General features: G+C 47.0%; 1 protein-coding gene across 3 annotated transcripts; it reads right to left on the bottom strand.

Annotated features, from left to right (window-relative positions):
- Positions 1-36,517: 36,517 nt before the first annotated feature.
- On the bottom strand, positions 36,518-71,532 carry Tent4a (terminal nucleotidyltransferase 4A). 3 transcript variants are annotated; one of them, XM_021640248.2, is made up of 13 exons: positions 70,758-71,530; positions 53,405-53,528; positions 52,473-52,519; positions 51,322-51,442; positions 49,395-49,502; positions 48,422-48,550; positions 45,964-46,177; positions 44,238-44,364; positions 43,254-43,354; positions 42,518-42,690; positions 41,849-42,007; positions 39,884-40,048; positions 36,518-38,747 (listed from the first exon to the last, which is right to left on the bottom strand). In XM_021640248.2, exons 1-13 carry the CDS (start codon positions 71,453-71,455, stop codon positions 38,556-38,558), a joined length of 2,358 nt encoding a protein of 785 aa, XP_021495923.2. In that variant the 5' UTR covers positions 71,456-71,530; the 3' UTR covers positions 36,518-38,555. The 3 variants fall into 3 exon arrangements, with proteins under 3 accessions (XP_021495923.2, XP_021495922.1, XP_060236348.1); XM_021640247.2 differs by having other exon boundaries at positions 36,518-38,750; positions 70,758-71,529; XM_060380365.1 differs by lacking the exon at positions 39,884-40,048 and having other exon boundaries at positions 36,518-38,750; positions 70,758-71,532.
- Between the last annotated feature and the right edge of the window lie 358 nt (positions 71,533-71,890).

Raw genomic sequence — 71,890 nt, 5'->3', positions numbered from 1 at the left:
ACTCTTACCTTTTGACATAGGAATCATTGATTGCCGAAGACTGTCATGACTGTAGCTATTCCCAAGGAGCACTTCCTCCACAAATAGCTGTAGCAACAAATATGTGCCTGTTTGTCAGATCACAGGCTGCTGCAGTGGGGATGACGAACTGGGGATAGCCCTATGCTTCCATCCTGCTACCTCCAAACTCCATCCATAATGTCCCAAACCATGACATAATCACCCCAAGCAACAGCCCCATGCGCTGCCCCCATCGCCAGCCTCAGCCTCCACAGTACTCAAGCCTGGGCATGCACCTGACTGAGCCATCGGGCAAATTTGACATGTTGGGGCAGAAGTGCCATCCCCAACGCCACAGCGTCACAATCAGCTAGGCTGTCTTCCTCATCCATTCAAAGGCATCGTGAACCTCCACCTCAATCCACAATGGCGCTAAGTCACTCAGCAGCAGCAAAGCTGCTCTGTGCTCACTGAGCAGCCTCCATCCTCTGGAGACTCATAACTAGCTCAGGCTGCCTTTGTGACCAGCCTAAGCCCACCTGTGGTCAGGTGAATGAGAACACCCTCCATAGGCTCATATGTTTGAATGCTCGGTCCCCAGTTAGTGGAAGGATTAAGGTGTGTGGCCTTGAAAGAGGTGTGTCACCAGTGGGTGGGTTTTGAGGTTTCAAAAGCTCCGTGTCAGGCCTAGTGTCTCCTTCCACCCCTCCTCCACTCCCCACATGAGCTTGCCTCTCTGCCACCATGCTCCCCATTGTGAAGAGAATGGACCCTAACCCTTGGAAACTGTAAGTAGGCCCCCGATTAAATGATTTATTTTATAAGTTGCCTTTGTCATGGTGTCTCCTCGCAGCAATAGAACAGCAACCACTAATGGTCTCCACCTAATGGAGACCAGCCACCACTGGGCCCAGGAGCATGTCCTGCACACTGGGCTTCCTGTGGTCACAAGTTTCACTAGTCACTGACTCACTAGTGGTTGCTGCCATGCGTGAGACATCCACGATGCTCTCCATTCCCACACCTCCATGCTCAGTGCCACGGCAGCCACATAGAAGCTCCGCCCATGCTGCTTCCCTCTGCAGCTCCTGGGGGAAAAAGGGCTTCATCAACCCACCACCACACACACACTGAGCCCAAACGCATGGGCTACGGCTGGGGACTCCATAGTGAGTCAATACCACATCGCCCAGTTGGAGCTGGACCAATAGAGCATACAAAATGTCACCTAAAACTTTGTCCTTTTAAAAAGTCACTTACAAAAAAGGTCACCTTACAAGAGTGGCAGAAATAACTGATCCAGGAGACATCCAGATCTCAAGGTAGAGTATAAAGTGGCAGGAAGAGGCAAAGGAGTGGAAGGTCCCATATACAGTGACAGCAGAGTTAAAAGGACATGGCTGAGGTGAATACTAAATCATTGAGGGATGATTAGAAAGAAATAGAACTAAAAAAAGACAACACGAGGCTGGAAAGATGGCTAAGTGGTTAAGAGCGCTGACTGTTCTTCCAGAGGAACCGAGTTCAAGTCCCAGGACATACATGTCTAGTTCACAACTGTCTGTAACTCCAGGATATCTAAGACCCTCACAGAGACACACATGCAGACAAAACACCAAGGCACATAAAGATAAATAAATATTTTTTAAAAGAAAAATCAAAAAATAAATAAATAAATGAAAACTTAGGGCTGGAGAGCTGGTTCCATCATTAAGAACACTGGCTGCTCTTCCAGAGAACCTGGGTTCAATTCCCAGCACCCACATGGCAATTCACAACTGTCTATAACTCCAGTTCTGGGGGATCCAACACATAAATTAAAAAATGCAGGCAGATATCTGAGTTCAAGGCAGCCTGGTCTACAAAGTAAGTTCCAGGACAGCCAAGGCTATACAGAGAAATGGTGTTTCAAAAACAACAACACAGACCTGACTTCATGATTCCATAGAATTAGCAAAACAACTCGAGATGTAAATGAGAAATTCAGTAAAGGCACCAGGATCTAGAAAAAGAATTCAACAATTTTTTTTTAAAATAAGAACTCAGTAAGCCAAAGCAATAGTATTAAAAGCCTCAAAAACAGCTCAAGTCAAGCCAAAGAAAGAGCCCCTGAACTAAAAATTTTACAAAATAAGCAGACAAATGAAAGGTGGGAATAAGGGAGGCAGAGGCAGCAGGAGGAAATGAAAAGAAATATATGAATGCACAGAGAGCCTTGGAGAATTTTTGACATATTAAACAAACATTCTGGTTTTCATGGAACTGAAAGAGAGAAGGGAATTTTAAAGTATACTAAATAAAATAGTAGACAGAAATGTCTTAAGGAAATCATGTTATCATAATTAACTCATAAACACAAACATCACACAGCTAATTTAGTGAAGCCACTCAAACGCTGTCCAAACCCCAGACTATAAATCTCAGTGGACTTCCATACCGTCAGGACAGCCATTCAAAAGCAATGGAGCTTTGCTTAGGTGTTTATTCACTCATTGTCAGTTACATTTTTCTTCACTTCTCCAAGAAATGTTCTTAATCTTGGTAAACATATAGACAACCAGGAACCTACAACATCCCAAATAGACATGGCCACAAGAGTTCTTTACCATGACATATAGCCAAATAGTCAGAAAAACAAAAAAAGATAAAGACTTCTAAAATCTCCAAGAGAACAGCCCCAAGTCACATTGAAGGCTAACCCCTAGCCTGATGATGTCCACCAGAAGTCATCTAGAAATGACAGTACTGCACTCAGTGCTCCTGTGTGAAATACAGCTGAACAGCTGCTCATGCCACGCCAGCCATCTTCCCGACACCATCTGAAGCAGATGTAAGGCGCCTTGCACCTCAGCCCCGGCCACTCCCATCTGATGCAGATGTTGGCTCCTATTCACACAAGCCTGAGCTCTACCCAGTTACACATGCACCCGTACTGAGTTCTTCGTCTGCTCACCCCGGGTAGACAGAGCTCTGAACAGCCCAGCACTGACTCACTTCCCAGGTTCCCACAATTCCCGGGTTCCATCTTGCTCCTAGAGAGAGACGTTGGAGTCTGCGGCGCTGTTTACAAATTAGGTAGACTCGCCTGGCTGCTGATGAGCTGCCATTTTCCAAGTGTTTGCTTCTAGATTCCCAGGAGAGACCTTGTCTCACCTCCTTGAGCCCATGGGCTTCTCGCTGCCTTTGTGATTTCGGATGTTCTTTCAACCTTTCCTGTGGGACCATAAACCAAAATAAGCTCTTTCTTCTACAAGTCACTTTTGGTCACAGTGTTTTATCACTGCAGCAGAAGAGTAACACCCATGGGAAGGACAGATGTCTGGGGCCTTCCACCATCATGCAGTGCTAAGGCTTTCACCAAACTTCACAGCCCTTATTAATCGGTATGCAATTTGCTGTGTGTCTATCTCTAAATGCATAAATGCAGAAAGATACATAACTGAAATGGGTGGAACTAGTAAATGCTGGGGAATTTTGAGTGTAAAGGGGCAGGGGCAGGAGGAGAAATAAAGGGCAGAGAAGGGGTGACTATGGCCAAAGCATACTACATGCATGTATAGAAATATCACAATAAGACTTGTTAATTTGTATAATTAGTACAAGCTAATAAACATGAAAGAAACGCTTCCCAACATGAGGCGAAAGGGCACCGAGACTAGCATTTGTAAATAAGATGCCCCAACAGTCTTGTGTGCTTTTAAAAATTATAAAATGTTTTAAAAAAATCTTCGATAATCATTTAAAATGCTAGGAGGTTAGGGAGCCTGCTCAGTGATTAACAGTACTTGCTGCTCTTGCAGAGACCCGGGCTTTTCTCCCAGCACCCACATCAGGCAGATTACAACCATCCGTACGTAACTCTGGCTCCAAGGAATCAACGTCCTCTTTTGGACTTTGTGGGTACCTGCATACCAGTGGTGCACAAACAGACAAGAAAGTACACACACATGTACATAAGTAAAAACAGATTTGAAAACAAGTCATTTTAATATTCTGTGAAGTCACCTGTTATTCATATTTTATGATTTTGAGTTAACTTTCTCTGGGCATAAGTTAGAACATAATAGGGCCCTGCTTCTTGCCCTTAAAAGCTCAAGGCTTTTTGGGCAGGGTCTGGTTTACTCAAGGCTAAAATGAAGGTCTCATTGACAATAACCAGGAGTTAACACCATACCAAACTGTCTAAATCTCATAATTGCTTCTAAACTCACTGCCAGGGTCTTTGCAAAAGCGAGTAGCCTATCTACTGTACCTGAAGAGAAGACATATCTCACACTGCTGCATCCAAGTCACTGTGAGATTTCCCACAGCCGACATACTACTTCATTATTTTAAATAATGTTGAAATATGATCCACTAGTGGATCAAAGTTAGTTCATTAGGGGTGTATCCTTTAACAGGATTCCAGAACACCAATATCTTCCTCTGTTTCTGCTTTTGCTTTCCAGATGTTCTGGGATGCGTAGCTTTACCAGATGATCATGGACTAAGTCTTCTGAGGGTCTGAATCAAAGCAAACCTTTCCTCCTCATAGGCTGTTCATCTTGGGTCTTTTGTCACGGTGATGGAGAGCTGATCATCACTGAAGGTAACAGTGGCTGTTTCCTGTTGTTGAGTCTCTTATACAAAGCCTTCTCACCTCACTCCCTGAGATCACTGAGGCTTCATTAATTGTCTATGTTCATGGCTGACGGCCAAACAAACATTTAAAACTATATCCTGACACACACAAAGTCCTGGGTTCAATTCTCAGTACAAAAAAAATTTTAAAGAATAAGGTAAATATTAGAAGAAAAATACAGATGTAACAAACAAAACAGAAAAGAGGAAGAGTATTGTGTTGGAGGAATACAAAGTCCAAAAGAAGAAATAAACGACAAAGATGAGTAAATATGAAAGAAAATTAATAGGAAGAAAAGAAATGCCTGAACTAAAATCCCAGGAAAGAGAGTTCAGAGGGAAGGCAGGAAAAATTAAAATGGAACTCATAATGTTTGAAGAAATAAAATATAAACTCCTAAAAATTTTATTTTAAAATGAAATAGTTTCTACTGGAAAAGCCTGTAGAGTGACAAAGAGGAGCATAAGTTAGACAATTTTTAATGAAATTTCAAAACAGCAAAGGTAAAATCTGTTAAGTCTACAAATGAAGTCTATTTCGCATACAATGAAGCAAGGATGGGGGGTGGGATTTATTTATTCATTCATTCATTCATTCATTCATTCATTTCACTTTACATCCTTGTAGTCTCTTCTTTCCTCCCTTCCCAGTTCCACCCTCTTCCTCCCCCTCCTCTTTTCCTCAGAAAAGGGGCGCTTCCTTTCCCACCCACCCCACCTCATCAAGTTGCATCAGAACTGAGCATGTCCTCTTCTCCTGTGGCCTGGCAAGGCCCACCAGAGGAAAGTGATCTTAAAAACTAGCAAGTGAGTGCATATCTGATGCATTCCCCACTTCCCTTATTAGCGTACCTACTTGAAGCCTATGCTGCCCATCTTCCACATCTTTGGGGGGACCTAAGTCCAGTGCATGCATGGTCCTTGGTTGATGCTTCAGTCTCAGCAAGCCCCTCTGGGACCTGGTTAGGTCACTCTGTTGTTTTTCTTGTGGAGGTCCTGTTACTTCTGGGTCCTTTTCCTCGTTCTCCCACTATTCCTTAAGACTCCCTACATATCAACCAATATTTGGCTATGACTCAGCATCCATTTTGAGCCACTGCTGGGTAGAGCCTCTCAGAGGACAACTCTGACAGGCTCCTGCCTACAAGCTTAGCATAGTATCATTCATAGTGTTGGTGTTCTCCTGCAGGGCAGGTCTTTGGTTCGGCTAGGTATCGGTTGGGCATTCCCTCCTCAATCTCTGCCCTATCTGCTCTATCTTTATCCCTGCACATCTAGTAGGCAGGGTAAATTTTGGATTGAAGTTTTTGTGGCTGGGCGGTGTTCTCTACCCTTAGAGGATGTAATAGGATGTCCTCTTCAGTCTCTGGTCTCTTCTACTAGGAGTCTCTGCTTGAATCCCCTTCATATCCTCCCAGGAACCTACCCTGACTTAAGTCTCCAGCTTGTCACAGAAATGTCCCCATCCTCAGTTTCTCTTTTCTCTACAGGCCTTCTGTCCTCTTGTCCTTGCTCTCCTTAGGTCTGATCTCCACCATCTTAACTCTCTGTGCCCCCTCTCCTACCTTGTTACCTCTCTTCAGCCATTACCTCTGTCTACTCTATCTCCCCTTCTGAGGGAGATTTATGCATATTCACTTGGGTCATCCTTATTAATTATCTCCTTTGGGTCTGTGACTCATAGTATGCTTATCTTGTACTATGTGGCCAAAATCCATTTATAAGTGAGTATGTACCATGTGACACTAGAGTTTTTAGCAACAGCGAATAGAAGGGAAAAAAAGTAATTGGAGTTTTTAAATTTGTCAACATCCTTAGAATGTTAAATCTAGCCAAATCATCATTAAAATAAACCATCATATAGTTTATAAGACCCTACAGAATCTGCCACTAAAAGGCCCATATTGACAAGAGAGATTAGATGAATCACTTAAAGAAAGAACCAAATCCAAAAGTTGCTGCAAGTGACCTAGAATGCTGCATGAGATAAATGTAATGCAATATTCTGGTAATGTTTGCTGTTATCTTTATTAAAAATCAACAGGAACAAAGAAAAAGATAAAATATGACCAAATCTTCACTATCCAACATGGTAGCCATAAGCTTCATGAATCTACTAAAGTTACATTTGAATATATTCAAGCTAAATAAAACTCTAGATCTTGTTCCCCCAATCACACTAGCCATACATCATAGTCCTATGTGTCCACTGGCAACTACATTAGACACTATCACATTTCCATCATCAGAGAAGGTGCTATAAGACAACTATAGAAACCATCAGTATTATGGAAGGTTGCTAAAGTGAGACCAATGACCATCAAGGTATGAGTATGTTCCAGTGTGTGTCATTAAAAAAATACTGAAATGAGACAAGCAAAAATAATAAATCCAATGGTAGAAGTGATTTACTATACCACCAACTACAGTAAACATAAATGGGTTAAACTTGTACTTAAGAGGCAAAGATTAGACAATTAGAAGAAGAATTTCAAGGGCACACCCTAAACAAAAAAAAATGTGCAAAAATGCTTTACTGCATTGGTTCCACCATATGAAATTCCCATAGGTCAAAAAAGGATTGATATTATCAGTTTTCTAAAGACAAATTACACATTTTTCTCAGGTGCATATTTATAACAACCAATCATGAGTGAGAGCTTGTTTACTGCTACAGTCAACTCAGTAAACCTGGGAGAGAGACACCTGAAAACGAGGCTGACTGAAGTCTTACGCAATAGACAACTTCATTCAGAGCATCAGGCAATTTATACTCTGAGGGTTAAGAAGAATCACATGAGTAATGTGTTCAATCACAAGGACAAGCCACATGTGGCAAAAACATGTTTTTCCACAGAGGCACGTGCATAAAAGAAGCCGAATTAAACTCACTCCTATTTGCTACACCTGGGATAAGAAAAAAAAAAAAAAAAAAAACACATTCCAAGAACAATTCTGTGTTTTAGAAAGAACTGGGGACTTAAGTTTGGTTTCTTTGCATTTTCTCACAGGCACTCAGAATGACTACATTCTTGGACTGAGAAGAGTACATCCAAGAGCATGACTTAGACAGATGGTCCTTCCTTACTAATTCAAGCCCTAGAAGCTCAAGCAAGAAGCTCTTGGGATCATCATACCCAACCTCCATGCAAGAGGGGATACCCACGGCAACTTTCTAAGTTCCTAACTAAACATCACTCCAAGGCATCTCCATTAGGGTTCATGCCAAAGGCTTGGCCACATCCTACCCAACTCCCTGCCCCTCATTTCCATGGATTGACACAAACAGTTCAAAATAGCAAGTCATAGTCTGGTGTGGCTGTGCAAACTCTTCTAAACTTGTAAGAATTTTAGCTAAAGCCAAAAGGTAATGAGTATACCTTCATTCTAAAAACTAGCATTGAACATATCTTGGCCGAACTTGATATAAAAAAAAAAAAATCCAGGTAGTTTCAGGGCCCATCACTCATCATCAAAGATAACCCAGAAACATACAGAGGAGAACTCAGAATACAGTGTGTGTTCAGTGGAGAGGGATGTGGCTTCTCCTCCATCAAAAGACCCATCAAGAGGCCCAAGGAATCTCTTTAGGAGGCTAGGGTACCTGCAGGAGGTCTTGGGAGGCCTCTCTCGGCTGCAGTTCCACCAATTGGGCCACAAAAATAACTAAGTTCACATCTGTATGGCTCTGTCTTTCAGCAAAAATGCATGTCATTCAAAAGGTGGCTATTAAGTCCTGGAAAATGGAAGGAGACTGTGGGTCTCTGGTATTTCTCAGGTTATGAGACTTCTATGATAAATGATCGTGTTTCACACACCCCATGGTACAATGTTCAAACACCCTTTGGGACACAGCTCTGCATGATTTCACACCCCTGGCCAAGACAACCTTCTGGAAAGAGCAAGTGGGAGGAGGAAGACGCTAAGACCCTCAGACATTGGAGGACTAGCCTGTGATTCCCACATAGTACCCTGTTCTTTATGCAAGAAACATTGTTTCCTTAGGAGTTCCTTCTGTATCATGACTCATAACATCTCCCCCCACGCCCTACCTGGATATTCCACTCTAGCTCACAGGGTCTGGCAAAGTCCCTCTTCAAGAGAATTGTACCCAAAAATGCCATATTTTCACCCTAAAGGGAGCTAAAGTAGAAAAATCAAGTCATGGTACCATGCATCTGTAATCCCAGCACTCACTCGGACAGGAAAATAATGGGTTAGAGGCTAAGCTTTGCTACATAAGACACTGAAGAAAACCCTAGCAATAAAAAACAATAATAATGAAGATAATGAGAGAAAATTGGTAAATTTTTGGTAAATGTTCTATAGGCCAGCATCTTCTCTCATCCAGTCACAGCAGTAAGTCAGGATTACTGACTCTCACATCATGAAAGGAATACAAGCAAAGCAACATCAGCCAGGCCAGGTCTCTTCCCCAATATGCTCACTATTTGTCATTATTCCAAAAGTGCAGTGAGTTATTAATATGGGGAAAATACAAAAGATTTAAAGTTCAAAGATCTATGTATAATTTTCCAAAAACTGCAATTAAATCACAATAATTAAGTTCTTGCCTTTCTGGGATTTTTTTTTCACTAATTTAAGTTCTTTTTTTTCCAGAACAACTTAATTGGCTCCAAAAATAGTCTATTACAGAAAAACAACAAAGAAAAGCTTAATATATTTTGCATATAAAAAGGCCCTGAATCTTATAAACACATTATAAATATTTCTCAATTACATGTTTATCTAAAGGACTTTTTAAATTACTTCTTTGCTTAAAAGGCTCTGGACTATTGCTGTATTGTGAGCTGTGACTACAAGATAAAGAACACAACTCCCTCACTAACTAAGTTTTCTTCACAACTTCATTCGCTGTTCAACTTTAACTCCTTGGGTCCCAGCAGGAGGAAAGCTATTCTGTGCCAATTCAGCACTGGACAGAGCTATGCTGCTCAAGTGACAGCCAGACTTGACCCTCCAGCCCTTGGAATCCCTGCCCAGGACAATATCTAGGGAAGGACCAGACTCTCCTCTTTACTGCTTCTGTAGGACACCTCAACCAAATGTATCCTTAGAGGGTTCACGGGACTCATTGACTCCACAAAGGCAGGAGAGTAGTGCCCTAGACCACATATGCAAAGCAGAAGGCCAGTGCCTCCACATACTGCCCATCACAGGGTCTGGAATGGTTAGTTTTAATTGTTAACCTGACAAAACCCAGAGTTACCAGGGGAAAGCATCTCAGTGCGGGACTGTCTAGGTCAGGTTGGTCAGTGAGCATGCCTATGAGGGATTCTTTTCTTAATTGGGTAAACTAATGAAGGAAGTCCACTGTGGGCAACACTATTCCCTAGGTTTGGGTCTTGAACTGTATGAGACAAAAGAAGTCAACTGAGCACAGGTGTGAATGTATTCGTTCCTCTCTGTTCTTGACTGTGTTTGTGACATGACCAGCTTGCTTCAGGTTTCTGCCATATTGACTTCTCCAGAAAGACAGAGTGTAACCAGAAGTTGTAAGGTGAATAAATTCTCTATCCTCTAAGTTGCCTTTTTCAGGGTCTTTAATTACAGCAACAGAAATGAAAACTAGAAATGTCACATTAGGTGCTTTGGTAGAACTCCCATCCCAAGACCATATAGTGACTTCCAGCTTCTAGCCCCTCCTTTTCTTCCTGATGGGCCCTCCATAGAGCATAGTTCTTCCAGTTGGCTCAGGAAACAGGCATCCAGTCTTTACAGAGGCATGTGCCCTGCAAGACCCTCAGACTGGAGCTGCCAGTCTATGGATGAATTCCACGTGACTCTCAACACAAGCCACCACTTCCAAGTCCTCTACTCTGTTCCTTTCCATGAACAGGGTGGTAGTGGCTCACACCTTTAATGCCAGCACTCCAGAGGTATAGGCAGGTGGCTCACTATGAGTTCAAGGCCATCTTGAACAGCTAGGGCTACACAAAGAAACCTTGTCTTTAAGGAAGGAAGGAAGGGAGGAGAAAGAAAAGAAGGGAGGGAGACAGGGAAGAAAGAAAGAGAGAGCAGGGAGGGAGGGAGGAAGGAAAAAAACACAAAAAAAATGCTCAGAAAATCTAAAGTATAGAACAGTCTACAGGGTAGCTATTTAAAAAGTGAGGTGTATTTGTTACTTTTCTATGATTATGATAAGATACAATAACCAAAAGCAAATGAAGATACTTTATTTTGGCTCACATCCACAAGGAGACTCTGCAATGGTGGGGAATGTGCGCACATTTCTGTCATTCTCCATCCCACAGGAGTTCGGCAGAAGCTGGGGTAGTCATTCTTTGTTCAATGGGGGGGGGCCTGCAGGGGGAAGGGTGGCAGGCTGGGTGGTTCCCAGGATGCCGCTGTTGCATGATATTCCCCTGCGCCACAGCTATGGCGCATGGCACAGGGACAGCAGGGTTCCGCCAGGCTGAAAGCCCCTCTGGAAGGCCAGTCTTCTGTACAGGAATGAGCTCAAAGGTTCTGGGTCTCTCTGGAATAACTAGAGTGCTTTAGCGTGAGGCTTGGGCCCTAGGCAATGAGTTTTCCACCAGGTGTTACAGTTAGCTATTTTAAGTGAGATTGTTGATACCCAAGAAGATACAGCCCTTTGGCTAAGCTACTGTATTAACAGCAAAAGGGTGTGGTCAGTTTGCAGTCTAAACTCAGGCCTGGCAAGGCTCAGGCCCAGCAAGCTGGAAGGTGCAAAGCTACTGGCACTTGGGCAGGCTCCAGCCAGCCTGGCTGGCAGTCAAATCCCAGCAGCCAATCTCCAGGGAGGATTGGCCTTCCTTCCCCAGGATAAATGATGGATCTCGGGTGGTCATAGTGGAGATGTAGAGTGAGTGAGAATCAGGACTTATGAACCTTGAGCAGCAAGGTGGTTTCAAGGGTGAAAGTGTTTGATTTGCTGGGGTTAGAGGTGCTAGAGATTCTTGATTTACAGGTCTTGGCACAGTACCTAATTTGCATGCAGTAGCAGGGCCCTATCACAAGAATACAGTACTTAATTATCCTATGGGTGGGAAAGCTCTCCAGGCACAGTTAAAGGCTTTGGTGGAAAGCCAGAACACCAAGACATCTTATTAGCATAGGGTGGGTATCTCCAGGAATCTCTCTAGGTGCTTGGTGAACAGGTTTCTTATCAGGAAAGGGTCGGCTGTAATCATCCCTGAGGGCTGTGTGATACTCCTCACAGGATCTGGGATTCCCAAATCAGGTGAAGAGAGAATCCCACTGAGAAAGGGAGTCCATCACCTAGACTGAGCTCATAGGCTTCCAGATGCACCAGACTTCAACCTTATCAGAAGAGTCCCACACAGTCCCACTCACATGTAGAAAGCAGGAAAAGGCAGGACATGACACAGGCTCTAAATCCCTCCCCCAGTGACTACTTCCTCCATCGAGGCTCCACCTTCTAAAAGTTTCATAACCCCTCCTCAAACAGAACCACCAACTGGGCACCAAATGTTCAAATACATGAGCCTACAATGGACATTTCTTACTCAAACCACCAGATAAGGCAGGTGTTCTGCATTAACTGAGGCTAAAAACATTACACAACAAATGAAGTTAATTGGGTCCTGGTTCTACATAACATACTCTTAAAGAAAGATTTGTGACAGGGAAAGCAGAGCATGGCCTAGATGCCATATGAGATTTCCATACCCTCTGCTCTGGATATATGGCCAAGCTTAGGCTATAGGACCAAGGCCTCTCCGTCTTCTCAGTGTAGCCATAGACCCAGAGAAACGTAGAGAACACAATAATTACTGTAGCTGTATGGTTTTTAGAAACCATTACATATTTTTTTTCAAGAAATAAATTAGGTATGAGCAGGTAGCCCAGCTGATTGCATGCAGAGCTGGCCTTGTTATTGTGAGCCTGCATCATTAGTCCACTTGATTTCCAGCAGAGGAATCGGCTTCTGCCTGCAGCTCATTAGCTCCTTCACTGTGTCCTCACCCCCACCTCCCAGGACATGAGGACCAGAATGGAACTCAACAATCCCCACAGTCCTTGCCCAGTACTAATTCCATGGGTCCATTTATTCAGCAAATTCCATGGTGGTTATGTCTGATTTTTAAAACCAAGCAGTTCAGTTGAAAGCAAGGGAAATGACCCTCTTCATTCTACAAGTTGCATCAAAGCCAAATGGACGTCCAGTGGGTCCATTCCCTGTGCAGTATTTTCAAATATGACGACCTGACCTGCTCTGCAGTTCAGAGGACTGGAGGATATGAGTTAACAGCATTTGCTATACACTGGAGACAGATAAAAGAATGCCCTTGGTGACTTTAAAGCAATTCCAGAATGGAAACAACCACAACCACATCAGTGAAAGGAGACACATCATCCGGCCTACTCCTACATTGGTAAGAATTGAGATAATGAATAAATTGGAATAAATAATAATTAAAAAGTTTTTTAAAAAGATCCACACATAATGTAATTTTTATTTTGATTATTAATAAAAAAACAACTAATTATTGATTTAAAAAAGAAAAGAATGAGATAGAAACCTGGCAGTGTAGGGCAGGGACCCAAAGGCAGCACTTTCACTCTTGTCCTTGGCCAGAGGCTGGAACTGTCCTTGGTTCTGCCTTGGCCAGAGGGCAGGAAAAACAGAAGGGAGCTCTTGTTATTCCCTCTTGGCTTCCAAAGGAGAACCTCTACCTGGAAGCTACATGTGAGGGTGTGAATGAAATGCCACTCCCTTTTGGTGAACAGCTTTGGAACCAGATCTTTAGGTTTTCATGGAGAAGACGGATTATATCTACTCCCTAATTTCAGCCCACATCCTAAATAATTTTAGGATCTGAATTCTTGAGGCAGGTAATACAGGTAGGTAGACAGGATTTAGTACCCTAGAAGGACACTGAGGATAGGCCCCAAATCCTGTTTCCATAGTAACAACATTAGAAAGGCAAATGTCCTAGTTTTCTTTCTAGTGCTGTAATAAACCATGACCAAAAGCAACTAGGGAAGGAAAGAGTTTATTACAGCCTACAGGTTCCATCCATCACTGAGGAAGACCAAGGCAGGAACCTTAGGTAGGAACTGAAGAAGAGACCAGGGGGATACTGTTCACTGGCTTGCTCCCTTTGGCTTGTTCAGCTACCTGTCTTAGACATCACAGGCTCAGCAGCCTAGGGATGAGACTACCCACACTGGACTGGGCCTTCCTACTGTGAAGACTAAAGTTATGCTTTAAGTTTTAATTACTGTCTTAAGAGATGGATAAAACAAAAATGCCTCAAACCTGGAAGCCCCACTTGCCCAAGGACAGATAACTTTCTGGAATGCTGGGGCAGGGCGGGCTGTTGTTCATGAAAGATAATGAGCCACGTGTTTTCACTTCTGAAAACATGGTTGGTTGCCCCGACTGCACTGGATGTGCCTGGTCAGACGTAGGCAGGAGCTATATAGGCAAGAAGCACATCAGTATGTATGCTTACCCCTAGTTGAACAAAAGGGGACAGTGCATAGCCTTGCGGGGCTAGCCTTTATAAACACTGGACTAGTATAATTTGTGGCCATTCTCCAGGAATCCTGGGTATGGACTGGCCAATAATAAAGCTTGCTTCAAATTTGACTCAAAAACTGTGAAAGTGGCCTTATTCTCACCCAGTGGGATTAACATTTTTCTGGGGGCCCAGAGAGCTCAGACCACTCATCCAGACTCTAAAGCCTTTGGGACTCTGGGGCTAAAGGAGGTGCATACCTTGAGACATTCCAAGGCTCTAGGCATGCCTTTGGTTTCACAGACTACCAAAGTGAACTACCATGCTGAGAAAAGTAGCAAGCATCTATAGAGGCCTCCCCTGGTAACGCATAGTCTGATTCTTGTTGTGTGGGATTTCAATCTGAAAAATGGATAGGTTCAAGGGGACCCAAATACTCCACCATCTAGGGAAAGAAACCGCTCACCTGGTTCTGGTTGTTTGGAAAGTTTTGTCTGTCTGTTTTGTGTGTGTGGATGGGTCTATGTTTTCAGGTGTCTATAAGTTGTATTGCAAACATGGGGACTGAGATGGATATAGATCAGGCTCAGTCGAATGTATGAATGATGGGGGCTACTGCACGTTTTGTTTCTGACAAGAATCCTTCGAGAGTGTGAGTTTTCTGTGTTCTGTGTTTATCAGTTTCATTTTTGCTAGCTCTGCCGCTGACAGCTGACAGTCACCAATGCTAATGCCACTTGCTATGGCTGCTTTGATGACCAAGGCTCAGAACTTACCTCTGAGTTTTCTGGCCACTGGCTCCAGTTTAGCAGGGATCCAGATGTCTTTTGAGTGTGGATAATGTTGAGGCTGTTTTACTTTAGGGAAAATTTGGCTCTAAAGTTGGGTTGTGGTTTCCCCTTCTATAGACCCAAGCATGATGTCTTGTAAGTGAGCCACCTGGCCTTATGACACAGAAAAGAGAACAAAGCAAAATAGCCCCTCAAAAAAGACTATCTGTTTCATTTAACTGCCTAAAACTTTTGTTACGATATAATTAAACCTTATCTCAAATTTTTTAAGACTATTATATGAACTTTCTGTATCTCAAGATCTGTAAGTTTATTGGGTATGTCTAACAATCTGTGAAATCTGTAATAAAAAATAACTTAAAACTTGTAACCCAGAAGGCTGATAGTTAAAAATCTATACATAGGTTATGTTGGGGTTTAGGTGGCAGAACTCTACAGTGGAACCCATAAAGTCACACCATGAGAAAGGCCTTCGAGGGAGGTTTATTAAGGGAGGGACACAGAGGCTGCCTCTGAATGAGGGGTGGCAGGAAAGGGGGAGAGAAGGGAACAAGTTCTTCCTATAAGGTGATGCAGCACATGTGCAGGGAGAGGACATGCAGTTCCTGGTGACAGTAGAAGTGTGTCCCAGCTCGGCAGCTAGTGATGATGTGTCCTGTTATTGCCAAGTCCCTAGAGCTGGCCATGGAGGTGCCTGATCACTAACAGGTAATCTTAAAGGAACCATGTGACATGACAACGGTCTTGAGATGTAATCAACCTGAGGCTCGCTGCCATCTTAGTTCCTGTCCCCCATAGGGGCGAAGGCAGCCACATGGCTGGCAGTCATCTTTACTAGGGCTGGAGAGGGTCATGTGACTTCACCACTATCTTGATTAAAGGTAACCACATGGTGTGAATCAACTAAGAAGGGAACAACCGGTCTCCAAGATATTTTGGATTAGGGTGGATTTTTGTATGATAATTACTCCCCTGAAAACAAATTCATAAAAACAAGGTTTATGAAACATAGGATTCAAAAACAGTGCTTGTTTATAAGGTATTAAAGCTGCACCTACATGTGTAGGCGTACTGTGCGAGCCACCAGAGGGTATTGGTGTTAAAATCATGAAGGTCTGAAGGGGTCGTGGAGAGCAGCTGAGACTTGGCACTGCGTCGTGGCAGGACTAGAGCTCCTAAAGAGAGCCCAGTTGCTGGGTGGGACCCTAGCAGTCTTGAAGATGCTAAGTGCTAAGTGACAGCCACCAGAAATGCCAGCCACAACAAAATGGAGCTAGCTGGGGCCTAGAAGACAAGCTCTGCCAAGAGTGGGACCAGAGAGGTGGCCTGAGCCACTCAGGAAAGCCCAGACAATTGTGAATGAATCCAGCATTGAGTTTGGGGTTTCCCAGACTAGATTGTGGTTGGGCCCTGTTTCTTCCCTCTCAAAGTGAAAAAAAGGTACTTCATTTTATATTAAAGGAGCCCAAAGTTGAGAGCTTTTAATTTTTTTTAAAGGAAATTTCGAAGTTTTGCAGAAAATTTAAATTAAAAAAAAAAAACTGGGTGGTTTTAAGGAACAGTTTTAAAATATTTAAATTCATAAGACTATGGGACATTTTAAGTTTATAAAATGTTTTATATTATGATGTGTTTGTGAATATGCAATCTTTAAAAAAAATCTGAAGAGTTAGGTACATAGCTATGAGCACTAAACTCTAAATACCAGAAACTGGGTTATTCCTATCTTATGATGCAGCAAGACAATGACCTAACCAGTCTGGAAAAGATCCCATGGCCCTGCTAGGCCACAGAGGAGGACTTTGCAGCCAGTCCTGAAGATACCTGATAAACCAGGGTCAGATAAAAGGGGAGGAGGTCCTCCCCTATCAGTGGACTTGGAAAGGGGCAGGGAGGAGATGAGGGTGGAAGGGTGGGATTGGGAGGGAATGAGGGAGCGGGATACAGCTGGGATACAAAGTTAATAAGCTGTAACTAATATTTAAAAAAATAAAAAATTTTTAAAAAGTAATGTTTTTATTTAAGGTATCGTATGGGTATGTATTTACCTACCTTTACCACCAAATATATGTGTGAAGGTCAAAGGAAAAAAAAGATCCCACAGATTGTCTCTTAGACACAGAATAGACAGACTTCTTCCTAACATCTATTCAGGCTATCAAATAAACTAAACAAGAAGGAGGACCCTGGTTAAGATGAGCAGTCCTCACTCAGAAAGGCAGACAGGATGGACATTGAAAAGGGAGAAAACAGGGAACAGGACAGGAGCCTGCCACAGAGGGCCTCTGAAAGACTCTACCCAGCAGGGTATCGAAGCAGATGCTTTGGACAGAGTGCAGGAAATCTTATGAAATAAGGAGAAGATGAAAGACCTGGATGGGGCAGGATCTCCACAAAGAGAGCAACAGAACCAAAAACTCCAGGCACAGAAGTCTTTTCTAAGACTGATACTCCAACCAAGGACCATGCATGGAGATAACCTGGACAGATGCAGCCCATGGCAGCTCAGTGTCCAAGTGGGTTCCCTAGTAATGGGAACAAGGGCTCTCTCTGACATGAACTCAGTGGCTAGCTCTTTGATCACCTCCCCCTGAGAGGGGAGCAGCCTTACCAGGCCACAGAGGTAGACAACAAAGTCCTGATGAGATCTGATAGGCTAGGGTCAGATGGAAGGGGAGGAAGACTGCCCCTATCAGTGGATGGGGGGGGAGGACACTGGAGGAGAAGAGGGAAGAAGGGTAGGATTGGGAGGGGATGAGAGAGGGAGCTACAGCTGGGATACAAAATGAACACATTGTAATTAATAAAAAAATAAATTAATTTTAAAAATTAACAGAAAAAATAGTTTGTCTAACCTCTTTGTCGCTGATAACTCTGTCAAGTTTTAGTTAGTTTGACAAACTGAGTCATACAAGAACCTGTGAGAGTCTGTAATGGTGTAAAGAAAAGTAAAGTTGCTAATCTCCCCATGGGCTGTATTTATGACCTAAAGTTTTATTTTGATACTAAAAAAGTTTCAGTTAACTGTTATTTTTTTTAAGTCTCAAACTTAACAAAGATAAAGCTGCAAACCTTAATCTTATAAAAGCTACTAACTTATTGTAAACTGTTATAGATAATTAAGACATGCAAGTTATTCTCAGAACTATGCTTGTAGCTATGCTAAATTCAAATGTAATGCATTTACAGTGACAAGCTTTATTTAACCTCCTGTGTGTGTGTGTTTTCAAGGTTAAGCCTACAGCAGTTAAGTAAATCAGATGTACTTGATCGATTATTGTCCTCAAATTCTTCAGACATCTGCTGAATATGGCATTTAAAATGTTCAATGGGAAAGCGTTCTGTAACAGAGAGGAACGTCAGCTCCTGGAGGGAACCCTAAGGCTTCCAAATGGGGCAGCAACTACTCCCCCTAACCACAGGGAAAAACTGCCCCTTGCCTTGCCTACCTCCAGGGCTCCACCCAAGCTAAGGATACTGTTGAATTGTTCTTTTTTTTTTTTTTTCTTATTAGTTACATTTTGTTAACTCTGTATCCCAGCTGTATCCCATTCCCTCATTCCCTCCCTTACCTCCTCCCTGCCCCTTTCCAAGTCCACTGATAGGGGGGACCTCCTCCCCTTTCATCTGACCCTGGTTTATCAGGTATCTTCAGGACTGGCTGCAAAGTCCTCCTCTGTGGCCTAACAGGACTGCTCCTCCCTTGGGGGAGTAGGGAGGTCAAAGAGCCAGCTATTGAGTTCCTGTTAGAAATAGTCCTTGTTCCCCTTACTATGGGAAACCAATTGGTTACCGAGCTACCACAGGCTACATCTGAGCAGAGGTTCTAGGTTATGGGCACAGGGTCTTTTCTGAGACTGACACTCAACCAAGGACCATGTATGGATATAACCTAGAACCTCTGCTCGGATGTTGAATTGTTCTAGTGCACCTGATCAGAGTAAAGCCAGTCTCTTCCTCCTCCACAGGAAAGTCTCTCAGACTCGGGTCTGGCACTGAAAGCCAGTGCTGCTCTGTGTGGCAGCTGAAGAGTAATTGCTATCCTGTATGACATTCACAGACTGAATACTGCCCCCCCCAAAAGCTGTCAAGACCATGGGAGCCTAGGTCAACCAGCTAAATAATAGATAATTCTCTGTCATTTTAATTAATATGTAGGCCATTTGGATTATACTTCCTGATATAATTTACCTTTCTCAGATCTCTGATGGCATTGATGGCTAACTGTAGATTTGTCAGTATAACAGCAACAGGCTATCAGCTCCTTTCCCAAGGATGCAGCCACCTTCCTAGTTCATTTCATGTGTAAAAAACCAGACCTTGCTTTTTCTAGAGCTGCTGGGTCTCCTGCGGAGAAAGGCAGACAGGTTTGCTTTGCTAATAAGCTTCATATTAAAGGATAAACAGGTTTCAGATGTAACCTTATACTGTTCACTTATTTAAAAGAACTTCAAAGTAAATAAAGTGTAATTAATAAAGAATTAAAAAATAAATTTAAAAAACATAAAAAATAACTTGCTTTGCAATGACTGTTCTCAGTAATAACTACTTGTGTCTCTGGCAAATGATTAGACGAGGAAAAAAAGGTTTTAAATTTATGTAAGTTCTGAGGACCTAAGAAAGTGAATTAAGTATGTAAATGTAAGTTGTAAAAGTATACAAAAATGATTTAAGGTAATAAAAAAGTTTTAAATTTCTTTCCCCTCTCTATGCTATTGTTATACCAACATTTCAAAAGTTCAGAGTTAACTGCTAAAGCACTGACTACTATGATCATTAGCAGTCACAAGCTCAAGATTTCAAATTTCCTTTGGTTGTTCTCTAAGTATAGATTTAAAGGTGCTTCTTATTGGGCTAAAAACATCTCTGTCCAAATTATAGACATGTGGGTAGAAAATATATATAGGTGTATATATATATGTGTGTGTGTGTGTGTGTGTATAAACATTTATTTGTATATAAATATATATATACATACATATATATATATATATACATCCCTATGAATGAAGAAAAGAATACTCATGCTTTTTAACCCAAAGCCATATCTTTGACTATATGACCTGAATGAGTCTAACTCCAGGCACGTTAGCTGCTTTTTTTCTACAATGTGAATTTTAGTACAGGTTACAAACAGTGGTGATGCTAATGTATCTAAAACTTTATCTCTTTGTGTAAACTAAAATAATTCATGTAAGTTTCAGGGAGTTGAGGGATCTACCTCTCATGGGTCAAAAGGACTCCAGGGTAAGTACAGCTTAAGTTTCCCCACTTGCCTTTTCCTGGGGGCATGACCTCTCTCTAGCCCCTGGTCTTGGTACTCCTCCCCTTCCCCAACTACCAAGATAATGGGCCTGAAAGTTCCAAATATAAGCTTTTCCTTTCAGTTCCTAAACTTTAAATCTTGTCCCTAGTCTGTCTCTGTCTCAGCAGATTTACACTCAGCTAACAGACACCATCTAGGAATCAGCTGTGGACTACAAACTCTTCCAAATGGCTATGAGCCCTGGACCTGCTGAAGCTGATGTGAGCCAGTCCGGCAGATATGATTGTCCTGTCTCTTCACCTGGATCAACTCACCACATGCTTCTGATTGCCTGAACCGCCTCCTGGCCTTTGACTAGCATTCTAGCTCCCTGGGCCCTGACAATGATGTCCTTGTTTCATCAGGAAGTAGTTACAGAAAAGAGTTTGTCGCTGCTTGTCCTCAACAGGCTGGAAAGAAAACTCCCTGGTACAGGGGACAAAATGGCTACCTATAGTGCCTATTGGCATAGAAGGAAAAGTACCTGTTAAAGCCAAATAGACCCAGATCTATCAACATGTAGATTAATTAGCTGAAGTAGTTCTACAATATGATAGGGAACAAGGAGGTTTTGGGGTGGCTTCAAGAGAAAATTTTTGTTTTTATAGAAGTAGTTTTTCTGTGCTCAAAACAAAACAAACAAACAAACAACAAAAAAACACTGGCAAAAAAGGGGGGGCAAGATGAAATGAATGACTCCTTCCCATTCTCATAATAACAGTGATGTCTGCCATCACAGGGCCCTTCTGTTTCTGCTAATTACCACCAGCCTTTGCATCATTAATGCCTTAAGTAGATACATAAATTCCTATCTGAGAGCCATTAAGCTGTTGGTTATTAAATCCCAATATAACCGGTACCCATCACAGAGACAAGGATTTCAAGGGGGCTGGGGAGGCATGTGATGGATAAACTTATGTTTTAAGTTTTAATTACTGTGCTTAGTATACATATGCACATATCCTCTAACCTGTAAGAAAACAAGTCACACGTTTTCACTTCTGTAAACAAGCTTGGTTGCACAGGATGTGCCTGATCACACGTGGGCAAGAGGTAGATAGGTAGATGTGCCTGATCACACGTGGGCAAGAGGTAGATAGGTAGAAAATGTGTCAGGATGTAGGCTTGGCCCTGACTGACAAAGGAGGGAGTACACAGGGATTCAGAAACTGTACTGAAACAGACCTGTTGGGGATGGAACACAGCGCAGAGCTACAGAGTCATTTTGGAAGCCTTTTGTGGCTTTAATCACTGTTAGAAATACCAGACAATCAGTGGCCCAAGGCACTAGGATGCCTGGACCATGCTGCGTTGCCCCTATGGGACTTAAAGGTGTTGAAAAACACACCTCTCAGCTCACAGAGTCAGAAGGGAGGCGCATGGGTTTCCATTCATCATGAAGTGCTGTCTGGGAAAACAACACCTTCAGTAAAGCCCAACACAGACCTGGCTGTAAATCAAAAGTACCAAGAGAGCGCTTTGAAAACCTGGTTCTCACCAGGCTCCGCCCGAGCCTAATTAAATCTGAGTCGCTGTAATGGGACGCATTTCAGGGGCTCCCAGGTGAGCCGAATGGTGAGTAGCCAACCTGGGGAGGTGATGGCTGCAAACTCTTAAAGCGCTCACATCTTAAATTTGTTCCAGATTAACCCTGACTCGAGAGAAGCTGGGGAAGGGCGCCCCCCACTCCTCCACCCTGCCTAGCAGTCGCCAGCACCACTTGCCTTGGAGCAAGAGAAACCTTTCCCTTCTTTTCACGGGAGCTCCTGTCACCTCCTCCCGGCTCACATCCTCAGCGCTGTCGCTTATGTAACTCTCACGGAGCTGTTTTTCTTAAAGTTCAAAGTCAAATTGGATCTAACAGCAGGAAACAGGATAAATTTAGAGAGGCTCTCAGGTCTGCCGGCTAAGGCACACTCTGGCTCCCATGTGCTGTGCAAAACTCCCAGCATGCTGAGGCGGCAAACGCAACTAAATATTCATCTCAGACAAAAGCAAAATTAGGCGGGATCTGGGCCATTCTCACTCTCCAGAATGATGCGTTGCATTCCCACACCATCTTTGAGCTCCTCTTTTTTTTTTTATTCACATTACATCCGGATGGTAGCCTTCTCCCCTCCCTCCTCTCCTCTCTGCCCCATCCTCCCTCTTTCCCCACCCTTACTCCCCTAGTCTTCAGAAAAGGGGAGCCCTCCCACTACCAACCCCAGCACATCAAGTCACATAAGGATTGAGCGTGTCCTCTTCTCCTGTGGCCTGGTGAGGTAGCCTGGCAGGGAGAAGTGACCAAAACGCAGATAACACAGTCCATGTCAGAGACAGCCTCCTCTTCCCTTACTAGGGAACCCACATGAAGACCAAGCACCCATCTGCTACATATGTGTAGGAGGCCTAGATCCAGTTCAGGCATGGTCCTTGGTTGGTGCTTCAGTCTCTGCAGGTCCCTCTGGGCCCTGGCTAGTTGGCTCTGTTGGTCTTCTTGTGGAGCTCCCATCACCTCCAGGTTCCTCTCTCCTTTCCCCCAGTTTTCTAAAAGACTCCCTACACTTCACTCAATGTTTGGCTGTGAGTCTCAGCATCTGTTTCAATCTGATACTGAGTAGAGCCTCCCTCTCAGAGGACAGCTCTGCCAGGCTCCTGTCTGTGAGCATAGCAGAACAGTGTCAGGGGTTAGCTCTCTCCCATAGGGTGGGACTCAGGTTGGGCCAGGCATTGTTTGGACATTCCCTCCATTCTGCTCCATATTTATCCCTGCACATCTTGTAGGCAGGGTAAATTTAGGGTTGAAATTTTTGTGGGTGGGTTGGGTTCCCCTTCCTCCACTAGGAGTCTTGTCTAGTTAGAGGGTGGACTCTTCAGTCTCCATGGCCCCACTTTTAGGACTCTCATCTAGTGTCACCCCCGCATCCTCCCTGAGGCCTATCCCATCCTAGGTCTCCAGTTTGTCACAGAGATGCCTCTGCCCAAGGTTTCTCTTTCTTCTCTCTGCAGGCCCTCTGCTCCCCACCCCCAGAGAGGAAGCACAGAGAGAAATGAGGGTGGAGATATTTTCTTTTTTTTTAAACTAGTAAAAATTATGTGTAGTAGAGAGATGTGCTCAGGTGGATTCCAGGTGAATTAATGCCCTCTGCTCATGGTGGAAGAGGTGCTGGGACAGGAAACTCACCAACACACAGAAGAACGGGCATTCTTGCTTCTAGGGATTTTAAGGGGAGGAAGTATTTGAGCTTAGTGGAAATTAATGTGAGTCTAAAGGGGAGAGGTCCCTGGGTTTACAAGTGCGTAAGTGTGGGCACCTGTGCCAAGGCACATGCAGAAGCCGAAGGACAACTTTGTGGAATCAGTTCTCTTTTATGTAGGTCCCTGGGGATCAAACTCATCTGGCCTGGCAGCAACTGCCTCAAGCTGCAGAGCCAGCACAGGTGTCGCTCGCTAGCACAAGTAAGAGCTTTCGTAATTAGGTTACTTTGATCTTCTTGTGCCTAAGACAGGCATAAAGAACTGAAGAGTATTCTCAAGGGAGAATTCCAAAACAAATCCATCACCTCTAAGATGCCTGCCCTGCTCTCACTCTGGTTGGCAGACAGCTCAACACCTGTTCCCTCAGGAGTAACTTGTCTTCACCGGCAGATGATAACGAGAAACACAGACCTCTGCACACTGAGGCGCTGCATAGCAACCTGAATCAAAACGCCCTTGTAACTGTTAGAAATAAGTTCAGGGTTTCAGAGGGACGGCCGCTCCAACTAAAGTGTCCCAAAAAGGCAAAACTTTAGTGTTGGCTAAGTTGGTACACTCCACCCAGGAGGAGAACAGGCATACTGGAGCAGGAAGGGCAGCTGGTTTTCATTCTAATGCAAGTGGAGACTGCCTTTTCCCCACCCACTGGGGTCTGACCCCACAGTCTTTGGAGAGTGGCTAGTTTTAAATTAATAAGTGTAAAGGAGATTAAATTAAGGGAAGGGTAGGCCACTTAAGCAGCTTAAGTTCCAAAACTGCAGCAGGACCTTTGTGTAAACAAATGAATTTACAGGGTGTAGGGTTAAATGTTTGCATAAAGAACAGACAGAGAAGGCAAATAGGTTTTAATCTTTGTCAAGAACAAAAGTGTTTGATAGAAAAGACTAGTATTTAATGTATCTTACATCACCATTGTGGATGTTGGCAGTCTGCACTTGACGAATGAGCTTGACATAAGCCAGGGAGCCTTAAAAAAACAAGGGTTGGGGGTCACATGTGCAATGATCACTCCACAGTGGTTTGCATCCAGAGAAGCGTCCTTCCTTATCTCTCATTAGAATGCCTTCATGTAGAAAATTAGACCCATTTCTTTGACAGCATGTTGGGTTCCCTGTCTGGGTGCTAACTGTCTAGCTCAAAAGCATTGATTTCATCTCTGTGTGCTACTATAGCAAATGACCCCAGACTGGAGAATTAATAAACAGCAGAAAAGTTAACTTCTTGGTCCCACGATCAAGGCTCAGTGTGTGTTGAGGGCCTGTGGTATGGTGTTATGGCTGCATCTCTTAACAACATCTTCACATGGACGAGGGCAGAGGGCAAAAGAGGGGGCAATGCTGTGACCTCCTGGGATGGCGGAGCAGAAGCACTCCCTCTACCCATTCATAAGGACCTTAATCCCATCCACAAGGGCTCTGTCATGTGACAAACCCTGAAGTCTGCAGTGTGTCTATGCAGCTCCCACATGTGGAGTTTGGAGGGGACACATCAAGCCTTCTCGTACTCCTCTCTTTAAGCAATGCCACTTTGTTCATCAAGTAGATAGGAACCACCTGTTTTAAAAAAAAAAAAAGTAGGGCTACTTTAAGCAAGGCAGAAAAAGGTAGGCAGGTCTACCCAAGGAGACAAAAGGATGTCTTGGGGAAAGTCTCTAAACACATCTTTTCCTCCCTGGATGAAACATCCATCTGGAGGACCCTTCCCTAGCCAGCTCATCACTGTCTGGGGGACCTTTGCCTAGCCAGCTTATCACTGTCTGGGGGACCCTTGCCTAGCCAGCTTATCACTAGGGGCATCTTTCCCTGGGCAGCTAATCACTGTCTGAGAGGGCCCTCCCCTGACTAGCCAATTGCTAAGGGGACCTTTCCAATGCCCAGTTTACTTACTGGGTGAACTTTGCCCTGACCAGATCCTCTGGGAGATCTTTGACTAGTCAGCTCATCCCAATCCAGTTCCTGTTCTGTGGCCATGTTTAGTGACACTGATTACCTGAGATGTGGGAGAACATGACACACAGAAATAATCTGTTAACAGTCTTCCTCAGTTGATACCTCTGTGCCTTCCTCACCTTGCAGGACCTTGCTGCATAGCAAAGCTTTGCACCTCTTTCTTTCTTCTCTTTTTTCTAACTGGCATATGACATTGCAGATATGAATCATCCCCTTGTGTTGGGAAGATTCAAAATCCTCTCTATGCGCATTTTGAAACATTCAATTGACCCTCGTTGAGCGAAGTTATCCTGCTGTGCTAAATATTCAAAGCTATTTCCTCTGGCCAGTGCACCCCATGCCCATTGCTCACTAACAAGAGCAGAAGACCACAAATCATGACTTGAAGGCCAAATCATGACCTAAAGAACAACTGACTTGGGAAATGGCTTTACTTGAAGGAAGCTTGTTTACTCCTTTGCACATAGTCCTTGGGCTGCTTTGGGCTGCAGTGCAAGAGGCTGCAGTGCAAAGCCTCAGCCGCTCCCTATTCAGCCCTTTATAGAAAAAGTTATCTAAACCCTGTGATGAGACTCGTCGGGGGCTTTGTTCATCTAGAGAAGTCCTGGCCCTATAATCTAGCCCTTCCATGTTACAGAAGAGGAATGTGAGCCGAGGGAGATATCCACAGTCACGCTGTGGGCTCCACGTGGAGCTGCCTCTACTGACATGGACTGGGATTTATATGACAAACCAAAGGAAATAGTTATGATTTCTGTTACAGGCAAGTAGCTAGGTTCCTTGATCTGATCATTACACTTTGAGGGTATGTGTCGAAATACATGCATATAACAATGCTGTTCCCTATAGGCACATGAAATTACTGTGTGGCCTTTAAAGCAGAAAACATATCTCTTGAAAGGATTGAAAAACAAAGAATCTGGGCCAACAATGCACAGTGAAAGAAAGCCAATAGGCACAAAGATGTTTAGGTACTCAGCGGTATACTCAAGATGAAGTTCTCTGTTTCAGCCACCTGTAAAGCCAGCAGCATGCGTGGAGATGTTCCCAGGTTTTGCTCCTGGGAGTGTGAGAGCCCCTACCAATAAAGGACTGCTGGCAGGTGGACGGCAGCCACCGGCACACATCCTTTTTGACTCCGGTATACCCACAGGAGGAGGCCGGGCCACATCTCAACATCTCCTGCGCAGAGTCCAACGATGCTGCTGAGCCTTCTGCAGTGCACAGGCCAGCCCCATCCAGAAGAGTTTTCCATCCAGCCCAAAGCTCCAGGTGTGAAAGCCGATTCTGAAGAAAGTCCCACATGTGCACAAAATGCCACGGCCTGAGGGATTTCTTGTAGTTTGAGTATTATCTTAGCTACTGTTCTATTGCCCTGAAAAGGCAACTCACAGAAGAAAGCATTGAAATGGAGGCTTGATTACCGTTTTCAGAGGGTTGGTCCATTATTGAGTTGGCAGGGAGTGTGAGTACAGGCAGACTGACATGGTGCTGGAGGAGGAGCTGAAAGCTCACAGCTGATGGACAAGTTGCAGGCTGAGAGATACTGGAATTGTTATGGGTGTTTGAAACCCTAAAGCCTCCCTGCCAGTGACACACCTCTGTCAACAGAGCCACATCCTCTAGTCCACGAACTGGGGGACCAAGCGTATGGGCCCATGGGGGCCATTCTCATTCAAACCACCACAGTGTGAAATGTCTCACAGACTCACGTGTTTGAATGCCTGATCCTTGGCTGCTGGTACAGTTTGAGAAGGTTGTGGAACTAGTAGAGAACGGAACCTTCCTGGAGGAAAAGAGTCACTGTGGGAGGGCCTTGAGGCTTCATAGCTTGGTTCCACATCCGAATTCCTCTCTATTCCTGAGTATGAATGTAGTGTGACCATGCAGAATTCTGTTCCTGCCGTGTCTTCCCACCACAATGGACTGCATGCACTCACACACATTCATGCTCACCCACGCATAGGCACACACACATGCACACTCACACACACATGGATACACACATGGACACATACAACACATTCGAGAAGAGTACAATGGGGAAAATAAATACACACAGAAACTGCCCCACAGTTCTGATCCCCACAGATTGGGATGTCCAGCAATTTGTCATGGTACAGTCCTGGTCAGGTGACAAGTGAGGTCTGTCAGGGCTCTTCTATCAGGCTATCAGCCCTATTCATGAGGCTTTGACCTCCCAAAGGCCTCCCTCCTAACTGCCTTTGGTAGGAGTGCTGTGGCATAGTGTAAAAATTGTAGGAAGGCATAACATTCAATCTATCCAGGTTAAATGTCTCAGCAGCCTCCTGAGTACATATATCCTAGGATGGCTGTGAGTGTAGATGATAAAGTCACATCAAAAGGATGGACACGTTGGTAGCATTCTGCTTCCAGTTTGGAAGTTGCAAAAAGTTTGATGACAGTGAGCAAAAGATCTCTAGAGAGCACTGGGAGATGCAGGAGCAACAGGAAATTTCAGCGCCCACATACTTTGACTGCCACCTAAATCATCCCTACCCTGGACACCTAATCAGTAACCTTAGCCAATTGGCTCATCCTCACATCCAAGTAGTTGACAGGAGAAACAGAGCAGAGAGAACTGCCTGTCAGCCCATCTGACCTCTGCCACAGAATGAGGCCACAAAGGCAGGAAGAAGGTTTGGGGGGATGCTGAACAGAGGACTGAGAAAACCTAAGGATGGACACCTTCTCCAGAAGGATGGGAAGCAACTGCCTTTGATGAAGATGAATTCTTGACAATTCCCAATGGAAGATGTCCCCATCGGCATTTTCCAGGTGGCCAGGGGTGGAGTCCTGGTCCCCAAGATGAAAGTCAAACTTAACTTCTGTTTCTGGAACAGCCATTAAAAAAGACTGCATATTCCCAAGAACAGGCAGACCCCAGGCTCCTTGGGAATTAAGCCTCTTGGTGAGTCGCTAAGAATCATCCAGCCGTGTGGACTGTGGCACATACACACACCACTAAGTGCTTGGAGCAAGGATGAGGTTGGGTCTGCCATGGTGGGACCAGCATGGTGTCTAAAGCCTGCTGCTAATTTAAATACTCCCCAGTTAAGAACACTTGATGCTCTTCCGGGAGACCCAAGTTCAGTTCCCAATGTCCATGTCAGGTGCCTCACAACTCAAGTTGCAAGGAATCCAGTGCCCTCTAGTGTCTTCTGAGGGCACCTGTAAACACTTGGCACACACACAGACAAATAAAATTAGATCCTGAAAAATAGTTTATTCTGACACAAGGTTAAGTTGCTGACTTTAATTCAGGTGGCACTGTGAAAACTCAGTGCCAGCTGCAGCCCCTTCCCTCAGCATGCTTTAGATGTTCATGCTGGAAGGGCCAGAACTATGGTGGCTGGTGTAGCTGGCTTTCCTGCAGCCAGGCACAGGCATAGAGAAGCACACAGGGCTCCTTATATGCAAAAAAAAAAACAAAAAAAAACAAAAAAAAAAAACAACTGAACAGCTAAACAGCTACTTCTGAACCATTTCTTTTTCCCCCTGAGGCAGAGCATACACAAGAGTCCATCTCACATCTCAAAGAAGTGATTCCAGCCAAATCGCCGGCAGCACAGATCTTTATCTGCTAACTTAGAAAGCACTGGAGGAAAAGTTTGCTGTCATCTCTCACAGGAAGCTCAAGCAGTCTGTGGAACAATTCTCTAACTGAATTGCCGCCCTTTGCCGCACACATTTCATCTTCTCCTGTCTCCTGGGGAAGATCAGAATTGTTTAATCCAAAGCAGCAGAGAGCTCTTCGCCCGGTACTTCTCTAAGCCTTGAGGAGTCAAACATGCAAAGCGCTCTGTGGTTTGGAGAATAGGAACTGCTTGTACCTTTGATTGCAGTGATGCTGTGGGACTGTCGGCACAGTGGTGAGGCAGAACCTCTTCCTGAGAGAGATCATGGAGGGCACAGCGCTGCCAGCATCCGACATGCTCTTCTGTCCCTTATTCTTCACGAAGGATGTGTTCTCCATGCCCTCACCCCTATTCCAGTGACTTCACCATACTACCGGAAGCTCAGTATGGTTTCCCAGCTCCTTGCCATATGTGTGCATCTCCTTTCACTGTGACAAAGAGGAGTGCAAGGCTGTGCACTATGTCCCAAGTCCTCTGAGAAAATCGCTGGAAGTTGGGGTGTTCTTTGGAGCCCTGATAATGTCACAAAACCAATAATTTCAACGCATCTCAAAGAAAATATCAGGAGTGCAAGATCCATGCTGGCTGAGAAGCCAGGATTCATGTTTGTTATGACTGGGAGCTCAGTCCAAATCCATCTTGAATAAGTGAGAGGCCAGGCTCCTCTTCCCACTCCCAATGCTGAGACCCTGCAGGCAGAAGCATAGCCCAACCCTGTTGCAAGAAGCCGCCGTGCTGAAGTACTGGAGTCTCCCTGAAAGGAAGAGCAACAAAGCAGATCTATCTGCCTGTCCCCAGCAGAGTGGTCAGAGGGAGCAAGTGCCTCTCCTGGGGGAATGGGTTAAAAACCCTGATGTTGCCAGATGAGCCCACACCCAGCCACCACTACCCATGCTTGTGCAACCATTTCAAAGACCAAGATATTCAAGGAGCACAGCTTCGCTGAGTCCAACAAGACACCACAGGGATGCAAAATGTGGCTCTCTCTCTCCTTCTTTCCCGAAACACCTCTGCCTGCACAGGAGCTTAAAGGTCCTTGGCCCGTAGGCAATGCCAAGCATCCAGCCTGAGGAGGCAGGAACGGGTCAAGAAATGTGATGGAGGGGTGCTGAAGAGATGGCTGTTCTTCCACCGGACCTGGATTTGATTCCAGCGCCCACGTGGCAGCTCAACACTGTCTGTAAGTCCATTTCCAGAGGATCGAGTGCCCTCTTCTGGCCTCTGTAGGTACTGTATGCATGTGGGGGGCAGACAGGTATTCAGCCTCTGCTGTCCTCTTTTGGACACACCTGACTCCAAGGGTGGGTCTCATGTGCATTTTAGGGTCCCTTGAGGTTACTGTCCTTGGCAGGTTTGGGGTGCCTGGTCAGACTGCATCCATTTGGAGAAGCTGCCAATGAGCTGGACGTCCAAGTGCCTGGGTGACCCTGAGCCAAGGGAGCAGCACCCTCTAGCACCCTCATCCATTCAAGGTGCTTAAAAGCAACACGCTCAGGATCCACACACTTCCCCACACACTTATAGAGCCTGGGGACTCAGACACCTGCATCTCCCGTCAGTCTCTCATCAGCTCCCACTCCCTAAAAACACAAACCCCAACCCTGTCCAAACGGCCTTCTCCTATCTGTCTCTCTGTCTGTCTGTTTGTGCTTGCCTAGTTTCGCCATGCATACCTATCCTCCATTAATCACAAGACAAACTATCAACCTATATGTGTACTCCTCCTGCAAGGTAGCTGGGGTGCAGCTCACCTCCCACATGCAAACAAGCTGTCCAACTTCCTGTCTGACACTCATACCAAAGCCAGTTATTTCCTCCCTATACTGCCCCAGGGCAGGTGCCAGAGCCCTGGATGCCCCTCAGTCACCTGGCCACACGCCTGCCTTGACTCTGCAGGGAACATCTCGGTGCAGACAAGGCTCCTTGTGTTATGGCCCCTGGCATCCCCATGTGTTACCTGTGCAGCCTGTCCTGGTCCAGCCTCTGGGGAAACATGAGTGGTAAATTCTTCCTTCAACAGAACTGGCCTCTCTGAGATTATTCAGGCGTGACTAAACGGTGTGCCCCACCTCCAACCCCTGCAGTGCTCCTGCACTGGGGTCATCCTTCCAAGCGGACTCCCTGCCCTGAGGCCCCCCACACTGAACAAGGGGAAAGAAAGGCGGGAGCATCATGGATAACTGGGAGATATAGGTTTTGTGACTTGATAATGTCCCCAAGAGCAAGGAAAGGCTGGAGATGGAGCAAAATGTCTCCCATTTTGGCCTGAGGCTTATCCAACCTCCTGACATAACAACATGGTTGCATCTAAAAGGCTCTTATTGGAGAACAATGCAAGTGAGTTACCAAAAAAAAAAAAAAAAATTCAAGCGATTATAATGTTTTAAGTAAACTGTGGCTTTGTGTTGGAATGCACTCAGATACCCTGGGGTGAATGTGGCCCGTGGGCCACAGATTGGACATGAAGGTTGTAGGCCCTCAGATATATCAAACACTGAACCCGGAGAATGGGAAGCCATGTTCTGAGAAGAAGCAGCTGGACTTTACAGAGCCCCCATAGGGGCTGCATGGGCCACAGGCACTGGACAAGAGGGGCAGCTGCTGGAACTGTGAAGGGCGCAGACACCTAACTGTGAGACTACCATGGTGTCTTCAAGGCTGGTGGAGAACAGAGGTAAGCCTGTTCAGATTCCTTCAAGTACCTCCAGGATGGGTCATGGATGGGCAGAAAGGAGGTGGGTATTACAAAAAGCACATGTGATAAAATACGAATATTTCATTCACTGATGAAATATGGAACAGTTAATCTCCACCAGCTTTGGTTATGTCTGTTTACAGACTGCTCACCAAGTTACTATTCCCTTATTGTGGCCATAAGCATAGCCACCCAAACAGCCAGAGTCTAGAATCCCATCCTGGACCAAGCCTGGCCGAGAGCAGGCCTGGTATGGAGCCCTCCTGCCCCCGGGCTGCGACTTCTGCTTGCTCCTGCTCACACTGCCTACTCACGGAAGTGCTTCTGTGGCTAGAAAGATTTCTCTCCCTCAGGAGGGCTTTGGCTCTGTGACATTCCATGTCACAGAGGTCCCACACAGGACAGGTAACGCCAGCTTCACCAAACTTGGGTTTCTGGCACCAGCCAGAGCCTGGAGCTTCAGTCACCCCTCCTCCATGCTCATGTGAGAGCTCAAGAGTGGTACTTGTGTGGAGGAAGGGGCTGAGGAGCCACACCTGAAGGCCATGTACATGTCTGGAGAGAGGGCTGTGTGTGCTGCTGCCTATAGGGTACTTTGCACACACGGCCTTCTCCAACACACCCAGACAATGGGCTGCCTCATCTCAACGAGGGGAGAGGGCAAAGGGTCCTCTGCCAGAGATCACAGCAATGAGCAAAGACAGGGATTCTGGATACTGCCCTCAACTCTGTGAAGTCCCTACTTCTCATCACAGTCCACAGGGCCCCTTCTCAAAAACACAGAGCAGCATGGCAGGGTCCCCTTCCAGCACATGGGGGACCATAGCGACCAGAAGGCCACCAATCCCCTGGCCACAACTATAACTCAGAAGGAGAATTCCATGGCAGGTTCTGGAATGGGGATACATCTGATGAACAATCTGGAACCTTCCCCTACCCCCACCAGGCAGTCCTGGGGCAGCAGGAAAGGCCCCATGGCTCCCTTCCTTGTCACTCTTAGGATGTCATAGATCTTTCTGTTCCTCAACAGAGAAAAGAAAATGCAGCCCCATTCCCTGGGGATTTTGAAATCTTGCATGCCCTGAATGGCTTATTAATTGTTAATTCAGCCTAATGTAGAAAAAACTTTTCCAAGGGTGAAAGATCACATAGCCAGCAGCCTGGTAAGAAGGGAGCTGTAGAGTTCAGACAGTGGTTTGGCAAAACATCTGCAGGATGGGAACAAGGGCGCCCTCTCTCTTCTCTTGGGGACACTGCGTCCTCCACAACAAGAACAAAGCAAAGGCTCGGAATGCCAGCCCAGGAGGACTTCCACCTGCAGGACACAGGACCCTGCAGGCACAGCAGCCCAGAGCCAACTGGAATGCTTTGCATGTGTATGTGGTTGCTGTCCATGAGGCTGCCGAGTGCACACTCTGAGTAATGTGGAGCTTTACAGCAGGCAAAGCAGAGAAAGAAGGCCTGAGTAGACAGACGGGAGGTCCCCTCACCAAGATCACTAGTTAGGAGGCAGACATGAAACCAGGATGGACAGAGCTTTGTCCCTCTCTAGATATCCCAGGTGTGCAGGCATCAGTATGGGGGATCTGCCCCTTCCTGGGCAAAGGCTCTGATTCTAGGACCAAGATGCAAAGTGTGTGTGAAAACCACCTTCCTTAACCCAAACCAAGCAGTTCTGTGAAACATGAAAGTTGGAATGAAAGACAGGTGAATGTTGAGTCTGCTGGTTTAAAACTGTGTTCTACAGGCTGCTAGGGGCTTCATTCATAGGGTACAGCACCCCCAAACACAAGAGGAAGCAAAGGAAACCATTCCCCCAGCCTAAAGTACCTCCTACAGACCTGCACATGAGCTTGTATTTCAGATGCTTTTTCTAAACCTCATTTAAAACTGTGTTCTGCTGAGGGCCCCGAATGCCAGGCGCAGGTTTATTCTGCATGTAAATGTTCCGTCTGTGCCTACAAAAAGTGTTCCAGCCCCTCTTGGAATTGCACGGCCTTCCTGCGTTCCTCCTCAACCTTGTCCCCGAGCAGCTATGTAGTTCAAGATGGATGCTGGCTACAGCTCCCAGCTTCACAGTTAAATTCTGCTGAGAACCAAAGAGGTGAATAAAGGTGTTGTTTCCTAGCAAAAGTTCTATGTCAAAAACACCAGCCCTGCTGTGGTTTGGGCTCTCTGAGATGGAGATGAGACCTTAATGCTGGACCCTAACGATATGTGGAGAGAGAGAGAGAGAGAGAGAGAAGGATCCTCTGGCCAACACCTTTCTTGGGTCCTGGGACTTATCAAATATGATTCCCCTGGGGAGTTCCAACTGGTGGGTCACTAGCATGAGTGACCCATGGGCATGAGTTCCATGGGTCTCACATTGAGAAAGGGCCTTTGTGGCATCCTGTCGGGGTAGATTCAATATGGCTAAGCAAGCAGGCCACAAGTAGCTGTTCCTTCAGCAGGAGGTGGGTCCCAGGCAGTGGCAGCATGAGGCAGAAGTCTGGATGAAGTACCTTGAAGAGCTGGCAGGAGGGCGTGCTGGAGAGTGAATGGCTCTGCCCTGCCGGGAAGCAGCCCACTGCTATCCAGAGTGGATGCCGAAGCAACATGAAGCTAGGACTACCTTCAACTCAGAATGTAACTCACTAAGCGGATCCATCCAGCTGCATGGCTCTCCCTAGACACAAGGGTAGGGGCGTGCGTTTGACTCCCCCAAGCAAAACCAAGCCCAACACAATACACCCAAAGAAACTTGTCGCGAGCATCTGCATGCCGGATTGGCAAAAGCAAGCAAGCAAGCAAGCAAGCAAGCAAGCAAACTTCCTGGAGGCAGCCCACTCATTTCTGCATGACTGACGAATGGGTGTATCCCTGGTTTGAGCAAAGCCCCAGGGATTTTGCTTCACAACTGCTTGTTACTACCCTGCCTTCCTATGCTTGTCTCCGAGGCCCGGCATAATGCAGTGGGGCAGGAACAGACCCTCGCTGCCTGCAGCACAGTATTATTCCACCACAGGGGCTACTCTCTGTTGGGCAATTTCCTGTAGACGATTTTATAATTCCTGATGATAATTCCTGAATTGATTCAAGTAATTTAAAAACCTTCCTGCAGTATAGCAAAAACTGTTAGGAGCTCTGTGAACCTCCATGTGAATTACACCAAGAAAGAAAAGAAGATTGAAACAAATTAATAATAATCAAGGAAATACATTCATATTAGGTTTAGCCAAGGATAAGGCCAAGGTATACACCCCAATAAGGAAAAGCATATGAGTATAAAAACAAAAAATAAAATGGTTAGCTATACAACATACACATCTATTTTACAAAAATCTTGACATAAAAAAAAAACATCCTTTGCACACACAATGCACATATAAGAAAAACCTGCTTTGAACTCACAATGAGCACATACATAAAACCACTGCTTTAAACTTATGAGAAGTATCTAGTTCTAGTCCTAATGAAAGAACTTACAATCAATAATCCTACTGTAATTGTGTTAACGATTTTCTCTATTCTTGAAGGAGGTAATTTTTATTTAAAAACCTTTGTCTTAGAAGGTATAAAACCCAGGACAGAAATTGCTGTTGGTTGATTGGAGTTTTCCTCCATCCACCAAATACGTATCTGTGTTTATGTATGAAAGTCTGTGTCTGTATAAATACATATATGTACAAGTGTGGATATGTACACTGTGTATAGAATGGGGGTTCCCTTGAATGTTTGTATGAATGTGTACATGTTGCATGGTTGTTTGCCTGTATATACATGTGAACTGATACTATGGAGAGGAGGTGTGATTCGTTCTCTCCTTCCCTCCCCCACCTCTCCCCTTCCTCCTCTGGCTCATAGAGTTCGTGAGCCTCTGAACCCATGCAGGTGCTCTGCTGTTCATGCCAAAGCACGGGAACAGGGAACTCAGCGCTGTCGTAACGTAAAGCAATTGCTGCCACCTGACGAAGGGCTGCAGGCACAGGGCAGGCCCGTGGCTCCGCTCTCATCTGCCATGAGATGCGGCACAGCGTCAGCTTCTGAGCTGAATGGCTCCAGCTGATCGCCAAGGCCTCTCCCTCCCTAAGCCAATTGACTTAGGAGGTCAGAGTTCACATCTGCACCCTCAGCCTGCAGCACACTCTCGGGACTTGACATAAACTGTCAACTATTTCTCTCCGAAAGTGGAACAGGCCACACTTCATGGTCAGCCTCATGCTCCTGATCAGAACAAATGCCAAGTCTCCACACTTGCTTCCAAGAAAAATGGCCTAGTGTGGGTTTCCTGATCTTGCCTGGAATTCAGAGGCTTCTAAGGTCATGAACTTGTCCAAGACTGACCCAGCCCCTGGAGCAAAGAATGTTGGAATGGATGAACATTTTGTTCAGGAGACATGTATAAGGCACGACAAGACCCCACCACACACCCTGAATGAGCAGAGCAGCCAAGTGCCCTGCCACTTAGAGGCACGCCTATCAGACCTCTGTCAATCACAAACTGAAGGTACATTATTTGGGAGCTTTAAGTGTGACACTATTTGCACGCGTTTCACTAGAATGCCTAAGCACAGAGCATGGTCCAGTTTGGTGTACACAGTCCCCCAGAAGTCTTCAGAGCACCCTCAGGTGGGGCTAAGGCCCCTGCTACAGTCAGAATGGCCCATGGAATTAACTAACAGCAAAATGACCCATCGCCATCCTGGCCACAGGGATTGCCTTAGCATCGTCATATTCATAACCCCAGCAGCCAGTAACACAGAAACCACCCCACCCTCAGAGGAAAGCATCTAGTCAACACAAAGCTGGTTTCTAAAGTTTATTAAAAATCAAAGAATAGAAAACCTTTACATAAAAATATGTCAATTTTAGTGTCCACATTGTTGTCCACACAGAAAATTGAAACATGATATCGTTTTGTCAAACTGTAGCGTATGGCCACAGTGGTAGCCAGGCCAATTCATCTGGTTCACCATTACGGGGACGGACACACACCTGTGCCTGTGGATGATAAACTTTAAAACGCACATGTGCGGGTCACTCGCACGGCCCCACGGCGGCTCCTTAATGCAGATACAGTCAATATTGCTAATGTGTAAATTAGTACAGGCCTATGGACCAGTGTTCATAAATATTCTTTAGCAACAGGTTTCACAATTTAAATAGTTTTAAATATTTGGGATGATTTCAATCCTCATGAGCTGCAGACCCCATGTGCTACTCTGCTCTGGAATGTCTCCCAGAGTCAACAGGCTCACCACAGCAGCAAGAGGAAGACCCAGACACGCAGAACTTGTCCTTGGCGAGGTGTCCGTCACATTCAGACATTCATTTAGAATTCCCACTGCTGCATGTCAATCAGATGTCCCAGCAATCGGCTTCTTATCTTGACAATCTCTACCAGTGGACTTTAGGACCAGCCTACCTGTAGTATTTAGCAGGGCCAGAACCCCATTTGAGAAATGGGGGTCAGAGGGCCTACAAGACGCACGCACTCCAGGGCAGCTGTGGTACTCCAGAGACTCAAGGTTAGGTGATGGATATATTCTTGTTCAAAAAAAGTAACAAAGACAGTGGTTGTTGTGGCAGAATACGCTTGCATAGTATACCTGTATGCTTCTGACGACAGGCACCAGCCGCTCCCGGGCCCACACTGGGCTGTGCTCTCCTGTGTTACATTAAAATACTCCCCATGAGCCCTGAACAGCGGAGGTACTTTTCAGATATTTGCTCTTAACAGAACGAGTGCATACCTATGCAGATTCCTCAATGGAATCAACCAAACTCCTTTCTCCACATTCCTAAATCTGGGTGCCATTGTCTGTAACGATGCTCACCAGGCCCACGGCTCTAGACCACGTCACTAACGGAAGCACGCCCACAGTCACAATGCTCTGCGATTTGTACGACGTGACATCCTCTTCTCCCCTTAGAGGTCTTTACTTCTGGCACTTTAAATGCTGGATTTGCTGTCTAGTTTTTAAAAACCCAACCCAAAATGTCAGAACTTGTGGTCAGAGCAGGATTACAGCCCAAGGCCTAGAACAAGGCTGCCAGTTACGCACTGGAGACCTGGGAGCTGAACGTCTCACAAAACCATCAGGACGACTCAGCTCCTTTACTGCATCTGACCAAAAGAAAAGACGTAAAAAATTAAGCCCACAAGCCCCTCCTCTCGGTGTTTGTTTAATGACGCTATCAGACAACCAGCCAACATGAGGAACCCAACTTAGAAAATGCAAACTGGGAAAGGATCTAGGGTGTTTTAAAAAAAATTCCCTCCTCCCTTAAATATAACTTATGTGAAAATATGAAATTAAATAAAAAATATTTGAGTTATTGCACAAATCATAAGTTTTCGATATGTACATAGAAAAACAGTCCCAAAGTTTCAAACAAGACATGAGGGCAGTAAAGCAGCAGCCTGCACACTCAGTCAGAGAGACATGAACCAGGGCTTGACTTCTCTGTGACAGGCATGGAGGAGAACCCCACACTGCCATAGAGCAGACATGGCTGTGAAGCCACACATCCAGCCCCTGGCACTCCTGAGCCTGCTGGGCACAGGTGAGGACTTCTGAGCGGCCGCACATCTAGCCCCTGGCACTGCTGGGCTGCTGGGCACAGGTGAGGACTTCTGGGCGGCCGCAGATCCACATTTAGTAAGGCTTCACAGATGAGCACAAGGGGCTGTTCTGCAAGATGGCCACCACACAGACATGCAGAGTGACCAGTGCTGGGCAGCAGTTGGCAGCCCACGATGGAGGTGCTGGATGCTGGTCTCGGTTCCCCTGTGGTGCCCGAGGCCTATAGGCAGACTCAGGCTGGGAGCAGCCAGGAGCCATTACCTGCTGAGACTCACAGGCAGGCTGTCCCTTGTGTGTGCGTGCTTTTTTCTCCTCCAGCCAGTGCGATTGTACTGGTGGTGTCCTCGGTTGCCAACAGGAGGCCTCACAGCTCCACTGCCCACAGAGCTGTAGCCGCCACCCTGAGCATGGTTGTGGGAGCCTTTCATGGACAGTTTCATGCCATTGTGCTGCTGGAGAGATAGAGAGAAAACAGGGTTGGAGTACCACAGGCAGACCATGTCGTGACAAGATGTTCAGAACAGAGACATATGAACAACAAAGAACCCGCAGCCACACTGTTGCTGCTGGGATATGCAGTAAGCAGAGAACCCTTCACTCTGACAAGAACATCACTTCACTCAGGGTCCTACAAACTTCTGATCTGCTCTGCTTCTTCAGAGGTGTGAGAAAGTCCCCGTAAACCTGGAACCATATGAGGGAGTCCTGCATGCCTACCTCATCCTCAGCATCTCTACACACAGCAGCAAAGCTTTGGGCTGTCCCCAAGCAACTGCAAAGTAGATGCAAGAAGCATGAACTGCTTTCAGAAAGAGTCAGGCACATCCAGCAGGTCGAGTGGGCCAAGGAGAAAAGCAAAGGCAGCAGCCCTGACAAAGCTGTTCTCCAGGCCTGTTAGCCCAGGAAGGACATTACCTGACGCCAGCAAACCCATAATCAGGAAGTAATAATGGCGCGGCGCCAAAGAGCTACATTTGAGAACAAATACTGTTCTGGCAAACTGGGATGGGATAAGCAAAGAGAAGCAGCCCAGAGCAAGACCTGAAAACAGTGCCTGCTGCCCAGATAGCACTGAATCCTGGGCAACCCAGCCCTGTGTGTATCACAGTCCTCCACATGGACTGTACCTAATGCCCTAGAGGCTGCAGAATGGTCTCAGGGGAGTGGGGCACTACCAGGGTAAGAGTCCCCAGCACATAGCTCTCCCTCCTGGCATGAAGCTGGTGTCTGGGTAGGCTGGCTGACACAATCCACACACCACAAGCTTTGATAAGCCTAAGGCTTGACTTTAGCTTTTGATTTTACAAACTAAAGTATGTGATAAAAAGAACTTACACTGAAGACCAAGTGAGTCTTTGACTTTTAACCCTGCTCTATTTTACACTGTAGCGCCAGTGAGGAACTGAGCTGCATTAACTTAAACTATCACACTAGATGAACAAGCATTTTAAACACTATTTACAAAAGTAAAAGAAGAAGCAGGAGCCTGCATGAACACACAAGGACCCTTTAAAACCTTCCGGAGTTATCTTGGCACAGGCCCACCTAGAGTGACTTCAAGAGCACAACAGCAGACAGTACACACCTTGTGGTAGAGATGAGGACTTGACAGTGGGTTGGGGGATGCTGAGGGAATGGCTGGGGAAGTCACATTGTGCACAGCCTTCAAAGATGTGGTTCCTTCAACACCAGCCTGTCTGCAAGGAACAGGGGCAACTCCGAGGGTTGGCGGAGGGATAGTAAACCTGGTCTAGAAGAAAAAGAGAAACGTGTAGCTTCCGACAAGTGAGAGCTTTGCACCAAGCTGGAGCAGGGCAGGTCTGCCTGTAGAAAGCCCACTCGCATACGTCTCTGTGGAGTTTTCTGTTGTGACCTAATAACACTGTGGCCTTGGAAGTACAAAGACCTCATCTTTTCAAACAGCAACTACAGTTCCAAGTAATGCCAGTCACTTGGTCATAAAACCTAACACTCTCCAAAGATAAAACCAAATTCAAAACAATTAGAGCTATCAGAAGAGCAACTGTCATTTCAATCCCTAGAATGAGCCCCAGGGTGAGCATCCTTCCAACCCCAGATGAGCAGGAACACAGGGAAGGGTCAAAGAGGGCAGCTCTTTCTGGCCACCACTCTAGCTTCTGCATTATCTGTGTCACACACAGCAAAGGAAAGCTGGTGAGAGCCCTTCTTAGCCTAATGACAATGCTCACGAAGGCATCAATGCTTTACCCAAAACTTCCAGAGGGAGTGGCTTCAGTAGGAGCTAACCTTCGCAGGTAAACCTCCAGAAGAGACTAGCAGCTGTATGCAGAGACAGCAATTTGGCTACACTTTGCTAAAAGCATATGATGGAGAATCTGATACCAATACTCTGCTCTGGGTCCATACTATAAACCTGTTTCCCTCTCCAGAGAAAAAAGAAAGCTCCCTGCTCCACTGCACTCCTGAAGGTCTCCAACAGCTTAACATCTATGACCTCCAATTTCATTCATCCTTGTCATACTAGGAAATCCTATGTCTAAAGGGTGGCCATCATTTTTTAAGCTGCACTGGACAAGAGAACACCTATGTTTTAAGACAGGGTTTTCACTTAACCGTCCTGTTGCAAGTCAAGTGGCCTCAGTCTTGTCTGAGCTTATACTCACACAGGAGATGCATACAAACATTAACTAACTGGGACCTACACCCACACTTTCTTAGACACCACAGGTGCAAAACACCCCCTGGCAGGAAACAGAAGTTGGGCCTGCATTGGGCTCTTGGAGACACTGAGCCCTGAGCAGTGACATAAAGGCAGCCGAAGTGTGAGGTTGAGGCCAATGTCCTTACCAGAAGACAATCAAGCTGAACTGGAACAGAATTTAATAGCTTAAATAACTACCTTGGAAAGTTCCATGTGTGCACCAGCTGAAGGTTTGTAGTCTGGGCTACACAGTTTGGGTGAAATGTGTCAAACGCTTGCCAACAAATGGGGTCATGTGCTTTGGCAGCTCACAGCTTCAAAACAGCTCTGTGGGAATGGACAACAGGGCAAGAAGACTCCAGGAGGGACATCTATGTGTTTCTGTACTGTTTTACACTCACCCCACTTGTTACTAATGTATCGAGTGTATACAAATCCAGCTGACATATAATTGAGATATATAGACAATTTTGAATATTTATAAAATATATGCCTTTAAACTGATTTTATATAAATTTTAAGAGGAGAAAAAGTCCTAAATAATGACTAATTAACACAGAGTCCAAGTCCATGTTGACATTTCAGTGGTCTGTGTACTGAATTTCTGGCGAAAAGAAAGCAACAAGTGTCTACAGCAAAGAGTGACCTGGACGCTGCCTGTCAAGAGGCATTTCATACTCAAGAACCACAGCAGACTCCTGGTCAGAGACTGTCTTACAGAATGAGCTGAGTTGTGTTCTACAGCCACCAAAACATGGCAATTCTTAAGAGACAGGCGTGCCTAAACTAGACCCAGTTCACAGGGACAATGACCTCCTCCCATGCACTCCTTGGCTTGGATGCCACCCCTGGGAAGGGGTCCTGTACCTGATTGTTCGTTGTCATGATCAACGTTCTGGAAGCAGCGGGCTGAGGTTTGCTGCTGGGCATTGGCAAGGCTGTGGGCAGGCTGGCCATCAGGGTGGTGGGTGCTTGTAGGCTGAACTGATAAACACTAGGCGTGGTGCAGGGTGGTGTGTCCGAGTCCTAGAGTGCAGCACAAGAAATGAGAAGAGTTTGTAAGCACAGTGGCATCTGGGGTCTCACAGGTACTTTCAGAGAGGCAAGCCAGGACAGGCCATTAGAGCAAGCCTCATTGAGTAAGGAAGGGCAGGTGTGCAACTGTAATCCCATTCCCTAGTCATTTCAAAACAGAGAAAGGCTAGGCCACAGAAAGTACAGATGAGACATGTGGACTGGACTTTGTAAATCTCTAAACCAGTTTTCACAAAATGACTCAAAAAGGTTCACAGCTTATCTGAGTGCTATTTCTACCTTGGTCAATGGGTCACATGAGCAACACAGCCTGGGATTCTTAAGGCCTATGCCAAAGAACACCAAGCAGACACAGACATAAACACAGACACACACATTGACACACACACAAACACCCAAGGGACTGAGATGAAAGAGTAGGTCTTGAACTCCCTGCTAGAGAGAACCAGGACACCAGCCACCCCACACAAGGGAGACCGTCAAGAGCAAAAGCCCACTCACAATATCACTTCCAGAAAGTGAGGACACGGAAGAAGCAGAGGAGCCTGAAGACAGCAGCTGGGGACTGGACAGGGACAGAGTCAGGCGCTGGCTGTAAGGGGAACTGGGCTCCCGGCTCTGGGTCTGCTCGCCATTGCATGTGGTAATTCTCTCCTTTACCTTAATCCTGTTGTCTGCGGAAGGAAAGCAGAGCCTGGGTCAGTGTACCAGCAGCACAGGGCTGCTGAGCTCTGAAATGCTGCATGTGTGACTAACAAACCAAACCTTACAACTGAATTTATCTAATGTTAAACATGTATTAAACTAGTTATCAAAAAACATTAAAATATTTATTCGATGCTGGTGGGTAAGTTTTATCTGTAGCTTTTATAAACTATAAATATAAACCAAGTATTTCCAATAAGAAATGTAGAATTCTGAAACAGAAATACACACAGGATTTCTAAGATTTAGAACAAAAAAATCTATGTCTGTCAATACTTCTCCATTATGTGTTGGAATGTGAGTATCTTAGCTTAATCATGAATGGAACCATTAGCAACTACTTCCACATGCCCCTTCCCAGTATAGCCTACAGCAGCTACCACTCTACTCCTCTCAGGGCTAGAGCTCACGGAGGGATGACCTATCAGAAAAAGTAAAAGGAGCTTCTTTCACAGCTTGAGCAACCAACAAAAGGGTCAGAGATGCTTCTGTGCTACAGGCAGGAGGCCAAGCTCTCGTGTCAGCCTCTCACCCAGGTCTGGAGACGGGAGGACTCTGCTGCCCCACTTTTCTTTGATCCACCTCCGGTAGTCGATGACTTCCTGGGTGACTTTGATGATTCTTCCTAAAGTACTGCGAAGAACAAGGGTGGACACAGACATACGGTGTCAGGTGTGAGGTCCATCAAGGACCAAAAAAAAAAAAAAGCAAACTGAGTGAACTGTACAAAGTATCCATGACATGTTTACATTCGAGTGTGCCATGAGGTCATGGTACACACAAAAGTAGGTTCGCTATGTAGAAAGAAGTTCTTAACCAAGATCTAGCTACAAAAGATGAAGACTTCCATACAGACTTCCATTCACAATGGCCATGAAGTTCTGGCATTTCCTATCCCACTGCACAGCTGAGGAGACAGACCAAGTCACCAGGCTAGGGTCTGGCCTGCAACAGTGTGCATGAACAGCTGGCATAAAGCCACAGCCTCACGCCTCACTGAGTTTCCTGAGACAGCCCTCCCCAGCACAGACATGAGCACACTGCTGACACCAGTCTGCACAGCGTGCTTCTTCCTTCTGCATTGTCTTCTCACTGCTAGCCCTCTGCTCCCCACACACCAGAGTCAGAGATGAACAAGTGTGACTACCAGTAAGGTACACGATGCAGACTATCCTCAAGTGGAGACTGGAGGACAACTGAACACTAGGGATTAAGGCTGAGCAGTGCACTCCAATGTGAACTCACAACCTGACCATAACCTGACGGCGGCCGGACAAGCACCAACCCAAGGCTTCAGAAGTCAGGTGCTCTACTACAGAACACCATGAGTAAATGCCACACCACTAAAAAACCCTCAGTCCTAGACCATAGGCTACCCAAAAGCCTTCCTGATTCCCCGACAGGCTTTCCTTATTATCAAGGTCCATCCATGACTAGAGAAAGCATATGACTAGAGAAAGTACACCTGCCACTCTACAGAATGAGGAGCCCAGAACCCAGGTACAAGGTCCATTACCTTTCAGAGTCCCTGTTGGGGTAAGACCTGGCGAGCGGTGACACAGCATGGCTGAGCACAATGTAAGCGTAGTCAAACACCTGCTTCACCTGCATGGCCCCGTAGGAACTCCGCCCAACATCGTTTCCTGCAACACAAAAGCATATGCTACGGTGAATGGGGCCTCACCACTAAACACCTCCAACTTCAGCAGCTCACGCAACAGCCATGTGAATGTAGCACTGAGCTTCGGCTAACTGCAGTCCATAGCACATGGTATATAAATGCATACAGGCTCAGAGCGCATCAGACTCCATGTGATCAGACTGCTACCACCAAAGGTAAGGAGGTGGCCACAGGGTCTGACAGTTCATGAGGCCTGCTAAGTCCCCAGGTGACAAGAAAAAAAAAAAAAGATAAGCCCACACCACACGAAATGCAAGACACGCTAAATACCAACCAGCATTGGGGACCTGGCATGAGCTCAGAGTGATATCCCTAGGAGAGGCTATCACCCTTAACACAGTATCAGGATGGATGGAAGGAAGGAAGGAAGGAAGGAAGGAAGGAAGGAAGGAAGGAAGGAAGGAAGGAAGGAAAAGGAGGGAGTGAAGAAGGGACAAGAGGAGGGAGGGAGGAGTCCTTTAAGGGCAGAGTGCTATGGATATAAACTCACCAAGCAATACACAATGAAGCTATCACTAAAATCACAAGGAACTTTACTTCCTACATATACTCATTCTTCAGTCAGCTTAGGTACAGAGTTTTTAGAAAGGATATTGGAATTTCATCTTCCTAGATTCAGCTGTAGCTCAGTAATAATGCAGGTACATTGAAACAAAAACCTGAAGACATGGGATGTCTCCAGATCACTGGTCCAACAGACACTCAGGTGGGTGACAGACACACCATTAGAACGCTCCCAGGAACCCAGCTCCACATCTACGGAGACGCTGTGCCACTTAAAGACAGCTGAGTAGAACTGCCTGTATAGTTTCTTTCAATGTATTTTAAAGAAATTAATCTTACCTTAGAAGCAACAAAGCACCGTAAAACGACCATTAAATGGTTGCCATAGTAAATAAATGGTGGTGATAGTAAATAAATAATAAACAGAAGCAGAGGGCAAATGAAGGTAGAAACTGGTATGTGGGAGTGGGACAAGAGTACGGGACAAGGTTCCCCTAAAATAGAAAACCAGGAGCAGCCAGCTCAGGAGACCACTGTTGCAGCACACACAGTCCCATGAGACAAGGACAAAGAGCAGGCTCCTGCAGCCAACAGTCATGCTTCTGTTACTGATTCTATCATCAGCATTAAAGAGCATCTCCCCAAAAGATGTTCAATCGGCACATGAGGAACTGAGACGCACCAGTCAGCAAGGAGCACAGCTAACAAGAATCTGCAACAGTCTTCTCAGACTGGCAGACAAACACCACCTGCTGCCACACTGAGACAAGCAGCCTCCACAGGCCAAGGAGTGCGGCTGGGAGAATCGGGGCTCAGCCAATCATAAGGGAAGGTGATGACACACTGCAGGAGGCCACCCTTCACTTACTGCAGCACCCTTCTTTCCAGCAGTGGATGTCTGTGTGGCTGGACTGATTCACCCTTCCGAATTCTGGTGTTTACAGAAGGCAAACACCGTAGTATGCAGTCAACTAGTCAGGATAAGGACTCCTGAAAGGAGCTCAGCTGTACAGACACCAGCACCACGCTCCCAGCCAGGGGGGTGAAGTAAGCTCACCAGGCAGTAGGGGGTCCTCAATGCACAGCATCGACGGCCGGTACCCACTCGTCATGGCTTTCATAATCTCTTCTTTGGCGATATAGGCACCTCCTTCTTTTATTCTAATACCAGTTTTCAAGTAATTAAAATTCCTTCCATAAAGTTCAAAAAATTCTACAAGAAGCATTCCAAGGTTTTCATCAGCTCTCCGGGCATCAATTCTTGGGTGTAACTGTAAAATGAGAGACCACAAGGTGTATGAATTCACATTACATTCTAAAGACACTCACCTGGCAGCCTCTCCAGGGAACCCTTGAGAGGTCCCCATTCAACAGCACCTGAGAGAGTAGGAGCAGCAGCTAGGAGGCCCTGCCCACCTGGATAGCCTCTGTATCGAGGGACTGAAAGAAAGAAAACATATCAACATCCACTCAGACAGTCCAAACACAGACATTATCTTCAAGTTGCCCGATGGTAAGTCTCCATATTCTGTCCAACTGCCATTAGATGGCGAATGCACAGTTCATATTAATCTCATCATCCTGTAATGCCACCAATAGGTGGCAGGGTTGAGACTGAACAGTGCATACATCATGTGAACCAGAATGTGAGTGAACTAAGGTTAACTCCTGCTTTCGTATACATCACTGTGAGTCTAGTTCACACCACACACCACAGCCTCATTCTGACCCTTGCCCACTGACAATTCCTAAGTGCCCACGACCTTACAGACCTGTGCTGCCTACTACAGAAGGAGCTTAAGCAGCACCTACCAGTCTCAGGTGACACTGCAAGCACTGAGAGTGGCATATAGCTCATAGCCTCCCTGGTCACATAAGGAGCTCTGTCCTTTGCATAATTCTAGGTGGTGATGGTCAAGCCTCACTAATATGCAAGTCCTGGCAGCACAGGGGCTGAAGTTTGAAGCACGGCCCCTCCAGGCAAGATCCCTCATAGCATCAGAGTTCTGAGTTCCTGGATATGCCGTCTCCCAAAGAACAGGGTAGTCCTTATGCTGAGCCTTTATTTCCTTGCCATTGAGTCAAATCAAACACTCAAGCCAGCCCAGTACAGGGTCTGGCCTCCTTCCCTCAGGCAGCTGTGAGATGAGCAAGATACTACATCAGGTTCAGCCTGAGGTGGGTGGGCTCCAACACAGGGCAGAAGGTGGGAGCTATCCTGTCTATACGTCCCTATGAGATCTGACAGCCACAAGGACCCCACTAACAAGCACACCAGGAGGCCTTGGAAACCCCACTCAAGGTGATATCAATTGTCCTTACAAGACTGAAATGTGTTACCTCAAATCAGGAGTACTCAAGTAACAACAGAGGGCTGTTCAGCTCACAGTAGTGCTGAGAGACACAACATCATATTAGAACGGGGCGAGCTGCATGAAGCTCATGGCTCGGCACTGAGCCCCTCTGCATCACACCACAGGGTTGCATGCTTCAGGAGCAGCAAGCCTGGAAGCCAAAGCTCACACAAAGTCGGAGCGCAGGCTAGCAATGTCACTGGAAGTAAGAAGCCCTCACCAAGCACAAGAGAAAGGAAAATTAGTGATTACATAGGGACATACACTTGGGTGTGGCTAAAACATACAGGCATATTTTTTCTCAATCAAATCTAAGTGGAATAAAATTTTAATTAACTTGGGTATTATTTTATATATGTGAAAGAGACAGCAGGCATAAGAGCTCATGTCTACAATATCAGTGTTTGGGAGCATGAGGCAAAAAAAAAAAAAAGCTACTAGGTCAAGGCCAGCCTGGGCTACATAGTAAATTCCAGGTCAGTCTCACCTGTAAAGTGATTGCTCAAAACCACCAACCAACCTACCAACAAGAGAAGAGCGGCTCTGGAGTGGCCCACTGCTGACAGGCCTCTCCTTGAACTACACTCACCAAAACAGAGATGATGCATAATTTAAGACCATCAATCATACAAGGCTTTCCAGGAAGAGCTGCTCACATATGTCATCTCAGCACCAGAGAAACTGAGTCAAGAGGACTGCCATGGGCCCAAGCTAACCTGGGCTACACAGTGAGTTCCAGGCTATCCAGGACTAAAGTGAATTCATCTAAAAAACCCCAAAAGAAAAATACTTTTATCTTTTCCTCATAGTGGTACCTGCCTTTTATTCTGAGAGGGTCTGGGAATAAGTTAAACACATTGAGCATCAACAGAAAAGGCTTTTTATGATTTATATAGAAATAAACCAACTGTTGTTCTCTCATTCTGAATAAACAAATCCACACTTTCTCAACACAGTAAAGTCTGAGCCTCCTGGAGCTCAGACATCAACTGACTTCTCAAAGCTGTACCCAGACAGGAAGTCAGCCACAGAATCAAGCTGCAGGAGGGATGCTGAGCAGACAGTGTAGTGACTTGAGCCAGAAACAGGAAGGGAAGGTGTTCAGCCATGATGAGGCCAGCACCTATGGCACTAACACATGTGCAGAGATGGCGTGCTTACCTGCAGAAAGCTGATGGCCATTAAGATGAGGCTGTAGGAGCTGATCCCACCTGTGAAGACTTCGTTCAGGTCCCTCTGCAGGAGGAACTGTTTCAATACTAAAATCAAGTAGGGCAGCAAGGAGTACTTCTGTAAACCCAAGAAAAGCAGAGCAGGTTAGCTGATGTACTTTTAAAGGGACTCTAGAGAAAAAGCTTCACATGAAAGAAATGCTCATCCATCCTCTGCCTCTACCGCACCCCTCAAAAGAACCATCTACAATTTTAGGCTTAAGGATTCATACTACCTCAGTGGAAGGATGGGTATGGAAAGGTCCTTTAGGCCCAAGCAGTGACTCAGTCAGGGACACAGTAGCACCCTGCTGCAAGAATCCCCAGGACTGAGTAACCAGATATGCTCAACCCCTGAGCAGAACAAGGGGAAGCAGGGACACAGGATAAGGTGAGGGGCTGATCATAGTGTCCTCAGGTGCAAATGCTCCTGCAGATCAGGTGACAATGGAGAGGAGGAACTGATGACATGGAAGACATGGAAGAGAGGTCCCAGGGCTGCCTGTCTGGGCTGTTTAAAGGGAGTCGTCTGCCTGAGTGCCAGCACTCAAGAGCTCCAGAAGCTATCAGCTCAGGCACTGGCTCAATTCACACTCACAGGCACTGAGGCTTCCAACCAGAGCCTACCTAGAATGACCTAGCATAGTAAGAAGGAATGCTGACCTAAACTTGAGCCAAGAGCAAGGCTGTGCACTAAGAGAAAGAACGTTTCCCCAGAGCTCTCTATAATAAGGCTCAATGTTAGGAAGCAATCAGTCATTCAAAGTAAATCTGAAGAACAGCTACGTACTTCCCAAGTGTCTCCAGATACCTGATTACAGAGTGCTTATAATTACACGTTCTGTATTTCTAACAATGCCCATTTCCAAGAGTTTTAACAAGATCTCACACCCGTCTGTACTGCGGCCCTGCGACATCAGTACCTTCATGTAATTCTTGATGAACTCTGCCGCCCGGACACCAGTCTCCATGTTAAAGCTAATGTCGACTTTCACTTCAGTCTCCTGGTCCGTGAGCTTTATGATTGGCACCTGAGAAGATATGGTTTAGAAACTGCTTTGACACCAACATTCTCCAGACAACCACTCTCTTCACCTTCCTCTCTTCACAAAAGGGAATTAGCAGTCATGAAGGTCATTTTAAAGAGCAGGGCTCTGTCAGCAGTTAATGTGGGTAGTCACTGGAGACCCAGATAATGCCCACCACCCGTCCTCTCCAGCAGGGCCCCCCTGCCCCTGCAGCTGACTCTGAATGGGACAGTGAGAGGGGAATGGGAGCCTGAGAAAGAGGACTCAGGTGGGAAGGCCTAACCTGCACATGCACCCTACAAAGCCATGAGGTGAGCCCCACTTCTGCTCTGTAGACCCGGAGGGAGGGGTTTCCCACACTGAGAATAAGCAGCAGTCCCACCATTCTTGTTTTGGAGCAGCTGTTGCAAAGAGAAAGGCTGAACCACACACAAAGCACTTGCATCCCAAGATCTGAATCCATGTCATGGGAGCAGCTCAGTAGAGAAAGCATATTCCCTCAGCAGCTGGGATGGGACACTTTCAACTGACTGAGGACAAGCAACACAGTGCTCAGTAGCTACAGCAGGAAGGCCAGAACAACTAAGCAGTTATGCCCAACATTATTCAGAGGTTCTGACTAGACCCTGGACAGTTCAAGAACTCAGGGACTTCAGGCCACCCATAACTTCTTTTACAGCTAAACAACAAAACAAGCAGTAAGTCCCTTCTGCCTCACTCACTGTCAAAGGTCACCAACTGCACAAACATGAGTGGCCAGAATGTCTGAGATATGGGATTCCTCCCTGGATGAGGAATGAAGCACAAAAAAAAGAATAAATATGGCAGAGCTGTTGAACTACAGCAGGGACCCCGGCCAAAGCAAGGTGCCATCTCTGGTCAGGTATTTAATGGAGTGCAGTGAAGGTCCCTTACTATCCATTGTGCATGTCTCCTCGTGGGTCAAAGGCGAAAGGTAACAATGCCTGCCTGTCAGCTGGAGGACTGAGTACAGCATGGGCCTTCAGCATCTGAGGAGTGGCCAAGCCATGTCTCAGCAGAGCACAGGTGCATAAAAGGCAGTCCGAGCAGCCATGCCTGGAGGGACTGCTGCCCGGAAGGAACAGTGCAGGTACTTTGTGAAGACCTCAGTGGGCATGCTTACCATCTAAACACTCACCCATCCCAGGCAAAAGTACGGGCAGAGCAGGTAGGCACTGGATTAAAGCTCACATGTTCCCAACGAAAAGCCTGCAGATGAGCTAATACACCAACTCAAAACTGAAACACCAGCAGAGCTGGTAACTGGTACACACAGGGCCAGGAACTGAAGTCATAGAACCGCTGTGAGAAACCCTCCAGCAACTCTGCAGAAGCAGTCTCATCTCCCAGCTTCTCCTGAGGCAGGGGCCCTTTCATGTGCAGATGCAACTCTGGGCAGCAAAGGAAGCGCTTTCCTCCCTCAGTGTAAGCTAGCATGCTGTCTTCCCCACAAAAAAAAAAAAAAAAAAAAAAAAAAAAAAAAAAAACCACACACACACACACAGCCACACTGATCCCTAAGCAGCACTCCAGGCCAAAGTTTTCACTTAGCAATCCTCTTTCCTGCCTTACTTCTCAGACACATGGATACAAGTCTGTCTTTTGGGGACAAGAGTAAAGCTCTCTCTCACAGTGAAAACCAAGCAGGTTCCCAGCTGGTAATCATGAAGATAGTAACTCATATGCTTATACCACAAGAGGGCGCTTCAAAATGGAACCAGCAACCACTGTCAGGAAGATCGGAGGATGCAGGCACCATGTGACTCCCACTCAGACAGAAGTGTCAGCCCCCAGCACTCACTGTAGCTTTGTCGAGGACTTTGATGGAGCATGGCTCAGCCACGTTGTGCTTCCGAAGGGCTTGCTCCAACAGCTGCAATGGAGGACGTTCCCACTTTCCAAAGACAACCAGGTCTATGTCACTGGACAGAGAGAAAATACGTCAGTCACAACGTATCTCACCAGGAGGTGACCTGCCGTGTGGGAGGTCAGCACCACAGCATGTTCCTCTCTACCCAGAAGTTTCCAATAAGCACCTGAGCCTGGGGCACTGAATTCAGCTTTTGGGTCATACAAAGACTGAGTGAAAAGGTCTTTAAAGGCCCAGTACTCAATGGGGTGAAATGGATATACCATCTTCCAGCTATCTACACTATCAGCACTAGTTCTCACTCATGGCCCAGGGATCCCTGAGGACTTTTAATCTGCTTGGCTTCTAGAGTCCATGCCGATGAGGTCTGACATCACAGCCGCTTTAGCCTCCAAATGGTAACTAGCATGCAACAAAAACCACATATACATCAAGCACATACAAATATGAACCCAGGAGACAATTTCAGGAAGTAAATCTGACACTTCTACATAAAGGTCTTCATGAACAACTACTCAAACAGAATTGTGCCTGAATGTTCATTAAAACTTTCTATTCACCATTGCAGTCTCATCCCCATCCCCAGCTGCTTTTTGTAAAACCAATCACCCTTCCCCCAAAGACTCCCACTGAAATGTGGCTATCAACAAACAGCACAGGCCTTTCTACTTTCAGAGGTGAGAAGGGTCTGGGGACACTGTCTTCATGAATTGATCAATAAAACTGCCACAGGGGTGGGTTTAGTTTTAAAAAGGAAAGATTGACCCAATTGTGGCCTCCGAACCTTAGACTTTGCAGTCCCCAGAACTGAGAGCCCAAATAAGCTTCTCTGGTTTACAATTCACAGTGGCAGGAGACTAAGACAATTCCCATGGATCTTCTGTCTCCAATATCTAACATTTCTGTTTGTAAAAAGTTAAATGCAAGAAGAAAATGCCAAGCAAGCAATCTGCTGCCTTAATGCTAAACTAAGTTTACTTTCTGCCTATTTTCCCTATGTTCCACAATCCTTCTCTTTGACTCAAGCCTCAGATGCTTATAGACACCATTTACCCCATAAACAAACACTAAGCAGCACTCACCTTGTTGGAAGATAGAGACCTGTACTAAAGCTGCCAAATATCTGCACCTGAAAAAAAAAAAAAAAATGCCCCACAGTTCAAGTCAACAGGCTCGCATTATGCCTTCAAAACATGAATAACAACAAAACCAGCAAGGACATTAGGGAAGGGAGCAGGTGAAATGTTGCAACAAACTAGAAAGTTCCTTGTACATTACACCAAAATTCAGGGCAGGAGATTAGCTCTACATAGGTGCCTGCACCAAGCACTACAAATGCCCAAGCACCTGTTTCCACAGAAACATGCCCATCCACATAAGAGTGCGGCACTGCGAAACACCTGCAATCGTGGCTTGTTTTTTTGAAACAGGATCTCTCTTTATGTAGCTCTGGCTGTCCTGGAACTATGCAGCTCAGGTGAGCCTCGAACTTAGAGCCTCTGCCTCCTGAGTGCTGGAACTAAAGGCATGTACCTCCCTGCTATGCTTGGACTTGCAATTTCTTTTCTTTTTCTTCCTTTTTTTTTGGACTTGCAATTTCTAATGAAACCAACATGTTACATGCTGTGAAGTGCACTGACTGCATTGGGTTGGGGGATGAGACAGGAGTAAGATTTCTAACCTTAAGGTGATTTTAAAACACAAATGGAAGAGGAAGAGGAGAATAAATGAATAAGTATGAGAATATAAATATGAATGAATTTCCTAGGCTAATGGTCCTCACCCAACTGTACACTGGTGAGCTAACCAATGGCTGGACCATACCAGGGTTTGATTCAGCAGGGCAGAGTAGAGAGTGCTTTTCTACACAGCTCCCAAGTGATGATGCCCAGGACCATGCCTGGAGAGCCACACGCCCTGGGTAACAGGAAGCGTGGATGTACATGGGACACAGCTGACACAACCACCACAGGGCACTCACACTGACTGGAGTGTGAGGTGACAAGATACCCACATCAGCTGTTGGCCAGAGGTCTTTCACCACAGTTTCAATCCGTTTCACCACCTCCCTTCTCATGGCTGCTTCTTCAGGACAAGGGGACATGAAGTTATAAAAGTCAATTATTTCCTCATGAAGTCTGGTGGATAAACAAGAAAAACAGAGTTACAATTAAGTAGAATCCTACCTTTTTCTATATATCAAAATATACTTGGAGCCACTCAGAGTTAAGAGCACTTGCTGTTCTTCCAGTGGACCCCAGGTTCAAATCCCAGAATCTACATGATGGCTCACAATCCTTTGTAACTCTATTCTAAAGGTCCTGATGCCCTCTTCTGGACTCCGAGGGCACTGTACACACATGGTACACAGATATGCAGCAAACATCTAACACATAAAATAAAAAATATTTTTAATCCAGTTTTTATTTCATTATTATTTACTGTATGTATATGGGAGTTTTGCCGACATGTATGTCTGCAGCACTTGTACAACATGCTGCCCGCAGAGGCCATAAGAGGGCAGCAGAGCCCCTGGAGCTAGAGTTCTACACAGCAGTGAGCTGCCATATAGGTGCTGGGAATCAAGCCCAGGTCCTCTGAAAGAACAGCCAGTGTTCTTAACTGTTGAGGCATCTTTCCAGCCTGCAGTTTCTTTTCTATGAAAACATACAATGAAACAAAACTTTGGATCACAGGAAATCTCATGGTATGGTCTGGATGAGTTCTTGTCAACTCCCAACATTAGTGCATCTATGACTAACCTTCAAAGATGCATTCACAACAGTGTCAGTCTTCGAGCTATACTCAAGACAAAGACATCTTCCAATGAGCACAGTGCAGTGCAGCCAGCCAAAGGTTCACACCCTAGCCAAGCATCCTGAGTCACACAGGCACTGCATGCCTCATGACAGGCAACACACAGCCTGATACAGGAAAAAGATACACACATCCACAGGAGCCCAACAGTGCCAGGAACCAGCAGCTCCTGTGGGCTGTCCATTAGGTCCATAGTGCAGGCACTCAGGATGAGAACAGTTGAGTTCAGCTGAGAGCAGGGTTCAGAGACAGAAAGAACAATTAAATAACTGGTCCTGAGTCACAGAACACGGAAGCTAGCTCACTAAACTCTCATGCATAGCTCAAAATGGCTACACTCAAACATCTTTTAGACAAAGAAGTCCAATGGCCAAAGCATGACTCAAGGTCTTCACTAGGAAGCAGTACATACAACAACCTCCTAAGCTGAGTCTGAAATGCCAACAGCATGGAACAGTCACGTGCCGCTCCTCAGGCCTCACATGCTGAGCTTTTTCCCTCAGGTACAGCAGTTACCACCAGGGCTTTCCCAGGGAGGAAAGCAGGAAGGTGACCAGTCCTGATTCAAAGCAAACACCCTGCTATCAGTAAAACACAGTGTTCAATCAGACATCTGATCATTCAATCAGGGCCAAGAAGGGAGTGGCTAGCATTCCTCTATGTGTAAGTAAGGCCATGATGCCCCAAACAACAAGAGGTGCCGAGCTGAACACTGGTGTCCTGATTCCAGTGCTGTGGTCCTGTCAGTAAGGAAGGACAGCCATGCTATCTGTGAAATCACAATAAATGTAAATATTACCAACTGCTTTGGGAATAATTCAGTCAACAACAGGTGCTTTGTGTTCTCAGAACAGGATGCTGCTGCTGGACTGCCTTGATGCCTCTGAGACAGGGTGCTAAACAAAAAGCCAAGCCTCCTGCTGGCTGTTCTGGACAGTAAGCAGGGTCAGCAAGTCACCACAAAACTGAATCAGTGAGGACAGGAAGTCTGGTGATTGACAACAGCTGTTAACAGACATGAGAACAAGGAAAGCAGAGCATCACTGCCATGTCTGGCCACAGCTGAAGAGCCTGTAGCTGCCTGCCTTATGTTCCAGCTCTCATGGGCCACACAGGTGGGAGCCAATGACAATTCCGATGCTCTCCAGTGGGCCTGCAGTCAGCATTGTCCCAGTGAGAAAAGCCACACCTGTATAGGTGGGTAGCTGCCAGCTAAGGGACAATGCTGAAAAACTTCTTGGTTTCAGGTGGTCTGGAAGCCTGGTGGGAACCCTCTTTCTACTCCTTGCTAGATCCTGGAGCTTCCACGAGGTGCAGAAGAAGGAAAAAGGCAGAGCTGTGCTAGAGGCCTGTGCGGTCACCGTCAGAACTCCATCTTCATACATGGGGGCCTGCAACTCTCCAAATGCCAGGCTGAGTGACCCAGGAAAACAGCCCAGTAGCACTCAACCCTCATCATCAGCATCTGAGGCAGTGCTGGATTCCCTAAGCATCTTGAGTTTTTATTCCATTTGTTCTTGCTACAGCGCAGAAGAAATATGTAACCAAGAGGACCCATGCTTGCTTCTGAGATACCAAGAACAGCTCCTGGTCCATGTATAGCCAGGCACAGCTCCAGTTCCGTAGAGGACAAAGACTGTACTTAGCATCACAGTTCCTGACCTGTGTGATTACTCTAAGGAGGATGGAAATGGCCAGACCAGAGGCTTCTTCATAGGTTTTACTTTTCATTACGAGAATGTTAGAGAGCTGATTTTCCTAGTGTATTTTCTACTAAAGCATTATTTTTCTACTAAAAATTAAAGTTCACAGAATAGTAAGGTAGTTTTTTACAAACACTTCCCTGGAGTCCAAATCCATTCGAAGGGAGGTTGAGTGTGATGGCCCATGTCTGTAATCCAGCACGTGGAGGTGGAGGCAAGAGAATGAGGAGTTGAAGCCAGCCTGGACTACATAAGACCATGTGAACACCAGAGGAAGAGGTTAACAGATTTGTCTCATGTCTTCTGTACATCCTGTCCATTTCTGTCCTTAATGCCCAAGTCAGGGATGTGCAGCCTGGATCCCTAGGCTATTTTTAAGATGAAAGGGCCACAGCTACAAAGCCAGACCACATCTCTCCATAGCAAATCCAGCCACTAAGGAAAGCAACAGTTATCCTGGGAGGATAGCTTTCACTCTGGAAGTGCTGTCCCACACAATCCAAGCCGGGCTTTAGCAGCCCCTACCTACCTTGGGTTCCTGATTTCTAGGCCTTCCTCCTGCTCCTGCCTGGGCAAAGCTGGCTCCTTTTCTCGTCCCGGGGTTCCAGACCTCCAGGCTTGGGGGACCCACCCACAACAAGCACAACTTGTAAGCTGTTCAAAGGCGCTGCCTTTGTTCACAACCCCACGCCAGAAGCTGCACTGCACCAAAGAAAGAGCACAAGGAGCATACAGCAGAGGCAGAGCCATAGCCTTCAGCACAGATGACGTGGAAACACAAGCCACAGGAAGAATGGGCAAAGGATCCCAAATGCTGACATCAGGCTTCATATATGCTAGGTCTTGTACTTGGCCTCAAGTACTCATTTCCCCTTACTAAAAAAAAAAAAGGAAGGCTGGAGATCCGGTTCAGGGGTTAACAGATTTTGTTGCTCTTGCAGAGGACCCAGCTTCGGTTTTCAAGGATGCACATGGAGGCTGCTAACCATTTATACTCGTGTTCCAGGAGACCCAGTGCCTTCTTCTGGTCCCCAAGAGCACTGAAATCTCAGATGGTGCACAGGCATAGATGAAGGCAAAACACTCATACACATAAAATGAAACGTAAACCAAGAGGTGTTGGAGAAATAGCTCAGAGGTTAAGAACACTGCCTGCTCTTCCAGAGGACTTGGGTTCAAATCCCAGCATCCACATGGCAGCTCACAACTGTCTGTAACTCCAACATCTGACCCCTCACAGACACACATGCAGACAAAACATCAATGCACTTAAAAAGAAAAAGAAAGTAAACTGAGAGAGAAAGAGAGAGTGTGTGTACAAGTGAGGAAGCACACACAGAAAGAATGGGTGAGCCTCCTTAGCCGTCCCACAGCATTTAGTCCACCAACCATGAGCTGCTAGCTCAGTGGCTTCTCAACCAGCCTAGGTACAACTCTCACGCCCACAGGTCCACAGCTCCACAACTGTCCCACTCACCTCCTTTCCCTGCAGAGCTCTCCATTCATCTCCTCAGTTTCCAGTTCTACAGGAAAGTGATGTGAGGACTTGTTCTCGACTTCAAGTACTAATTTCCCTTTCCAGTCTTACAATACAAACACTAAAAACCATACTCAGCTGTCAATTTATCCTCTCTTCCTCCAACTTTTTCTTCAAAAGCTTTTGTTTTGGGGTTTACTGCTGTTGGTTTCAGCCATGGGCTTTCCACATAGCTCCGACTGAACTGAAACTTGCTTTGTTGCTGACCAGGCTTGGCCTTGAACTCACATAGATCCATCTTGTCTTTACTACTCCAGTGCTTCCATTAAAGCTGTGGACAACCACACCCAGCCTAAAAAAAAAACTTTAAAAATAGCAGTTTCTGAGAGACCAGAACCCCTCACTTCAGGCACCATTTCTGCAGAAAACAGTACCCTGGTAAAAATACCTGGAATCAACTGTTACAATTTACGCCTGTGTGTGTGCGCACGCACACACACACACACACTGAAACAACCAGGACAGGAGGGTCTTACAGCTTTCTTTGATACAAATACAACTGATTCCCACTGCACTGAGCTCAAGGTTACTTCCTCACTAACCAGAAGGGATGGGCTGTTAGCAAATGACAAGTACAAGCATCTGCGAGAATGCATGAATTGCTTCCACTATTCTGAGGGCGAGTAATCTTCTTTAAAGCATCATTAACCAGCATAGTTAATGAACTAATTATAAATCACTTTTATTTAATTATGGCACAAAGTAACTAGTATTTGAACAAATTAGAAAACTTGAATCAGAAACAAATTAGAAAACCTTGAATCAGACTATCAAATACTTTTTTTTTTTTTTTTTTTTGTAACTGCAGGTTCAAAACCAGTGGAATAATGTAGCCTGGAACTGTACCCATGCTGTTTGGGGACTCCCACTAGCTGCTCTCTGAGAAGCTGCAGAACCGCTCTGGTACCTGTCTTCTCCACAGGGCTCCAAGTGGAATGAGAGCACCAAGCTCCGAAAGCGGCACAGCAGGGAGGGATGACAGCTATACTGTGTTTGGGAGGCCCTGAGAAGACTAAGGAGAAAAGGTAGGGCTCTTTGCAGCAGCTACTACCTGGGGCAGCCAGGGAGGCTGGGGTGCTGCTGTGATAAAACGGTCTGACCAAAACAACTTAGGAAGGAAAGGGTTTATGTGGCTAAACTTCCAGGTCACAGCCCATCCCACATGGCCTGCACTTCCAGGTCATTCTATCACTGAGGAACATCAAACAGCAGGAATTCAACAGAGCTGAAACAAAAATGCAGGGAAACAGTGCTTCATGAATGCGCATGCTTAGCTAGAATTTTCATACAGCCCAGGACCACCTGTCCATGGAATGGTGTTGTCCACAGGGAAACAAACATACATACAATTTTGACAGTAATAAACTACAACTAGCTGTAACAAGCAAGTACAGAATGATACACCTGTTACAAGACTAAAAGCCACTATAGAAAAGAAACAAACACATTTAGGTCAACAGCAGGGGAATGAGGGTAGTTTCTTCTGCTAGTCTTCTAAGTTTTCTTCACTAAGTTCCTGCTTTTATAATCTTAACTTCCCAACCCCAACACTAACAGAACCCTAGTTTTACCAACTCTTGCCAGTGGCACCAGTGGCACATCAAAGTCAAACAGCAAGCACCCTTAGGCCTGAGTCTCCATTAACACTGCCTCTCACAGCCTATAAAAGCAACTGGTGTGGTCCCCCCACTAGCTACACAGCCACAGTCTGCAGGTCCTTCCAACTCAGTTCCTCTCTGGGCCTAGTTCAGAGGTTCTGGTTCTAGTGCCACTTGGTCACTACTATAGGAATCACTTCAGGATGGTCCTCACCCCACTTGCAAGGCCAGGGCCCCTAAACATCTATCCCACAATTGCACACACTGAACAGGAAGCTTGGTAGGGAGGAAGCACCTGATCCGACCTCATCCCAGCAGCCCAGCCACCCTGCTTCTATAGAAGCTCAAGCCCAAGGGACTCTGCAGAGGATAGCTCTGCAACTGCATTTAGACTGGGGAAAGAAACATCACGGCTGCATGTGACAGTTGCTCAGGCCTCTCCTGTGTGACACTGGTCACTGAGTGGAGTCCTGGCACCATGGTTATCCACTCAGTGCACAGCCCCAGAGCAACAGTATCTGTCCTCCAGCCCTCAACCACCAGAGACTCAAGACCACAAAAAGGATCTTATAAAAAAGGGGACCCTAACAAAGTGCAAAATTACCAAAAACATACAAAGAAAAGGCAGTAATTAAAAGGGAAGGAGAGAAAATAACCCAACAGGCTCAAAGCTTTTTTTCCTAGTAGGTGACCAGCATGCTCCAGTTACTTACTGAGGACCTATCAGACACTGTACATCAATGAGCAAGACAGGAAAAAAATGAGGCCCTTGTTCTCACTCTGCGCTACTACAGGGTCTTCCCCAGGAAGAGGGGAAATGATTAAATGGCAAGAGCTATGAAGAGATTCAAACTGATGCCATGTGGCTCAGGACAAGTTGTCAGGGACCACCTTCCAGGGAGCTGATGCTGAGGCTGGGACAGGAAGGGGAAGCAGCAGCCCCTAGGAACAGAGGCAGCATCGCTGCACAGGAGCAGACCGAGTGCTAGAGCCCAGTGTTTCACTCATGTCCCCAGGGCTGACAGTTAACAAGTGGCCCCCAGGCCTTCTAGGAAGTTCAGGGTTAAGCCAAGAGCACTGGGTCCTGGAAAGCTGAAACAACTGAGATAGATCCCCAGCTTAGTCTGTGTTTCTGCTGCCCACTCTCTGTCACCAGCAGGCCCCAGAATGGACATTCCCATGAAACAGGCAGACTTTCAGAACTGCAGATGGATTGGGGTAGAGGCTGCTCCCATAGGAAGATATTCAGAGCTAGTCAGTATTAAGACCAGCAGAGGGAAAATCTACTGTGCACAGGTAAGGAAAGAGGGATGGCATAAGAAACTCAATGTATCACAAAAACAGTAAACCCAGAAGGGGAAAAAAAAATTAAGGATGAAGAGAAAACCATGTCATTGCCAGTGCCACAGAAAAAAATCAGGGAGAACATGTCAGTAATGTAGCCAGGGGGTTAGGAAGGGGCTCCTGGGTATCAGTGACAGAGCTAAAGCAAGTAGCATCCAGAGATGAACAGACATCCAGACACTGTTAACCCAGTAAATGTAAAGCCAGCAACCCAGGAGCAAAGGCATGATAGCACCAACTTCAGCCTGCAGTGCACAAACATCTGAGGTCCAGAGACGTCTGCCTCACAGAAAGGCCTGCTTTGACGAGATGTCTAGAATGTGGGCAGTTAGTATAACTCTTCAGACCAGAGGAGACAGGGTCCTGCCTCGGATGACAGGTGGTAGCTGCATTGTTCTGGGATAGAAAGAATCCAGCCAAGCCCCTGAAGGCTTCAGGGAGTGTACAAGAACAGACCTATCCAGGCCCTACACAAACAGGTACTGGCACAGCTGCTGTGCAGTATAAAGAACCACCAGGCCACATCTCAGGCAAAAACGACAGACACAGGGTCAGAGCAGAGCAACCCAGAATCCAGCCAGAAGACATGGGCACCTCGAGAAAGCAGAGCTGGCCCTGCACAGCTAATGAGAGCACACAGAAATCAAAAGAGCACCATGGCCCTCAGTGACTCTCCATGCATTGTAGAGTCTGCCCAGAATCCACACAGGTAGTCCTGAAAACAGGACATAGGACACTCACTCAGGAACGTAACTACAAAACAAAACAGCAACCTCACAGCAATGCCATGTGTGCTGTCAGGAAGGAAGACAGAAGGGCTGACTGCTCAACCCACACACCAAGCAAATCTGCACTTAGGTTTTCACCTCTTTAGTCTTAGCCACAGCAATAGCTCTTAGAAGCCTATTTCCATCTGAAACTGAGCACTTCTTACTAAACCAAAATAAATAATTTGCTAAAGTTTAAATGAAGATGAGTCTAGTACTTTTTTTGTTGATGGTGCCAAGTGGTATCTATAGGATAGCTATAGGGTATCTATAGGATACCATCTACAGTTGTAGTCACCTAATTATCCTGGTGGTTTCTGGGTAATGGGCCTGAATTATTCAAAAGCTTCCACTTTGAATGAACTAGTTTCAGAAATACATTATAATTTTAAAATTGGTGCCAGAAATGATGGCTTCACATTTGTAATCCCAGCATCTGGGAGGCAGGAAACCCGGTCCAACTTTGACACTAGCAGGGGCTACACCTATCTCAAAAAGCAATGAATAAATGTCAGGCGTAAATGCTCTGAAAAATCACCTGTAAACTGTGTAGCAAGGAAGGAGACACAGCATCTTCTGGACAGCCATCACCAGCCAGCTAAGAGCTACTCTCCAGAGAGGACAGGTCCTTCCTGCTCTTACACCTATGAGAAGCTTAGCTCACGTTCCTTGGGGACAGTCAAAGCCCTGTCCTCAGAAGCCACACAGAGTCATGGCAGCATCTGGTCTCTCTCAGAGGAGCCAGGGCCTGGGATTCTCTGGCATTGCTCCTGCCAACCTCACCTCCTTGGCAAGTCCCTCTCTGCAGTTCCTAGTTAACAAATAAACCTAGGAATCACAGGGCCTGGGCTCCACTGACAGCCCTGTCCCTACCAGCTGTGCCATGACTCCTGGAGCATCCCGGAGGGCAGCAAGAAACACTATAACAGGATGAGAGAGACGCCTGGCCCAGGTGTGGGTCAGCCTGGGCAGACATGGTTCCCAACTGGCTGGTTCAGCAGCCACAGCCAGGTGGGAACAAAGCAAGAGGCAGAGCCCACCTGCTAGGAAAGCCCTGTGCAGTGAGCTCCCTTCCAGCCATGGGCCTCACTCTCCTCACTCACTCCACAAGCTGTTCCCAGCAAACTTCACATTATGCTGTGCCCAGGCCCAGCCCAGTTCGGGGTGTCTCGTCAGCTCCGTGACCTTCCTTCCAGCTACCCTGCTTCTATGCACACACTAGTCTCTGGTGCCTCATTCACAAGGTAACTGGTAGCTTATACGTGGAATTCCTTTGTATTTCCCAGATCATGCCAAGTGCTCTTTTCACTTTTGGACAGTGTATCATAGTTGTTTTTCACTTTTTAAAATGCTACTTAAATTTAGAGAAGATGCCTGTGACAAAAATACTCTTCGTTACACTTTACCACACCTCTTCTCTCTGCCATTTTACCAAATCACGCTTCTGGCTCTCAGCTCATGTCTCCACTCTCTCTCTCTGGAAGGCACTGGTGAAGTACACGAACTTGCCAGGCAAGAAGCCTGCATCTGAGCCCAGTTCTACCATTTCCTATGTGATCATTGGACAAGATCTGAGCATCTCTTTCCTGCAAGTTACTTTCATGGCGTTAAATGAGCTGGTGTGGCGGTTACAGGCATGCCTGGCTTTTCCAGTGGAAGTCATGCAAGTATCCACAGGACAGCATCTCTCAGCTTGTCCATGTCCCCTAGACAGCCTGAGAAGCAAGATACAGTCCCATAGGACTGTGGCCCTCGCAGCACAGGCAGGGCCTGATCTGCCCTCTCTTATTAGCAAAGGGCATCCTTGGCACAGGGAAGGCCCTTACTGAGTTATCTTCAGTTCTGCCTAGTGCCTTGCCACATCCTTACCTGCTGGTAGCACTCTCCCTCAGCAAAAGCACTGGCATGCATGCACAAGTGCAAACCTCTCTGCCAGACCATTTTAGCCAATCTACAGTGAGTTTGTGTTTGAAATATTGCTTATTTGTGACTATAAACCAGGAAGTCAAGAAGAAAGTAGAGCAGGGCTCACTAGCCTCCAAGAATCCTGTGAACAGGAGCTGCTTGGACATGCTGACAGGAAACTTAAACTGGGAGAGATCTCAAAGGCTACTGGTAACCCATTAGAAATCTACCAGCAGCCAGCTCATCTTCTGCATGCTCACCAAGGTGCTCCACCCTCAAAGTTGCTCTGTGCTGCACTCTCCCTACTCCATGCTGCTTGAGTCATGAAAATATCAGCCTTTCATAAAGGATTTGCATAGGAAACTCAGAAACATGATTTCTAGAGCTTTCTCCATAGCAACCTGCTGAGCAACACAGTTTTTACTGCTGTTGAGTTTCAATTTATTTCAGCAACTTACTGAATCAAACTATTTCAAATAGAACATAAAGTTGCACAAAGTCAGCACTGTCCAAATACAGGGACATTTAAATATTAACTAAAATTAAATAAGGGCTCTGGAGGGTGCTCACTGGTAGAATGTCTGTCTGGCATGTTCAAGGTGCTCAGCTTGATTCCCAACGCCACAAGACAAAAAAATAAATTAAATTTCAACTCAGTGTTTCACCTGCACTGGCCACCACCCAAGACAGACACTGCACACCCTCCCCTGCACAGGGCTCTGCCACCAGTGCTGTGCTGTTCTGTCTCCCCAGAGCCGCTGTCTTCCCTCCAAATCTACTAACACTGTGTAGGAAGCAGCCAAGAACTCAGAACCAACCTAAAACCAGTTACCACAGCACATGCACACATAGTGCATAACAAACACACTAAGATGCTGTCTGCATTTAAAATAGAAGGATTTCATGGGGGGGGGGTCCCAAAACTCCCCAGTGTCAACACTCAGCTAAGCCTATATTCTCCTCCCCTCTCTAAGACTTGAAGCTTTGGGTTTGTAGTTTTGCCTATTTGAAAAAAGGGGAAAAAAAAAAGAGAGAGAGAAAGGCTTTTCCTGTTGGCAACAAGAAGCTCGTTTGGTTTCCATTTCCTGAAGGGAATGAAAGAGAGAAGGAGCAGCCTTTCTCACACAGGCAGACCAGCTCACAAACCGCTTCTGAGTTGTGCCACAAGCCCAACATCTTAGGTGGGAAAGCTGAAACGTGGGGGTTAGAACCCAGGTGAAACCAACCAGAACCAGACCTGAGAGTATGTGACTACACTAATGAATCAGGTCCTCAAAGCCAAGCGCGTGCTTCCCAATACAGGAAACCATTGAGGTAAAAGTGGAAATGATTCAACTCTGTGTTTTCCTTAATGGACCCCAACCATTCCCAGACCTCAAGCTCCACGATTGCATCTATTGCTGTCCCTCAGAAAACAAACACAGGGAAAACCCAGAATTGTGCAAAGCAGGAACTGTGAAAAGGCAAAGGAGTGTCACAAGGCACCAGGCAAAGGCCACTACTGACTCAAGAACATCCCTGTCACAGGGACCTTTAAAATGCTCCCATCTAGTTGGGCCTGCTGGCTGGGAAAAGCTAAGCCAATGCAGAAGCCCCATGTCAAGCCTCAACACAGCCCACGCTGGAGGCTAGCAAACAGCACAGGTGACCAGGGACACTCAGCATGTTAGCCTCCAAACCTAACAAAGTTTTCTAACTTTTCTGTGGATGTTCAGTTTTTACAATGAAAAATGATACAAGCAAATGGGAATTCCTTTCAGATGTACAACAACAGACTGAGATCTTTCTGTTTCTCGTCCTCTGTTTGTTAATGGTTTCATTTTTTGCGTGCGGGCCTAAGCCATGCTTTCAGAAACAAACAAAAGTACTGTTTTGCATTTAGAATCACTACAAAATTCACAGTCAAATCTTTAAAATGCCCAAGACAAATAACTAAAGTTTTCTTTACTTCTGCACAGAGTCTACTTGTCCCCTGTCTGTCTGTCTTTGGTGCTGGGAGTGCAGGCAGGGGGCAGTGGAAGCAAGCACTCAGGTGGGGGCTCAGGGAGGGACAAGGCAGGAATGGTGGAGGTCTTCTTGCCCCTCCAGAGGGTGGCACATGTGCTGCACTGAGGCCCTACACAAGCCACCATCCCATGAGCCTGTCTTGCAGATCAGGTGTTGCCCACATCTTACACAAAGCGACAGTGGCTGCTCTGTAATTATCAAGTGGCAACTTGAGTGGGCCACCAAGACAATCTGATCAACTAAGGGTACATCATGGCCAAGACTTTTCTGTGCAATCACCAGGTTCTTCTGTGAATGTTTTTAAATGGCAGACTAAAGAATGGTACATCTGTGAGAGGAGCAGAAGTTTACACTGTTTTGTGGTCTCCTAGCCCAACTGCAGGGGTGACAAGCAAGCAAGGAACAGGACTGACAATATGTAAGAGGTACTGCAATGGGCTGATGTCCAAGCAAAGGGCAGACAACCATGGCCTACTCTTCTCACAACAGTTCTGTCTTCCCACTAAACAAGGCCTGTGTGTGTGGCAGTCAGCTCACCATGGCCAAACCTCTGGTTCTGATGAAACAGTCCATGGGTCACACTGCACTGCATGGCCTGAGCCTCTGCAATCATATCAGCCCTTGGAAGTAAAGGGTCTCCTTTAACCGGCAAGAGACAGAGAGTAAAGGCTTAAAGATGGAAGGGACCAAAAGCCCAAAATCCAGTGACCTGATAGACGAGGAGACTCTCCCCCAGTGCCGTAATTGCAGAAATGTGCTTATGAGTGGACCCTGGAGACAGTGTGATATCAAACAGCTGACACTTAGACCTCTGCCTTGTGGAGTGGAGAACTCACCCAAGCCTCCTAATCTGACCCAAGGAAAGAACTATTCCAAATCCCAGGTCACAGCACTTTGCTACCTGACACACAGAAAAGAGAGATAACAAGAAAAATCAAGAGAGAACATGGTGCTGCTGATCCAAATGGGACAACACAGCTGTCCCAAGCAGAGACACATTGTACACAGAGCATCACTGGCTTGCCTTCGCTGCAGGCTGCACTTCCCTGGGCAGCCTTCTGGGGTTAGCGCCCCGTTCCACTTTGCTTAAGGGAAAAGCAATGCTGAGAGGCTAGGCAGTCTCCAGCCTGGCTTAGTCTCTCAGCACCACCGGCCAGTGCAAGGCTTAGAGGTAGTTGCTGGGAAGGGCGGTCACTCCTGCAGCCTGAGCTCTGGCTGCAACATCAGAATAGGCTCTGAACTTGAGTATCCTAGACTACTTTCTTACATACACTCTGAGCACAAACCTATCACCTCAAGTAGGCACAGTATCCTTACTGCCCATGATGCACTGGTACCCTGCTCCCAAAGGACACGTCGTATGAAATCTTTCAAGATGATGCCCAAAACCTCACATTCATGATCAAAAACAGCGAAGACTTTGAAGCAAAAGTCTTAAGGTTATCATTTTTTTCTTTTAAATGTTTACTTAAGGAGCTGGGTGGACTGCCCAGCAGTTAAGAGGACTTAGTACTCTTGCAGAGAATCCAAGTTGTTCCCAACACCTATATCTGATTACCCACAACTGCCTGTAACTACAGTTCCAGGGGAATCTGGCAACTGTGGACACTTGTGATGCACATAAACTCACACAAGCACATACACACACACACACACACACACACACACACACACAAAGATATAGTAACAGTATGAAAGAAATCTACAAAAAAGTTTACTTAAAAATACTTTAAGCCACAAGTGTGTTGTTTCTGAGGGAAAACAGCATTGCTTTTTCATCTAAAGATCACAGCAGCAAGATACCAGACCCACTCTAACTCCCACAGCATGAGCACTAAGATGCTTTTTCCCCCAAAAAAACTACTCAGGAGCTCCGTTTTTATTTCTGTCTTTTGGTTCCCCCTATTTCTTTTCTCCTTCATGTTAGGAACTAAACAGAGAGCCTTCCCAACCATAGGGCCTCTCGTTTGTTCTAAAGGACTGTGCCAGCCTGCTTAATATTCTAGTCCAAAAGAAGATTGGCCTTATCCTCCTGGGCAGCCTTCTCCAGAGTCAGCTTTCCAACCTGAGCAAGCCGCGGCTCAGCAGTGCTCCAGGAATCCCCTCAGCCACCGCAGCAGCATCCACACTAGTCTTTCCGCTTCTCTGTGGAGACTGGCCATGGGACCATGACAGGAGAGTGATGCTATTAAGTCGCACAAGTGTTGCACAGGAGGTAAAGCAGTCAGTTTGGCAAGAAACATGTGGTGTGACCATTCTCACCTCTCTCTTCAAACCATGAGGATTTCTGTGAAAGAAATCCATAAAGCAGGACTCCTTGTGCCACTGTCACCTACACAGATCATGCTTACAACTGTTCACACATCCCCTGATGATCACAGGAAGACAGGTAGGAAGATAAAGGTGACAATGGTGACTACACCTGTGTCCCACAGTCCACCCCACTGGACCCTCAACCTGTGCCTTCCCAGTGGAACCTCTCAGGATATTCTGACCCACTGCTTCTGTCAAAGCAGGCAGGAGCGGTGCAGGAAGAGAGGGAAGCTGGTGGCTCTGTCAGGCTCTGACTCCCTTACCAGAGCAGAGCAGAAAGAGCATGCATGGAGCTGGGAGGGACCCACGGAGGGACCCACCCCACAGCCCTGCAAGCACTACCAACCACTGGCACACTGTAACTGCTGACACTGGAGGCTTCTCAGGCTTCAGACAAACAATGGGATTCCCATCACCAAGGGCACAGAACACATGAAAAGACTAACCATGGTGGAGAGAGCTGCAGAGAAGCTGCACATGACTGCTGCCCACTGCAGGCACACCTGGAAGGAACAACCTTCACAGAGCCAATCAGGTCATGGGGCTGAATGCAATGGCTGGGCCTTCCCATGTCCAACTGCACTCCTGCTGGAAGACACCAGTAAGGATTTGGCTAAATGTGTGTGTGAGGTCCACACTCCCACCCTCACTTTCAGAGGACGTTTCTTTACCTTTAACCTGAGGCAGCCCCTGAGACCGACCAGGGCAAATGAATCATACTGCGGGTCAGAGTTGAGGACTCAGAGGGCAAAGTGGGTTAAAACGGGAAAGGGAAGACCCAGCGAGCCTCACTATGCCTGCTCCATCTCCAGCGAGAGGCTCGTACAGAGGGCATGGGTGACATTTTAATTGCCATATCCTTAACAAAGGTTTCAGAGTTCACCTTAAACCGGTGCTCAGAGCAGCTCCCACACCAGGACTCCCCTTCTCTACGCTCCAGACTCACGCACTAAGCCCTGTCCTCTTTCACCTCCTTTTTTCTTCATCCTACCCGTGGTGGAAAACAGTCTAGCAGTCCCATGAACCCAGGCCAACACGCAGTTTCCAAGGGCAGGCTCCTCCCGGGGAAGGCTGGATGGCGCAGGTGCCACGTGTCCACCAGGCAGAGCCCAGACTCTCACCCACCAGAAATCCACTTGTCCTCTCCTGAGGTCTGCAGAGGGCCTCCAAAAGGCATGGCCCCAAGACTAGAACACTCAGCAGCCTCTCTAACCAGGCCCCTCACTGTTAACTGGGCCACACTTAACCTTACTTCTGTCTCTTGCTAAGCCAGAGGAAGGTTTGGTGCTGGCCCCGCACACCACTCTAGACAAGCTGATGGAGACCAGCTTCACACAGGTCTCTTTCTTGACATCCAAGGTCAGTTCACATGACCAAGCAGACACGTGCAAGTGATCACTGCAGCCACCTTCATTCCTAACACATGGGCCCAGATCCACTGCTGCCCTGGTTCAAGAATTCTTCCCCACCCATGCTGAAAGGTCAGCCCCAGGAGGAACCAGACAGATACCCAGCCCTCCCAGGCAAGCCCCTCCTCCAGGATTCACCACCCAACAAAATCATGACACATGCCACCCAGACAGAGAAGGAAAGAGATGCAGCAGCATCTCCTGGTCCAGAGAGGATGAAGGCCAACCTCTCAGCTGATTTCAGAGCCCTCTTAAGACCTACACCATAGTGCCCTGAGGTGAGCAAACGGGGAGCTGAAGCAGGCTTCAGGGCAAGCCGAGAAACGGAGCCTAAGCGCCTGCCTCTCTCCTGGAGGTGGGGGAAGTGGTGGAGGATCTTCTGAGAGTTGGGAGCTGGTAGAGCTTCACCCCACTGACACTGCTGACCAACGACATGGGCTAGGCCACAGTGCACAGAAGACTCCAGTCTTGGAATGCTTAGGTAGCCTCCACCAGAGATGATTACCAAGTGCTTGAAGTATGAAGAGACACCCAGGCCCAGGGGGATAGAATGACTTGGGAGAAAGGGTGCAGGAGCCAGGTATGAACACCTAGGAAGCAATGCTCGTGTAGCAGGACGGGGTACTCAAAGGCAGGATGAGGTTTGGGAGGTCAACAAGACTACATGGCATCCACCCCAACTCTGCTCCAGACTCTAAAAACACACCTGGCCCACAGGGGCACACCTACTAACAAAAGCCACTGAAGAACACACAAAGGCTGCCCAGCTTACAAACCACTGGGGAGCTAACAAGCCACTTCAAGAGCCACAACTATCACTGAGGGGCAGATGATTCTGCTGATGCTAAGCACACAAGTGGAACTCTGTCAGGGGTCAGGCCCTGTCTCACAGCAAACACACCATGTCCACTACAGTTATGTAACAGTCTAGAAACCTCCCTCAGGTCCACTGCCACACACACACAATCTGTTCCTCGACACCTGCCTCAGAAAGTTCTACAAGCAAGCACTGTGGAGAAACAGCAGAAGAAAGCAGGCTCCTCCTGAGTCTGTAGTGCATGCTAGATCTCCCAAACAGACCCAGGTGAAACAAGTTGCAGGATGGCCAACTGTTACTACGTAACACACACTCCCCTTAAAGAGAATCAGCAAGTCTCACTTACCTCAAATGGCAAACAACCCCCTAAGAAGTTACCTCAAAGAAATCTCCCGGCCTAGCCACCATGCAGGCAGACCTAAACTGGGAATTTACCTGCCTAAGAAGGTCCCCCAACCCGACCCCCAGGGGCGCTTCGATGCCTTTTAGATCTGCAGAAACTGAGGCAAACTGAGCTCACTGGTCTTGAAACTAGAAATGAGTGTCTGTTTCTGGATGCTCAGAAAACCCAATGGGTTGAATGAACAGCTTCACCCAGAGCTGTCTCACCTGGAGCAATTCCAGGCCAACACCCCCACCCTGCTGTCACTGGGGACATTAAACCTCTAAGGTCTTCTGGGCTGTGTGGAAAATTTTTTAACGAAAATGACACCTTCCTGTGACTATACAGGAAAATTCTGAGTGCTGTTAGACAGCTTTTAGAAACCTCAGGTGATGCTCTTTCTGCGAATGTCTGCCCAGAATCAAAACTAGGTAACCTCAACACATGCAACACCCAACTTCTGAATCTCACCTGATGGCTAAACCGCATCACTACCCCAAACCTACTGTCACCCAAAAGGAAGAAAATAATTACCTTCAACCTGACTACCCTGAAACACACGAGTCAATTCACAGGACAGAGCACGCATATAACCCTCCCCACTAACACCAGCCCTGGCTTCCCTGCCCTGCAGGGTAGGAAGGATGGAACCGCTTGTAGTCTAGCCCCAGGTCTCCATCCCGATCTGTCAATCCCCGGCCCCGTGGCTCTCCATCTAACGGAGTTTTTAAAGTGCCCGCGACAGCCCCACAGGCCGGGCGCACTCACCCCTGGATGCCCGGGCTGTACGAGCGACTCTTCCACGGCGTGCCGGGCCGCGCCGCCTGGGCCCCGGGGCCGCCCCCTCCGCTCAGCGTGGCCGCGCGGCTGCCCGACAGCAGGTAGTTGAGGCCGTACGTGCTGGCCTTGTTCTCGCGTTTCCGGCGGCCCGGGTGGAACTGGTGCTGCTGCGGCGGCGAGCCGGCGGGCGTGGGGCCGCGTGGGCCCGGGTGCGCGTGGGCCGCGCCGTCGGCGAAGCTGAAGAAGGTGCGGCCGGCGTTCGCGCGGCCGAGAGAGGCGCTGCTGGAGGACGACGACGAGCAGCCGGGGCTCTCGGTGCCCGACTCGGCGTTGGACGACGAGGACGACGAGGACGACGAAAGCGACGGGGACTTGTGCAGGCGCCGAGCGCCGTCCGCCGCGGGCCCCAGCGCGGTCAGCAGCGCCGGGGGCAGCGCGGCGGGGCCGGGCGCGGGCGGCGGGGACGACGCGGCGGGCGCCGGCCCCGGGCCTCCCGCCGCCGCTGCTCCGCGCCCCGCAGTCCCGGGCGCGGCCGCCGTGTCCAGCGCCGGCGAGTTGAGGCAGAAGTAGGACGCGAAGCCGGAGCCGCCGCGGCCCACGCCCTGCGAGGTCTCCCAGATCTGCATCCACAGGGCATTGGCCGGCCCCTTCTGCTCCGGCTGGATCCAGGCCACGCGCGGATCCATCCACGCGCCGCCCCCGCGGGGCCCGCGCCGCCCGCCGCGCCCCGCCCCGCCCCCGCCGCGCCCCGGGCCGGCCGCGCGGACGGACGGACGGACGGACGGGCCTGGGCCGCGCTCCGGTGCGCGCGGGTGGCGCTCGGTGGGGCGCGCGGCGCGGCTGCGGTCCGGGAGGCTCAGGCGGTGCGGGGAGGGCGAGGGGGCCGCGGCGGCGGCGGCGTTGCGTGCGGACGGCGGGGAGAGGCCATCGGAGGGGCGGCGACCGGCCGAAGGGGCGGGCCCAGAGCGCCGGGCCGCCCGTCAGTCACGGCGCTCCTGCGGCGCGGCGGCGGAAAGACGCCCTCGGCGGCGGCCGGGCGCGGGGGGGACGGGGGCCGCCGCCTCCGCTCCAATGAGGGGCGGGGAGGCGGCGCGGGGGCGGCGGGGCGGGGGCGCGGCCTC

The sequence above is a fragment of the Meriones unguiculatus genome, chromosome 3, assembly GCF_030254825.1.
Source record: "Meriones unguiculatus strain TT.TT164.6M chromosome 3, Bangor_MerUng_6.1, whole genome shotgun sequence".
Lineage (NCBI taxonomy): Eukaryota > Metazoa > Chordata > Mammalia > Rodentia > Muridae > Meriones > Meriones unguiculatus.
This window is presented reverse-complemented; position numbering and strand designations above follow the sequence as displayed.

Coding starts and splice junctions, on each gene's coding strand:
- Tent4a (XM_021640247.2), bottom strand. CDS start 71,455: ATGGATCCGCGCGTGGCCTGGATCCAGCCGGAGCAGAAGGGGCCGGCC. Junction 51,443..52,472: donor GGTCTCTATCTTCCAACAAG/GTGAGTGCTGCT, acceptor CTCTCTGTCCAG/TGACATAGACCTGGTTGTCT. Junction 43,355..44,237: donor CCCAACAGGGACTCTGAAAG/GTAATGGACCTT, acceptor TGTTCTTCGCAG/TACTTTAGGAAGAATCATCA.